The sequence below is a fragment of the Astyanax mexicanus genome, chromosome 15, assembly GCF_023375975.1.
Source record: "Astyanax mexicanus isolate ESR-SI-001 chromosome 15, AstMex3_surface, whole genome shotgun sequence".
Classification (NCBI taxonomy): domain Eukaryota; kingdom Metazoa; phylum Chordata; class Actinopteri; order Characiformes; family Acestrorhamphidae; genus Astyanax; species Astyanax mexicanus.
Genome location: NC_064422.1, coordinates 19,114,417 through 19,175,364, shown reverse-complemented (window position 1 = coordinate 19,175,364; position 60,948 = coordinate 19,114,417). Strand labels below are relative to the sequence as shown.

Here is a 60,948-nt window from a genome sequence, read left to right as displayed (position 1 = left end):
GACACCAAGATATAATGAGAAGATATTATGTCTGTTTTTAATCATGAAGAATTTGTGTTGATTCCTGTTACTGATTTTAAATTATTAAGTAAAGTAGAGAGTGATCAGGCAGCTTCTTAAAGTGTCCTGTAGGAGTCTCCAAAGCCCTCAAAGTATTAAGAATGTAATTAACTAATTTTACTGCAGAGAAAAGGGGATTTGTATCGTCTACACTTGTGGCCAAGGATATTTCAGCTTACTCAACTTTCATCTATACAACTTTTATCTATACAACATACTACATACTCAAACACTAGACAGTAATTAGTACACAATTGGGATGCAAAATTAGTCTATGACTATGCCTCATCCCTGTCTGGGAAACCAACAAATCGAAGTGTGTGATACACAATTGGGACACAGCCACAGTCTGTTTAAGTCATTATTTTCCGTTGTTATTTTGAGATATTAAGTCATTATTTAAAAAGAATTATTCCATTATTTCAAAATACCAATTAATTATTTTGAGATACCTAGTCATTATTTTGAGATGTCATTATTTTGAGACGCGACCATGGTCTATGACTAGGCCTAATCCCTGTCTGGGAAACAAACCCATAATGTTGTGTGATACACAATTGGGACGCAGCTGCAGTGTTTAGGTTATTATTTTAAGATACTAAGTTGTTATTTTGAGCTATTAAGTCATTATTATGAGCTATTAATTTGTTATTTTGAAATACCAAGTCATGATTTTGAGACACCAAGTTATATTGGGATACTAAGTCATCATTTTTAAAATGTTATTTCATTATTTTAAGATTCTAAGTTACTTAGTTTAAGGAAAGTCATTATTTTAAAATGTTTTTTCATTATTTGTCATTATTTTGAGATACCAAGGCCCAGTCCATTTCACCCCTAGGCCCAACCACTTAGCCCTACCCTTGTTTTGCACTGCAAGCCAAGGGGTAAGCTGGCCCGATTCTTGTTAGGGGCACCTAAAGAACCCCACAATTTTAAGTCGATAATTTCCTTGTTAAAAATGACGATAACCATTATATTACCATAGTTTAACGTGTAGTTTCAACTTTTTATAGCCAGTTTGTTTGTCTTAGTAGTCAGCTAGTTAGCTAGCTTCATTTCACTTTTCAAATACCACTGTGTTCGTCTGCTATATGATATATTTAACTGAAATTGCTGATCCAAACAACCAGTGATTTATAAAGGAAAATCATGAAAATGATCAGAAGTGCCCAAACTTTTTCATACCACTGTAATACATAAATTCCGCATCTCCATAAAAAAAGTCCATAAAAACTTCACTGATTGTGGAAACTTCACACTAGACCTCAAGCAGCTTGTGCTGTGTACCTCTCCACTCTTCCTCCAGACACTGGTCTCTTGATTTCCAAATGAAATGTAAAGTTTACAGATGATCCATGAGTGATGGTTTGGAGAGTCATCTGCTGGTGTTGGTCCACTGTTATATCAAGTCCAAAGTCAGTGCACTGTTTTCCCGGAAATCTTACAGCAGTTCGTGCTGCCCTCTGCTGATAACTTTTTATGGAGGTGAGGATTTCATTTTCCAGCAGGACTTGGCACACTTCCCACACTGTCAAAAGTACCAATTGGTCTTATATAATATTCTAATTTTCTGAGACACTGATTTTTAGGTTTTCATTGGCTGACTCTGTGTGTAATACATCTATATAATATATGAGTTTTAAATTTTTAACTGAATTACCAAAAGTAACATTTCAATCATATATTTTTTTGAGAAGCACCTGCAAATCTGTATCAGGTGCTTGAAGGGTTGTTCCAATTCGTAGGGGACAGATTTAGACCCGTCCCCTTCTAACTCTGTTTCAAGGGGAAGGGAACAAAAAAGAAATGGGATTGGGCCCAAGCCGTTATTTTGTTTCCTGTCTGTGTTAATTATAAGCAGATAGACAATATTACTGTATAATTTAGTAATATATATATAGTATATAAAATTCAGTCAGGATGTTTGAGAGCCCCCTGTCGGTCCGCTGCAGTGTCGCCGCGCCGGGTCCTCCCCCTGTCCGGTTGTTATGGAGAAGCTTTTCCCCCGCGGCGCGCAGACACCCCGCAGCCGACCGGGACTCAGCCAGGGCCGGGGAAGAGCTCCCGAATTCACCGCACCGCCAGCTTCCCACAGGTCTGTCACCTATCTAACTTCCTCCTGCTGTTTGTGGTGACCCGCGGCTGGGTGCGAGGTGTGTTCGCGCAGGTGGGCTGGTTCAGGTCGGTTCTGTAACAGGTTGCTGTGTCGAGCTAACAGCTTTAGCCACTTCCGACTCTCCATACCGCCGTCTGACTACTACTACTATTCCCACTGCCGACTGGACAACCAGAATTACCCACTACTGCAAAACAACGGCTTTAACAGCTGTTTTTACCGTCCTGTAGGGACTTTTTGACGGGTTTCATTCAGTCAGGCTGCGGGTGGAGGACCCGGCGGCTGTACGGGGGCTAAAGTTGATTAGCAGGCTAAGCTCGGTAACGGTAGACGGAGGTGAGCGGCGGTACTCCGGTATAAACGGAGCCGGAGGAAAATACCTGGATACACTGTCAGCAGCGAGCGGGTAAAAATATGTTTATATAGCAAAACTAAGTTTTCTTTTCTTAAAACGTGTTTTTTTAACTAGTTACCTAATTCTGTAGTGAGTAAGTCGTGTACAGTGGCTGTTAAAAGTTTGTGAAAAAAACATTTTCTATATTTCTGGCTAAATTTGGGTAAAGCATTACAATACGGGCCATAAATAACCGTTAAAACATTTGTTAAATGGTTTAATAATGCCTCAGATAATTGTTAAATTAAATTAGTTAAGACATTATTAAACATTACTAAACCAAGAACGCTGTAATCGATGAATTGAGACATTTTACTTAATAATAAAAAAGTGCTTTTCTATTTTAGGTGGTTGGAATGGGCTTCCACAGAAAACTGTTTTTTTTTTGTTTTGAATAAACATTTAACCATTTTTAAAGTACAGTTAAATACATGTGTTAAATGAAAGGTTAATTAAACAAACATTTAGACTTTTAAAATGTTTGATGTACTCTTATTGTTAAACGTTAGTTACCTAAATGTATTCCAAAACCTCATCAAATTATCACACTAGTCCTAAAAGTAGGAGGAGAATTAATTCAAACAAATAAGACTTGCTCAAAAATGTATTGAAGAAAAGATCCATTATTACAGATCTGTCAGTGGCAATTAATACTACTCCTAAATCATAATGCTAACATTAACCTCAGTAATCAAAAGTAAAAATTGTAATTACAGTAATTTTGAATGTTTTTGTGGTTCGCAAATATCAAATGTTCTTATGTCCTTCCACAGTCCTACCAAAAATTTTAAAGGAAAAAGGATGTCTTTCCTAGTGTTAATAAATAATCAGTCAAGACATTCTGTCATAAGTACTATTAATTTATGAAACCTTATTGTAAAATGTTACCTAAATTTGTCCCAAAACTTATCACGATAATCCTTAAAGTAGACAAAAAAATATTTATCAATAAAATAAGACAAAAAATAGACTTGCTCAATTATTTATTAACGAAAGGAACCAATATTACAGATCTGTCAGTGGCAAAAGTGTAATGAGTAAATATAATGTAATATAATAATAATTTCTCAGGGACACGCCTGTAAAAACAAAAAAAAAAAAACAAAAAAAAAACACAATTCTCCTGAGTGATAAAACTTGGGTTGGGATGGTAATAAATTTAACGTATTGATCACATTCTTGACAGCTGCGATTAAGTGGTCGGAGATGTACTGGTTAAACAGCATTTTGAGTTAAAAGGTTATTGTTTAGCAATTCGGAAAGTGTTCACTGGTAGAATCCAATACTAAAGAATCCAATATTACAGATCTGTGACCGGCAAAAGTGGCATATAACGTATGTGAAGTTGATCATCGGTAATCAAACATAAATCATTTCACTCTTTAAGATATTTGTAAGTAGAGTTTTTTTTCTACTCCAAAAGTGTTTTTGTGTGATTGGCAAACATCAAATGTCCTCACAAACTGGTCAGTTTTGATCTACCACAATCCTACCACACGTGGTTCCCACAAATATAGAAAAACTCATCCTTCTGCACACACACTGTCTCACACACGGGCATATAAACACTCATTATCTCAGATTCAGCAGATTATGGCCATTGCACCACAGCACAGATTTTCACCAGCAACTGCTAAACCCCTCTCAGTGCTTTTTATAGGACAGAGGTGTACAGAGCGAGTGTTTTGTCACGTGTTAATATATAATAATATACGTGTGTGTATATATAAGACTGCTGTTCGAATCCTCAGACTGCATGCAGCGGAGGAAGCTGTCTTTACACCCTAAAAGACAGGAAAAGTTTATGTTTGACTGGGATAAGGACCTGAAAGCACAGTAAATCCATCACGGCACTGTCAAAAAGCATGATTTGTCACTGTTTTTGATGATCTACATGTTTAGGTTTAAGTCGCCAGCCTGCGGGCTGTTCAGCTTTTTCACTTTAATGTTCTGGTTCACTTTTCTCCTCCCTCAGGACTGTTGATCCTCCGTCCTTTTTCCTTGCCCTGCTGACTCACTTCCTCCCTAGCTTCTTTCCTCTTCCTCTCAGGCCTCCTTTTCCTTCATTGTGGAGTTGTATGCCACTGGCTGCAGTGTGTAGGTTGACAGGCCTCCAGTACAGTATAAACAATGTTTTCAATCATTGGGTTGAAATGTAGCAATTTATTCCAGCGACAGGGAGATCATTATGGAGTGCCGTCTCGTTTCAGCTTGAATCGACTCTACTCTTTTGGGAAGGCTTTCCAGAAGGCGTTGGAGTTTGTCTGTGGAAATTGTGTGTGAGGTCAGGCACTGGTGTTGAATTAGAAGGCCTGGCTTGCGGTGGGCATTCCAGTTCATCCCTAAAGGTGTTCAGTGAGGCTGAGGTCAAGGCTCTGTTTAGAGTTCCTCCACAGTTTTTCAGTTATTCTCACACCATGTGGAGTGCAGGCATGCTGGATCAGAAAAGGTCTTCCCTTAAATGTTTCTGTGACATCAGAAGTGTATAATTGTGTAAAATGTCTTTCTGATTGGTAAACACTGCAGCACTCTGACACTGCTCTATGTTTATGGTGTGCTGCTTTGTGGCTGGGTTGTTGCTTCAGATCTAGCAGGGCAGAAGTTTCACAAACTGACCTTTTTGTCTTGGTCTGTTTAAAGACCGCACATGCTATGGTTCTAGATTGCTTTGCTTCTATTGCTTTGCAATAGAACATAATAGGCAAGCATGTTGATAGTCATATCTTTGAAACCAGAGCTAATGATACCGGCTAAATTGATGTATGAAGTAAAGAAATAAAAGTGTTGCATGTGTCTTCAAAAGAAAATGACGCATTATAGGGTTTCCTTTATATTTCTATGTATATTTGTTGAATGAAACACAAAATACATGCAGTGGGGTAACAAGTTAAGTCCGTGTTAAGCCTTATCTGGATGGGATTAGTTAGACCAGTGAGGTTTTTTTTTTGGGGGGGGGCTTTCTCGGTCACATGACATAAAGCGTTCAGTAGCTCCTCCATTTCCACTCACTGTTGTGTTTACGTGGATCTCCGTGGAAACGCGTGCCCAAAGTGTAATTATGGTGCCTGGCAGTGGACAAATGGCTGTTTTATTAAACGTAAGGTGACTAATCTCAGAGATGTGCGTCTAGGCTGGACTTAAAATACTGTAGGGAATTCAACCTGTCATTTTCTCAGAGGTCAATCCGGATAGGAATAAAATCACAGAGGAACCCCCATAAAAGAGAAAATTACCCAAGGACCCTCTGAAAAACTAATTCTGTCCGGATAGGGCTTTAGAAGTTTTCTGGTCATAAATAGGGAACAGTCTAATCATGGTTTGTAATGGGATGCAATTACTATTTACATAAATAAATAAAACATCCCCTTATTGTGTTGTACGTGCACAGAAAACAGTGGGTAATCAACGGTTGTGAATACATTAGTCGTGTCCTCGAAATCACTCTGAATGTCGGCTGCATATCTCAGCTGTAGATGAAAGGTCCTTCACTTTGAAACAGCCTTCTCTGGCATAGCCGCTGAGAAATGCGGGCTTTCGGATGCAGCCAAAGAGGAGAGGACCCTTCGTGTGATACCAATTTGTGGCTGTTGCTGCTCATTTATCGCTCAGTCTTTATTATGGCTGCGTTTTTGGCCGAACCACTTCTCAATTATTATTATTATTTTTTTTATCAGACGCTCAGTGATGACAGGAAATTTTTCAACCTGAACCAGCCTCATAATGACAACCCCAAGCAACAACTCTGGCCTAATCACAGAGAACAGAGCGAGAGAGAACGTTGCTCAACCCTCATTCCTCCGGCCCTTGAACCCCTGCCCAGTAGTTTAATCTCCAGCTGAATATCTGCGGAGGCTCTCTGCACCTCCCTCGGCTTTGGAATGGTTTAGCGAGCAATTAAAACACAAAGGCCGGCGCAGCGAGGCTGTATACAGATAAGCCTGGTCATGTGTGCGGTGGGATTTCTCTAGAACTGCCCTGCAATCACTGCAACAAAAAAAACACAGCCAAGCACTGGAGCAAGAGAAAGGGGTGTTTTTATTGGCGATCAGAGGTGTGTGTATATAGAGTTGCCTAAATGCACAATACATTAATAGTACAGATACTTACAAAAAAAAGTATACAGTATTGATACAGTATATCGAAATATTTAACAAAGTTTAAGAATAAAATATCAGTATTTATTTTAAAACACCAAAATACAACATACTTTACAATCTGTTGAATTATAATATGGACTAATGAACTAATGAACTAATTTTTGAGATGGTCAAATAAATTTGTTATACTGCTCCTTTAATTATGATATTTCTACATGCATGGACAATACTTTGATATTATATATATATATATATATATATAGATAGATAGATAGATAGATATAGAATGGGACTTGATGGAGCAGATAAACATGAACTCCTCCATTGTGAACAGTCTGAATCTGTAGCTTCTCTAGAATGGCTCATTTCACAACTAACCACTTCACTTCTAAACCATTTAGTTATGCAAAAATGGTTGAATTGCGCTTCAGTTGCAGTGGTATGTCTTAGTCCATCTTGCGTCTTTAACTCTTCTTTTGTGTCTAAAATTAAAATGCTAAATCTATACAGTAATAGATGTTGGCAGCAGAGAAGTGCAAGTGCTTGGCCAACACAACGGAATCAAATTAAACTGTAAAAACCTTTTTCAGTGATAATGACAAGGATGACTAAAAGGCAAAAGTCTATTATTTTTCCCACAAACATGCTTAAAAATATCTCACTATACTTGATGTTGATTTGGGTTTTTACCATATTTTTCGCTCTGTAAGGTGCACCGGATTACAAGGTGTGCTTTGTGACACTAGTAAGGAACAGGGTTGTCTCCATGTTTTCCTTCTAATTCAGAAGGTCTCGTTGTTGAGTGGTTGTGGGGTGTAGGTTAACTAAGTTAGGTAAAGCTAAGCTTAGTAAACCAAAAAAAAAATTGACTTTTATTTTGAAGTCCAACAATTGCTAGATGTTAATGTACACAGATTTCTCTCCTGTTTTTTAGGATGAGTAAAGTGCTACCATTTATTTACAGTAAGCTTAGATTCCCAATTTTTCACTACACTAAAGAACCCTGAGTATTCGTCCCTCATAGCTTGTTTTAACACGGTAGCTGGGGGTTAGCAGCAGGTTACAGTCTAATAATACTCGCATCTGAATGCCAAAAGAGCTAGCGCTTAGCGCGGTTAGCAGCTAATGCTAATACTGCTTCAGCCTCGGTGCCTTGGGCTAAACTGAAACTATTGTATAACGCTTTTAATTCAGTGGAGTGGCTTTACTGATCCTTACAACCTGACTGGGAAAATTTATACAAAGGCGCACCGGATTATAAAGCACACTGACAATTTTTGGGGAAATTTAAGGATATTAAGTGCACCTTATTGTGCAAAAAATACAGCAGTTAGTTTGTTGCCTTTCCAGGTGTCATGCCAAATTCTGCCTCCTTAGACTCGATGCAGATTAGATGCAGATTCCTTTTATTTCTGTTTATAAAGGAGGGTTAATCTGCAGTTACAGTAGATACACACAGGTAATCACCAGCGTAATCTGTTTTACCCATACTGCTGCATGACATACCTGCATACCAACAAAACACGACAAAACACAGGTTTTATTTGTTTTTATATTGATTAATTTTTGATGATGGCCTTGATTAATTTTTGATGATCAGCTTCAGAAAAGTGGTCAGAAAATCTGAGCTTCAAAAGAAGTGTTCTCTCTCAGTGTTTCAGTTGATTCAGACCAGGACCTCCTCTATTCATCAGACCAAATGATGATCTCTTGGTCTGGATGCGTTTCACAGCAGAAACTTTCACACATACTTTTTGTGAAAGGTCAGGACTAAATAAGGTTTGTGTGAAAGCAATTTTATAGATGCTGTGGCAACAAAAAAAGGGGAAAAAACATCAACTATCTCTAAATACGTGTAACTGAGTGAATGTAACTGGAGACTACCCGCTGTGTTAATCTGATTTTGCAAATATCTGATTTGCTGAGGGCTTCTTTGAGATCTAAGCACCAGCTGTAACATAAAACAGCTCTGTATTGAGATTTGGAATGCGTTTGTAAATCCCGTGCCAAAAGCATATCTAAACACACACAAATCCGATAAAGAAGAAAAGCCCTGATTGAGCATTACAGCCTGCTGAACCCAACACAGTGCTGAACCTCAGTGAAAAGCCTGGCTGAAAGAATGCAGAGGAGGAGGAGAATATCAGGACCACAGACTGTATTGAGGCGGTGAAAGAGAATACAGTGCAGCACATGGGAACAGAGATGGAGAAAGAATGTCTAGCAGGGACGCAAATCTGTGGAAAGCATGGAAATGTCTATGGCAGACGTTTATGTTCAGTTTTGTTTTTTTTTCTGACAAAAAGTAGAAAACCCTGAAACCGTAGAAAACCTAGTGCATCTCAAATTTATAATATCATTAAAATGACTATTTCAGTAATTCAGTTCAAAATGTGAAACTCATATAATATATAGATGTATTACACACAGAGTGATCTATTTTAAGTGTTTATTTCTGTTATTGTTAATTATTATTATGGTTTACAGCCAATGAAACCCAAAAATCAGTATTTCAAAAAAATGTATAATATATAAGATATTTTATTTATATATATATAGTACTTTTGGTAGTGTAGGCAGTGCGCCAAGCCCTGCTGGAAAATGAAATCTGCATCTCCATAAAAGTTATCAGCACAGTGAAGCATGAAGTGCTGTACGATTTTTCGGGAAAACACTGCACTGATTTTGGGCTTGATAAAACACAGTGGATCAACACCAGCAGATGACATGTCTCTCCAAACCATCACTAATTCTGAAAATTTCAAGACCTCAACTTTAATGAAGATGCGGATTTCATTTTCCATTGCCAAAAGTACCAATTGGTCTTTTTCTGAGACACAGATTTTTGTGTTTTTATTGAATGTAAGCCATAATCATCAACAATAAAATAAATAAACACTTAAAAGATCACTCTGTCTGTAATCTATATAATGTATGAGTTGCACATTTTGAACCGAATTACTGAATATAAAGTAACTTTTCAATGATATTAAAATTTAATCTACAATCTATACAATCTATCGTCCTTATCTTATATATACATAAAGCTATACACTGATCATCTGTAACATTATGACTATTATAGCTTATATTGTGTAGGGTTCTGTTGTGCAGCTCAACTCAACAGTACTGCTGTTTATGATTTCTACATGATTGTCTAGATTATACTATTATACTAAAAGCAGCGCTACTACTTTTGCTATACATAATAAAATAGCCCTGTGCCCTTTTACTGAGCTTCTTTATTCTTTATTTGTGTTATAGTCTTGCAGTATATCTACTGTAATGTGTAACTGTCTAATATTTCATGAAGTGCTGGCTCTAAATGCTGTGTATAACGATACTTGAATAAGGAATTTCCTGTTACAGGTGGTGTGGCCTGATCTGATGCTGGACTGATGCCACTCCTGTAATAAACTTGTAAACTGTACTGTGATAATCTTTAGAACTATGTGTTAATTATAGAGAATAGACAAACCGGTGTGACTGATAAGTATTTACCTGTTCAAAGGTGTTTGAACGTTGTTTCTAATTAGTGGGTGTGGCTGTTTCTATTGTCATCTATTACTAACAGGTGCCTGAAATCAAGCACACAGCCATTAATTCTTCAGAACTCGTTTTGTACTAACAAGAACACAGGAACCTTTTTGCATTGCGTTGTGGGGTAATAATGTCTATTGTAACCACACTCAAAAATCAACCAGGTATGACTGTGTATTATGGATACTTTGGTATACTTAAATAAAAAAAAGAAATGCATGCGTACTAGATGCTTCAAATTTAAAAACTATTCTATAGTCTGGGGCCCTGCACAATATATCATGTTTTCATTTGCAATACATTATCAATATGCTGCATCAAATATCAATATTGTTGTTAAAACATAGGGCTCCAGACAAACTTTTTTCCCCTAACCATCCCAGAACCATCCCAAAGTTGACTGACATGGCGATCTGCCAATCACACTAATTCTTATCAGGGGCTTTCACACGAGTGCCATGTTAACCCTTTTCCTCTTGCAGTATTACAAGCAACCTTATTGGCTCTATGTTAGAAGGCAGAATTAAACAGGTGTAAACAGGCTATATGCTAAGCATTAGGAAAACTCCCAGTCATATTTCATATTTTAACCAGCAGGTGGTCTCGTCAAAAACTGCCCTGCGACCAAAGTTGCCCGGTTCGCGTTTTCCCTCAAATTGGGCTTGTTTGGAAATCCAGTTGTGGGTGAAAATTCAGGGGTGGCGGGGTGTGTTTTTTCGGGCTACTTTTTTTAAAAATTACAAAAAAAAGTCACCAAAACCAAATAAAAAATCACAATAGAACCAGAAATCACCATGCAATTAAAAAAATGTTAAAGAGGAGAGAAGAGAGTTCATAAGGGGCAAGAACAGAAATTAGTAAAAGTCATTTTTGTGCTAATTGTGTTATTATTAAATGTTCTTGACTGGAATATAAAACTTTAAAATAATTAATAAAACACTAATGTTACAATATTGTTAATGACTTAGATAGCAATATTGATGATACATCCCCTATGAACAAAATACAAAGTTGTAAGGTGAGACAGACATATATGTTGGGCTAGTTTAAGCTTCTGAAGGGCGGGTTTTAGACTGACTTTGGGCTGGATATTTTTGTTGGACCTGGCAAGCCTGCCTGGGACAGTGGGACGTGTTACCCTGAAGCTCTGCACAATATATCATGATGTTTTCATTTGCAACACATTATCAATATGTGGCATCAAATATCAATATTGTGTTGAACCTCCCCAAACTTGCCTCTCAATTTGACTTACTAAAGGTACTGCTTCATTACTCTACATAGTGGTGCTAATTAAATGAATAGGGTAAATCTGCAGTGTAGAATATTGGTTTTCCAATTGACACCAGTAAATACTTATTTCCTGGTATTTAGGTATTTAGGAGTATTTTATTGTTTTTAATAACAAAGATGCTGTGAAATATTTCAATCAGACTGTAAAAACGTTTGTCCTTTATCATGTTGATTATTACAGTAATTGTTACAGTGACTTTTGGTGAGCTCTGAATGTAAGTGAATTATTGCTGTGCTGCTGACAGTAACAATTGTTAGGGTTAGATTTTTTATTTTTTTGCAGACACACCTGATGAAACCAGTTGACTGAAGAACAGTGTGTTTACTGAGGTGAACTGGGTGTGTTGGAGCACAGAAAACACTACATGCTGGGGAGTGGTACTGCTGGACTGGGACTGGGAGAACCACCTCTATAGAAGATTTAGGCTTACAATTTGTTAGTGGGAGGGACAGGGAGGCCGAGGTCTGTGGTTGGGGTTGTGTGTGGAGAGGGAGGTGAATGAAACCTTTTAAACCACTGTCTGCGCCTCTGAATTGCAAAACCACAGTAAACGTTGCAGGTAATTACTGGTATTTAGTGGCCTGGTGTTTCATTCTAGCTAATTTGTGCATGACTCAACATTGTATATGAAGAAGAGAGTGTAGAAAATTTAGCATAAGTTGCAATTTAGTTTAGAGACAATTAGAAACCGGTTCAGTTAGGGGTGGGAATCTTTTACTATCTCACGATTCGATTCGATTCCGATTTTGGGGGCCACGATTCGATTCAAAATCGATTTTTGATTCAAAACGATTTGATTTATAAAAATTTATTGAAAACTTATTGAAAAAAAAGCCTCCAAAATATACACTGGTCCTGGAGAAGGTAATGTGTTACAAAAACAATAAAATGTGCAGGAATGTGGGTCTTCAGTGACAGAGGAATCACTGGGATATCACAATGACGTTAATGAACAATAAATAAATAATAAATAACACTGCTTTATTACCAGGCTACTAGCGGTGGTGTGTAGGTGACGCTGCTGGGCTGATGTGATGATAGCAGTGGAGCGCTAAAGTTCAGGAGCAGCTGCTGATTAACTAGTTAATTTTAGGCCGTTGTATTTCTTCAGAAAGGGGGCAGGAGGTGGAGAAATTAATTCATATTGTCCATTCCTTAATTCCTCTGTGATGGGGAGCTGAAATTAGCTCTGATTAGCTTATTGTTATTTTTCCGTTCCGCCTTAAATGCTGCAGCCCGCTGCCACCTGTAGCGTTATTTAAGGTGGAACTGGAAAGTTAGCTAGTTAGCTAGCTAACAGAAACTGAAACTAACTACTAGCGATCTTTTTTATGCTTGTTATGAAGCATTCTGCCATAAAACATTAAAACTACACGTTAATCTAATGTAATATAGTGCTTGTTCTGCCATCTTACCGGTGATTCTCATACACCTACGCTCTGTGTGGGTCTGACGGTAAGTTCAAACTGCAGCGGCCACGGTCGCTTTGGGCAGTGGGAGGCGGAGCGAAAAACGCTTCGTGCCGCTGCAGTGTGAACTTACCGTGAGGGGTAGGGCCAAGGGAAGAAATGGGATTGGACCTTAGAATCGATTTTGGGACATTTTAAATCGATTCTGAATCGTAGTAAATGAGAATCAAGATTCTTATGTGAATCGATTTTTTGGCACACCTCTAGGTTCAGTACAGTTCAGTAAAATATAGATGTTTGTGTGGAAAGCAGAGGGAAGCTTATATCATGTAGAAATCTGGTAAAACCAGGATGTAACTTTGTGCCTGAATGCAAAGTAGGTAAACAAATCCTGAACATGAGCCACGGGAGCTGTGCTGCTGTTTTGAATCTAGAATTTAAATTTCTCCTCAGTCAGATCAGAGGCAGAGCCACAGATGATGATAACTGTGCAGAGTAAGTGTTAGCTGCATCGTGAACACAACTACATTTCAGTTACTGCAGAAACTGAGAGTGTGATTGCAGTGCTGATTCGTGGATGGTTGCTATGGTATAATTTGTGATTGCTATGGTGTTGCTAGGTGGTTGCTACGGTTTTGCTCTGGTATCCATGGTGGTCGCTATGGTGTTGATTAGTGATTGCTAAGGTCTTGCTAGGTGTTTGTTATGGTGCCCGTAGTGGTTGCTATGCTGTTGATAGGATGTTACCATGTGTACATACTTTTCACCAATAGCTGGTTGATCCAGCAGCTTCTCCATACACAGAAAGTACTGAGGAACAAAGCAGAGAAGGGGTTCAACTGGTGGGTAGGGCTGCCACGATTAGTCGACTAGTCACGATTATGTCGACTATTAAAATAGTCGACGACTAATTTAATAGTCGATTAGTCGTTGTTGTTTTTTTTCTTTGTTTTTCTCTCCAAACTGCTGCGACTGCCTTTCTGTCCTGGACGCACATGCGCAGTAGTGGAAACCGGGGTAGGTAGTGGACGACATCTCAGGACATTATACAGACAGGCTCTGGTTTCATGGCTACCCCGCTACAGAACTCAAAAGTGTGGGATCACCAAGAAAATAAAAGTGAAACGCGTGCAATGCAATATCTGCAATGAAGAACTTGCCTTCCTCGGCAGCACAACCGCGATGCACGAGCACCTGAAAAGGAGGCATGTTGTGGCTGATTAAATGACGAAGAAGCTAAATTGCTATTTAGCTGCTAAAATTAGCGTAAACAGAGCGTTAACTTAGTACTTAACTTACTCATCTTGATAGCTTTAAAACAGAGGTCACTAATAGGCGGACCGCGATCCGGATCCGGACCCAGACGTTGTCACAAATGCCGTCCCAAACCAATAAACTACAGAGAAGGATTTCATTCTGACAGTGGCTTCTGTTTTCAGTGCTTTTCGGTGCAGTAAACTCACAGATCAGTCATGTGTGGTGTAAAATCACCAAACGCTCTCCTCTGCCAATCAGATCTGTGCAGACCGCTGCCCTGTGTACGGTAATGTACACAATATCTGGACAGAGAGGCATTTTTTATTAATATACTTTTTTTTCATAATAGTTCAAACAACCTCACGGTTGAGATGTTTCATAAATGCCAGTGCCTTATCCTTATTTTACACAGTTGTTTACACTTTATGCTAAACAGTAAAATAATTGTTACAACAAGCTGCATATTTCATTAAAGGTTTAATGAACTATGATTTTAATTGTTTTTATTTTTAGTTAGCATATAGCTGAAATCTAATGTTGGTTGTATAATAGCAGCTGCATTCTATTGTGATAAACTGTGTTTTATATTCAATTAACGTATGATCCGATTAGTCGACTAATCATAAAAAATAATCGGTGATTAGTCGACTATAAAAATAATCGTTTGTGGCAGCCCTACTGGTGGGTGGGACTGAATTTTGGGTCCCCCATTTATTTCTTCGTATGATGATTTTACGAAATTCATACATTTGTTGGCAATGATTCAATAATGCCGAATTTGGTCTTTGTAGCTCAAAAATCATGACATACATGGATGTGCACTGTTGCTCCCTATTCATTCCTAATGGGCAAACAAATCTGACAACTCTCAAATCTCAAAACGTTTTGAAAAAATTGTTCAGTGTTCAAGAGAACATGCAAAGATTGACTGAAAACTGTGATTAAAAAACAGGGTTATTCCACCACATTTTGATTTCTGAATTCTTAAAACTTAATGAATATGAACTTGTTTTCTTTGCATTATTTGAGATCTGAACCCTTTCTGTACCCTTTTTTCGTCATTTCAGCCATTTCTCATTTTCTGCAAATAAATGCTCTAAATAACAATATTTTTATTTTTAATTTGGGAGAAATGTTGTCTGTAGTTTATAGAATAAAACAACAATGTCCATTATACTCAAACATCTACCTATAAATAGCAAAATCAGAGAAACTGATTCAAAAACTGAAGTGGTCTCTTAATTTTATCAGAGCTGTAAATATTTAAATAAACAGTCAGTACTGAGTGGGAAAGAGAGTTGTCTGCCCCATCCTTCCCTCCTCAGATGCAAAACTGTAAGTAGAAGATTAAATGTAAAATGCAATTAAATTTAAATTGGTGTTGTTAATTAAAATACTAGTATATACTTGCTTTATTCCAGCATGGGGTGCTGGAATAAAAAATGCATTACAAGTTGGGGTCAAACCTGGTGGTGTAATTAATTTGCAAAAAAAAAATTAAAAAAAATAATGCGTTACTGATGTCAAATTTATCGCATTAGTTAATGCTTAAAAGTTGACAACCCAAGTCTGATGTAAAGTGCCTGTCTCTACTGTGCTAATGGTGGTGATAAATTACCAAGCTATTATAAGTGAACCTTACAGAAGCTTGTTGATTTTACCTGTTCAGGAGAAAATAGCCAGTTTGTCCATGGCTGCAGCACACTGATTGTGTGCTGTTGTGTTCTATACCTGCCAACCTGGGGTGTGGAAATGGGACTGTGGGCTGCCAGTGCTCAGCCTGTACTCAGTGTGTTTTCTTAATATCTGATGATATATATTCATCATGTTATGAGTTACTGTGGTGTCCTGTTTTTTTTGTTATGTAAACCAGTTGATTACTGGAAAAAAAATTAAAGCATTAAAAATATAAATTATTTGGTTAAAATATAATTGGTGTTACTCTAAGCTAAGCTGGTCAATGATGTCAGTGTTGTGTGTAGGGAAGGTGGAGGCTGGGTTTTATTGCTCTTGGCTGTGTGGAGGTGGTGATGTGGGTTATGGGTGGAGTTCAGGACTCGAGGCACTGAGCTGATCAGTGTGTATGAGTTGTATTTTGCGTTGGAGCGATGTTGTTGTTGCTGGTGTGTCTTTTCCTTCTTGTGTTTAGTCTGTTACTCTAGTGTGTGTGTGTGTGTGTGTTGTGCGTGTGTGAGAATTGGTTCTTTGAGTATAAAAATGCCTCTTTCACATTTAGGTGTTTTCGCCCACCCTCCATATTTAATTTTTCCTGTGTTGCGTGAGCCGAACCCTTTGCTGTGTAAACACTGACCCACAAAGGCTGTACTGTTCTGTCCCGGTTAGTGCTGGACAACTTCACCCAGTGCTTCAGGACAGAACAGGACAGAAACACTGGGCTGTATTTATTCTGTCCTCATGTTTTATAGGATAGGTTGCTTTTTTGGATCATTGTGCCTTTCTGAAAATGTAAAAATAAATTCTTGCGCTCCGTTAGTGCTGGGTGGTATGACCAAAAATGTATATATTACTGTATTATTTGCAAACTCTGACAGTGTATATATATATATATATATATATATATATATATATATATATATATATATATATATATATATATATATATATGTATTTATTTATTTATTTTTACTATAACTGAGCTTTTATATAGATTGTGACTTACTGTACTGTTAGGAGTACATTTAATATAAAACACTGTGATTGGGTTAGTGAGTCTACCCATCATCAGGTCTGTATAAGGACACTGGGACTAAAGCATTGTAAAAAGCCTAGGTAACAGAAATGTATTGGTAATTAGTGCACATGTGTTACTTGCCTGTGGGTCTGATTTTTGTGCTGATCCTTAGGATAGTGAAAGCGCCTTCCAGGGCTTTCTCTTATACTGGTCAGTAGAGCCGACGGCTTTGTGTAAAAAGGAGGGGAGGTAAAGTCCATGAAACTTGTAGAGAAACATAGGTGGAAAAACAAATTGTATACTTAACGGTAAATGAAATAGTATAGATACAGAAGATACAGGGGTTGGACAATGAAACTGAAACACCTGTCATTTTAATGTTGGTGCTTTAATGGCTAAATTGGAGCAGCCTAGTGGCCAATCTTCATTTAATTGCACATTGCACCAGTAAGAACAGAGTGTGAAGGTTCAATTAGCAGGGTAAGAGCACAGTTTTGCTCAAAATATTGCAATGCACACAACATTATGGATGACATACCAGAGTTCAAAAGAGGACAAATTATTGGTGCACGTTTTGCTGGCGCATCTGTGACCAAGACAGCCAGTCTTTGTGATGTATCAAGAGCCACGGTATCCAGGATAATGTCAGCATACCATCAAGAAGGGCCAACCACATCCAACAGGATTAACTGTGGACGCAAGAGGAAGAGGAAACTGTCTGAAAGGGATGTTCGGGTGCTTACCCGGATTGTATCCAAAAAACATAAAACCATGGTTGCCCAAATCACTCTCCACTCTCAACTCTCCTGTTTTCACCAGAACTGTCCATCGGGACAATAAATTATTGTGGTCTAAAACCAGGTGTTTCAGTTTCATTGTCCAACCCCTGTATGTCTAGGCTGACTGGTTAGGGCGGGACTTGGTGTTTAAATAGATTCATTTTGGGGAGTTATTTTTTTTTTTTTTTGAATGTGGGCTGTGTCTATGTGGCCTTGCGGCCTTGCTGGATGCTGTTCCAGAATAAGCTAACTGGGACTGAGTGATCTTGGCAAAGAATGCATGTTAATTCCAGATCAATGATAATGTCATTGCATTTATTTCCCTTTTTTCAGTTTTTCTTTTCTTTTTTTCCATTTGCTGGTGTAACCCAACAATAAACGTCACTTAATGTGTACAATTTTATAATATATAAAATAATCAGACTTCTCTTTAGGTAGGGCAGAGTGGGACGAGCGTTTGCTCCACAGAGCTGAGCTACCATTACTCCAGTGTGTTAGCTTGTTATGCTAACTGGCTAGCATTAGTTAGCGAGCTGTTTCTGCTACTTTGGTGGTGCTATTCTATGAATTCATGGATCAACACTAGACACTGATCTCATTTTGAGAAATATGTTCTCTAAATCTTCTCTCAAAAAAAGAATTTAACAACAGATATATATGTATTTTTAAATTTTTGCGATAAACTGTCTCTATTTAGCTCTGAGTATTTTTTTTTTTTTTACTTCAGTAAGTCACACCATGTTCTACAGCACACTGATTTATCTGCACAAAACTAATGAAGATCTGGATGTTTGGGATTTTTGTGGGTAGGTTTTACAGATATTGGACTGGTGACAGTCTAAGGCCAGGGTATGTTATCTCCTGTTCCCGTGGGATAAGCAGTCGCATACACTTATATTCACTCGTCTGCCTTTGCACGCATGAACTTGAGTAACATCCAATTCTTAATCCATAGGGTTTAATATGAAGTCAGACCACCCTTACACTCCTGCAGACACAGAACAGCTTCAACTCTTTTGGGAAGGCTTTTCACAAGGTTTGGGAGCATGTTTATGAGAATTCTTGACCATTCTATTTGTGACTTTTTTTTTTCTTCTTTTTTTTTGGTAATTTTTCAAAATGTTCCTGTGTTGGACCTAAGCCTACTCTTGGTTGTCCTCATTCCTGACACAGTGTCAAGTGCAGCAGAAATGTGGCAAAGTTCAAAGTTCTGTCTCAAGGGTGTGTGTGTGTATCTTATCTGTGTAGTTGTAATGGTGGTAAAGTCACCTTTACTGTAGTTGTGTAAAGTACTGAATGTGCAGATCAGAAATCATGACCCTGAGCTGTTGGAGATATAGACTATGTACGGAACATGCACTGTACTAATGAATGCACTGCTGAAATGTTGTATCATGGACAATAATACAAGGTTTTGGTTGTGTTTGTAGTTTAAAAGATCCTTTTTTGATGTTAAAGCAAAGTTGTGAATGTTTGTGTAGATATTGGGTTTGCTGAATCAGAGAGAGAAATAAACATTGTTGTATTATTCTATAAACTACAGACAACATTTCTTCATTTAGAGCATTTATTTGCAGAAAAAGAGAAATGGCTGAAATAATAGAAAAGATGCAGAGCTTTCAGACCTCAAATAATGCAAAGAAAACAAGTTTATATTCATAAAGTTTTAAGAGTTCATAAATTAATATTTGGTGGAATAACCCTGGTTTTTAATCACAGTTTTCATGCATCTTGGCATGTTCTCCTCCACCAGTCTTGCACACTGCTTTTGGATAACTTTATGCTGCTCCTGGTGCACAAATTCAAGCAGGTCAGTTTGGTTTGTTGGCTTGGGATCCATCTATCTTCCTCTTGATTATATTCCAAAGGTTTTCAATTAGGTAAATCAAAGAAACTCATCATTTGTGTGGCATCTTTTTTCCAGAACTGTATACTTTTTATTTATTACTTTTATTTTTATCTTTACAATAAAATAACACAGAAAATGTCATAGTAATTACACAATTTACTGTGATTTAACACAATTACTTGCATTTTTCCTTATTAACAATACAACTTTTAACTGTGAATATTTTAAAGTAAAATTAAACAATTTGTGAAATCAGCATAATGTTTTTTTTATATTCAAGTATGTTTGTATAATTGTATATTTGTTTTATACATGGAATGTAGCCACTCCCATAGCAGTCTTTTATTTCTTGTCCAGTGAGATTTTGTTAAAAATGTACAGATGTGCTGTAGTAAAATATACATTAATACATTACCCCACCTCCCCACAAAATGACCTGTGGTGAATCTTGAAAGGTTTTTTGTTATAATTTGGCACATTCTGTAAAGAGCTTATTCAGTAAAAGATGACTCCTCTCTTGTCTTTTTCTACATTGTAATGTTTGCTTTCAGAATCGCTGGTATTTAGTCCATTCTTCCCTGTAAATATGGACAGAGGTGTTCAGGGGTCAATATCATGATATTTTAAATGATTCTGACAATTTCACAGTATATCACGATATTAAATTACGGCTTTAAACACTACAGCTTTAAATTATGGCTTTGATTACTATTGGGTTTACTTTGTCCTGAGAAATTAGACTTCATAAGCAGAAAAGCAGCTGAAAAATGTAAACAATAGACCTTAAAAAGAGATATGCCAGTAACTTTAGGGAGTCAATGTACCTAAGACTTATTCTGAGCTCATGTGGGGGACAAGAAGAATTTTCTCTGAGCTGTGGATTGACTTTGCAGTTCCATTTTTCTCTTTTCTGAGTGAATAATTGCTGTTTGCTGTTGTTTTTCTATTTTACTCACATAAAAACACTCAGTGGATACAGTAGCAGGAGCTCCTCAGATAAAGTGCTGTTCTCATTTTTCTTCAGGCAGGACAAGGCAAGAGCTTAGCTACAGTCACTCCAGTATATTAGCTTGTTATGCTAACTGGTTAGTGTTAGTTAGCAAGCTGTATCTGCTTCTTTGGTGGTGCTATTCTACACTGCGCTCTTCCTCGCCTCTAGCAGTATGGTGGCATGTATTTATTTTTATTTTTTTTACACCCCGGTATACCACCTAGCACTAACCTGAACTATCAAAACATAAAATTGTCCTTCACAGTTTCTGTGAACTGTCATTTTTAATTCCATTATAAAGTGAGTAAATATCTACCTCGTACAATGGTACAAAACATTTAATAATACACTAAACCTGCTTGATAATAATGCCTTGTCTTTAACTTCATTCCTTTTGGGAATCGGTTCATCTTTTACCAAACCAGCGGTAGTGCCAAACATTGTATAACATTTGTGTAGAAAAAGACACCATACACGGACAAGATTCACAGCCTCTAGAAGTGTAGGGCATTGTAAGAAGCTAATAAAGCATAATGTGACTATTTTCACTCTTAGTTTGCCATATTTTGCCATGTTTCTCTTGTGAAATAGGAGCTTGTAAACTGGTTTGTAATGTTTTTTTTCTACTCACAGTAGTATATGGTATAATTTCCGCGAAGTGTTTTTAATAAAGCAGGAGTCTAATATAAGGAATCTCAGACTCTGTTAGTGTGTTTGCAGTCATTGTTTGGGTGGCCTGCATGGAAGAATATTGGTTACAGTAAACAGGCCTTATTTAACTATCTCTACTGATGCTGATTGTTTAAACACATGTGAGATGACTTACTGATTGCTTTACAATCATCTTTACAGAAATTCCACTTCCAGCTCAGGCTTCAACTAATTACTATTTCTATAATCTGGGGCTTATCTAGTGGCTATAAATACAGAATATTACAGTTGTCACAATGACTGTCAGGGTTGAGGTAGATTTTCCACTCCATCGCCTGCTATATCACAAAGGATTTATGTCCATACCACTCAGCCATAGGCGAGGGGTTTAAGTTTATGGTTAATACGCTGGACCCAAGGTACGTTTTACTTTCACATAGCTTTTCCAGCAATAAAGCCCTGCCACAACTCTACAATGAAACAAAAAATAAAGTGGGAGAAGCTCTGATTAATGCTGATAGACTGGCACTTACATGTGACACCTGGACCCAGTTGTATGTTTAATATTTAAGGATCTGTATGTTTAATATTTATTGTTAAGTTTTGAAAATGTAGCCACAAAATGGTGCAAAAAAATTTGGTACAGTAAGGAACCTAAAATTATTATTTTAAATAAATGTTTTATTTGTTTAAATTGGCATTTCATCTTCTTAACCACATAATTTAAACTAAATTTTATAGACCATTTGAATCGAATTTTTTTTCCAGAATCGGAAATCGTTTCTGAGTCAATCAAAATCAAATCGAATCACCAGACACTGAGAGATTTGCACCCCTAGTGACTGTGTGCATCATTTAAAGATTTCGAAAAGGTTTTACCTCCGTTCTCGTCATTATTGAAGCAGTGTTTATTTTGAGACGTCTGTGTGCATAGCACAAATTTACAGAGTGGTTTTATTAGGGTGCTTTCACACCTACTAGAGCTGGGTGATATGACCCCCAAAAAAATCTGATTTTCGATTTAAAACGATTTTTTTTCCCTACTAAAAATGTTAAAGAAGATAAAGAAATGGTTAAAAACTAGTTTTTGTTTATTTAGTTTTCACATAAATGTCCTCTTTGTTGTTAAAGTGCAACCAGAAACAAGCAAAGTTAAGGTACTGACACAATGCACCCCCCAAACTTAAAAATAAATGGTACCACTTTAAATTAAGACTACCTTTTATAAAGGGGTTATAAATGGTTTACAATTAGTTTATTAAGGGTTACTAATTAGGTTGTAAATGGCTTAAAAATCAGTTTTAACACATACGTAGAAAAGGCTGAAGTACAGGAGCCCACAAGGAAGTGTCGGTGGTAAAAAAAAATTAAAACTCTGAGAAAATCGATTTTTATAAAAACACAGAGTCCTTAACTGTAAATTCGAACGAATCGATTAATCACCCAGCTCTAACACCTACATTGTTTGGTCCAGACTTTTAGACTTTTCAGTTTGGCTGTGAACCAAAGCACCAGAGTTTAGTCAGACTAGAAGAAATGGTCTCGTTTTGGATGTACTGAACCATGGTCCAGACACGAACGCTTAGATTTGGAATTCATTTATTTACCCTAAAAAAAAAAAAAAATGCAGTTCCACACTCTCTGCTGCTCTCAAGCCAGTTAGCCAGTGCTAATGATGTTCTGTGCTGATGGTAATGATGTCCATATATTGTTTTTACTAGAGATGTTTGCCATAATTTTACAGGCTTACAGTACACGGTGTACTAAAATCACACAGTACTTGTGCAGCACTCACACAGGCACAGTTAGCTAGATTTTACAGATAGTGTTTTTTTGGGAAGTGTGGAAATGCAGAAACATTATTGTAAAGGCACTCAGTGGGTGACTGTAATTCAGCTACGAGTGCAACAGTAATCAAACGTGCAGCGGTAGGTAGATGAGAGGTTAATGAGAGTGCAGGTAATTCAGTCAGCCCTGTTAGCATCCAGCCAGCTCATGATTTCAGCTCAATAACATAGCCTGCTGTATATAAAGCAGCACATAAATGCTCGTTGTCTGTGTAATCCATGCTTTCCATTCGCTAATGACTTTGCTGGGAAAGATACGATACAGTACGATAGGAAATAATGGGATGTTCTGCGTCCCGGCAGGAACAAAACCTGTAATTATGTGAGGTACTCCTTACACAGTAGTAGCATTGACTCTTGTGTAAATGCTAAACTCTGTTTACCTATAGACTGCTCATACTCTTCTGTATGGACTGAAAAGAGCGATGGTTAAAAAGCTTATTTAGCTAGAACTTTACTTACCTGAATAAGTCTGTCTTCTGTAGAAGAGGAGGGGAAATAGAACCTGTAACAGTACCAGTGTGCCTGCAATGATTAGTCAATATACAGCTCTAAAATATAATCAAGAGGAAGATAGACGATCACAAGCCATTAAACCAAGCTGAACTGTTTGAATTTTTGCACCAGGAGTGGCATAAAGTTATCCAAAAGCAGTGTGTAAGACTGGTGGAGGAGAACATGCCAAGATGCATGAAAACTGTGATTAAAAACCAAGTTTATTCCACCAAATATTGATTTCTGAACTCTTAAAACTTTATGAATATGAACTTGTTTTCTCTCCATTATTTGAGGTCTGAAAGCTCTTTGTTTTTTTTGTTATTTCAGCCATTTTTCATTTTCTGCAAATAAATGCTCTAAATGACAATTTTATTTGGAATTTGGGAGAAATGTGGTCCGTAGTTTATTGAATAAAACAACAATGTTCATTTTACTCAAACATAAACCTATACATATCAAAATCAGAGAAACTGATTAAGGGCTCACTCACTCACTCATTTTACACTCTGCTTGGCCACCAATATTGTTTTAAATTAACTTTTAAATTAGATGACCACCTAAATTATCATTAGTTGCAGGTCAAACAGCATGTCTCAGGAGTGTTCACCTCAGAGCACTAACAGTGTTGGAAAAGTAATTTGCACCTTTGAGATGCATCAGTTAAAGGAAATCCATCTCTGGCAGCCCTTTAGGACGTGAGCAGCTGAGACTAAATATTTCGGTTTAGTTTGAGTCCTGCTGGAATGCAGTTAAACCTATCCAAAGCTTGTGTTCATGAACCTTTTTAAAGCACGAGTGCTGGTCTGACATCTGTTCCTGTCAGTAAGTCATGGAGAACACAAGAGGTGCCTCACTCCAGATCTGCCCTCTTTAGACCAGGGATGTCAACTCTGGTATGGCAAAAATCTATATCACGATATACAGGTGCTGGTCAACGAATTAGAATAATTTGAAATAGTGCAATCATGAAATTCTTTGAATGCATTTTTTGTGCAGAAAGCAAATCAGGTGTTCACCGCACCTGTCCTACTCGTTAGACTAATCACAGAACTCGTTACCTGGAAAAAAATTTGCTCAGCTGAGCTTTCCAAAAGGCCCATTTAGGCCATTTAACTGTGACACTGTTGTTTTATTGAATTGGAATAATGGAGAAACCGTTTCATTGAATTAGAATAAATGCTCGAATTTTTGTTTTCTGTGAAGAGTGTTCACTGTGCAGTATAAAGTCAGGGTTGAGTAGAATTTCTAAGTTGTAAAATCAATCATGGGTAAGCAGCGCGACCTCTCAACCGGAATAGTGGCTCAAATTCAAGCCCTTCGCCAACAAGGCTTGACCCAAACTAAAATTGCTGAGCAGCTCGGCATCAGCCAGTCTTCCGTCTGCAAAGCTCTCAAGAAAAACTGCAGCAAGCGCACCAACTGTTCCGGCGTCCGAAAAACTTCTGCTCGCGACAACAAGCAGCTGAGAAAGATCGCAGTCAGCAACCGGTTCAAGTCCACTTCCGAGCTCACCGACTTGTGGAACAAGCAGACCGGCGCTGACGTCTCCAGATCAACCACTTACCGTCGTCTGCGCGAACTCGGCTTCAAATCTCGCGTTCCAGCAGTAAAACCGATGCTGAACAAGAAACAAATGGAGAAACGGTTGAAGTGGGCCAAAGAACACGGCGAGTGGACTGCTGAAGACTGGCAGAAAGTGGTCTTCAGTGACGAATCACGCTTCTGCATCTCCTTCGGTGACCAAGGTCCTCGTGTCTGGCGTCGTGGTGGCGAAACCTACAACCACGAGTGCATGAAAAGATCCGTCAAGTTTCCCCAGAGCGTTATGGTCTGGGGATGCATGTCCGCTCGAGGTGTAGGGAAACTCTGCTTCCTCAAGAAGACTGTCAATGCTGCCGTATATCAAGATGTTCTGGAAACATTCCTGATTCCGACTGTTGAGGAACAGTTCGGCAAAGAAGACTTCATATTTCAACAGGATCTTGCACCGGCTCATGCGGCAAAGTCGACCAAAGATTGGTTCACTAAAAAACAGCTTGAAGTTTTGGCATGGCCGGCCAACTCGCCTGACCTCAATGTCATTGAAAACCTTTGGGCCATCGTCAAGCGGAAAATTCGCGACAGAAAGCCTACTACGCTGGACCAACTGAAGCAGAACATCGCCACTGCCTGGGAAGCTGTGAGTGCGGAAACTTGCGACAAGCTGGTCAAATCGATGCCGCGGAGACTTCAGGCAGTCATACAAGCCAAGGGGGCAGCCACAAAATACTGAGAAAGTGATGATTGTATTTATAATAAAAATTATTCTAATTCAATGAAACGGTTTCTCCATTATTCTAATTCAATAAAACAACAGTGTCACAGTTAAATGGCCTAAATGGGCCTTTTGGAAAGCTCAGCTGAGCAAATTTTTTTCCAGGTAACGAGTTCTGTGATTAGTCTAACGAGTAGGACAGGTGCGGTGAACACCTGATTTGCTTTCTGCACAAAAAATGCATTCAAAGAATTTCATGATTGCACTATTTCAAATTATTCTAATTCGTTGACCAGCACCTGTATATCTTAATTTAAGTCTTGCTGTACATATTTTGCGCATTGATAGAGCTGGGCAATTAATTTGGAGTCAGTAATGCATTGTTATATTTTGTAATGCAAATTAAGTACGCCACTAAGTTTGTGGCGAGAACGTGATTTGTTCTCGATCCGACCCAGCTATCAAATATACTTCTTGTTAATTAAGCTAAACTGCTGATAAGGCGCAGTTTAATCTGATATATTAGCCAGATAATATAGTGCTATGAACCAACTATATCTCTAATGATTCATGCTGTTTACACATGCAGTAATGTGCAGCATTCACTGCGACTCGGTTTAGTAGATTTGCGCTGCACGTCCCATTAAAAACACTGCGTTTGAAAGTAAGCAGAAAATTTCCAGCATTCGGTGTTAAAGCAGCTTCACACTGCACAGATATAGGCACAGAACCTTCTCACTATATGTATTTCTTGCTCCTGTGCCAGACAGCCAATCAGAGGAGACATCGTGCTTGTGTGGTTGAATTTTATATTTCTTACATTCAGTCTTTTATTATATATATTACATTTAAATATCCACCATAAAAACTTGCGCCTTAAGAAGAACAAGTCTGATTAATCGCAGTTAATCACAGAATATTGTTGTGATTTCAGATTCAAATCAACACTAGTAAAAATATTATATAACAATATTTAAACTCACAATATAATATTTATCATATTTTGAAATTCAGACAAAATGCATCAGCAGTGGAAGATCCTGCTATTCTACTAACAAAATTCCTTTCATGCATAGTAAATTGATTTCTTATTTATTTTTTGTTGCACATCACCCAATTAAACAGGATTTTTTTAATGTAATGTACAGTTGGGACTGTGTTCTTTAAGTTCTCATGGTATCTGCAATATATTTATTGTCAATTCGATGGAACATCTCTTTATATATATTGTCCTGGTTTAATTCCAGCCAAGCAGAAACTCAGCATCAGCTGTTTGAAGACTGACTAACTGATTAAACAAGTGAAATTAATTTTGCAACTGGTTGTATGGAAGAATAAAAACCTGCAGCCACACCTACCCAATGTGCACACCCCTTCTTTAGACCATCTTATTTTGAATTTTTTTCTACATAACTGTGAATCCTTAATTTGTATAATATATATTATACAAAATATATTGTGATGGCCGATAGAAGTGCTCCAAAATGACTTGGAATAAGATCTATTTACATTGACATTTGTTAAAAGATAAGGTTTATTTTTCTTCTCTTGTAAAGTTTCTGTTTGACAGCAACAGCCTGCTAGTTTGCATTGTGTATTTGCTACTTAACATACTGTGGTGTAAAACTCACAGGATATTGGAGTGTAATTTTTACATTTTACATTGCGGTTGCATTTATTTTATGACTGTACATGCGGCATATTGTGGGTCAGTGCTGCTTAGTGGTTAGAGCACCGGCCTATTGATGAAAGGGCTGTGGGTTCAATTCCTGGGTTTGGCAAGCTGCTACTATTGGGCCACTGAGCCCCCAAGGCCCCCAGCCATCACCACTCTCTGGGTACAGCAGCGATGGCTGTCCATTGCTGTGCTCCCTCTGTGTGTGTTTGTGTGTGTGTGGTCACTGCGTGGACGGGTTAAAGGTGGAGGCCACATTCCGTCTGTGTTTAACACAAGTTTAGTAAATATGGCTGTCTTTTCTTGTCCTGGCATTTAATTGTTGCAGAATGGGACAAGATTTTAGTCCAAAATACTTTTAACCAGAAGCCAGACTCTCATTGGAAGCTATAGGAAGTGTTTAGAAGCTGTTATGTCTGCAAATGGAGGATCTACTAAATGTTGATGTAATTTTTCTGTTGGCTAATTTAGTTTAAAGAATTATTACACACTTTCTGTAAATCCTATTAAGTTCATTTCACTTCTTAAATATTACTGCGTTTTTCTGCTATATAAGATATTTACCTGAAATTGCTGATGCGAACAACCAATGATTTATAAGGAAAATCATGAAAATGATCAGGGGTGCCCGAACTTTTTCATACCACGATAAATGGATTGGCATCTCTGTTTCAATACTTAAGGAGGGGACTGTATTTTCAATGCATTATGATCTGCATGCCATTTTAAAATGCCACTTGAGCAGGAAAATTTTACAAGACAGATTAAAGAGTGACATGGGGATCACACAAAGAGATTGAAGATCCGGGAGATACAGCGACTAGAGACTGGTGGAAAAGTCAGTGTTAAAGAAGTGGAGTATGAGTGTAAGGCAGGATTACAGCTGCGGGATATAGGTTAGTAGTTCATGCGGGGGATGGCCACCATTTAATCTCATTACGAATCGTGACCAGAGTTTTAGAGGAACGTGATGATGGGCTTGAAAACGATCTATTTGCTTATAATTATTAGAATGTGCTATGACGTCCTTTAGCTTATAATCCTAGTATAATTAGTCTATTTTTAATCATTTAATGCCAACGTGCTGACGTGGCTGCTAAACTCTGATTAGGACTTTGGAGAACAGGCTCAAAGTCTTTTTTTTTTTTTTTTTTTTTTTTTTACACATTTTTGTTAAACTCACTTCTCTTTTTTGCTCAGGAACCTGCTGGATGAATAATACTGCTGTTTGACCAGATTCTGTGTGGTGGAACTGCAGATATCTAAAACGCAGAAAAATAGAAAATATGTAAGGCTTTAAAAATGTACTATACAAGGCAAAGATATCTGTAAACGGAGTGCTAGTTAACATTAACTGTAAGCTAGCTAACATTACTGGGGAGAGAACTAAGGTAATGTACAGCTAGCTAACATTAGCGGAGAGCTAGCTAACATTAGTGGAGAGAACTATGGTTAATGTAGAGCTAGCTAACATTAGCGGAGAGCTGGCTAACATTAGTACAGAGAACTATGGTTAATATAGAGCTAGCTAACATTAGCTGTGAGCTAGCTAACATTACTGGGGAGAGAACTAAGGTAATGTAGAGCTAGCCAACATTAGCTGTGAGCTAGCTAACATTAGTGGAGAGCTAGCTAACATTAGTGGAGAGCTAGCTATAATTAGTGGAGAGCTAGCTAACATTAGTGCAGAGAACTATGGTTAATATAGAGCTATCTAATATTAGCTGTGAGCTAGGTAACATTAGTGCAGAGAACTAAGGTTAATGTAGAGCTAGCTAACATTAGCTGTTAGCTAGCTAACATTACTGGGGAGAGAACTAAGGTTAATGTAGAGCTAGCTAACATTAGCTGTGAGCTAGCTAACATTAGTAGAGAGAACTAAGGTTAATGTAGAGCTAGCTAACATTAGCTGTTGTGAGCTAGCTAACTTTAGTGGAGAGAACTAAGGTTAATGTAGAGCTAGCTAACATTAGCTGTTGTGAGCTAGCTAACTTTAGTGGAGAGAACTAAGGTTAATGTAGAGCTAGCTAACATTAGCTGTGAGCTAGCTAACATTAGTGCAGAGAACTAAGGTTAATGTAGACCTAGCTAACATTAGCTGTGAGCTAGGTAACATTAGTGCAGAGAACTAAGGTTAATGTAGAGCTAGCTAACATTACTGGTGAGAGAACTAAGGTTAATGTAGAGCTAGCTAACATTAGCTGTGAGCTAGCTAACATTAGTAGAGAGAACTAAGGTTAATGTAGAGCCAGCTAACATTAGCTGTTGTGAGCTAGCTAACTTTAGTGCAGAGAACTAAGGTTAATGTAGAGCTAGCTAACATTAGCTGTTGTGAGCTAGCTAACATTAGTGGAGAGAACTAAGGTTAATGTAGAGCTAGCTAACATTAGCTGTGAGGTAGCTAACATTAGTGGAGAGAACTAAGGTTAATGTAGAGCTAGCTAACATTACTGGGGAGAGAACTACAGTTAATGTAGAGCTAGCTGACATTAGCTGTGAGCTAGCTAACATTACGGGGAGAGATGTTAGCTTAAATTCAAGAGGTTTTTTAATTGCTGAAGCTTTCCCAGATCATCACCGATCCTCCACCAAATTTCACAGTGGGTGCAAGACACTTAGGCTTTTACACCTCTGCAGGTCTCCATGTAAACATTTGATGGCCAGGTGTTGAGCAAAGCTGAAAATTGAAATAATCAGAGAAGATGACCTTACTCTAGTCCTCTATGGTCCAATTCTCACAATATTTTGCAAATATTGATTTCCAAACTCTTAAAACATTAGCATTGTTGTTTCTAAATAAATATATTCTTTGCAATTATTTGCGGTCTAAAAGCACTTTACTTTTTCATTATTTTGACTATTTCTCATTTTCTGTAAATAAATGCTCTAAATGACAATATTCTTATTTGGAATTTGGGTAAAATGTTGTAGTTTATAAAATAAAATGTATACAATGTTTATTTTACTTGAATATATACCTGTAAATAGTAAAATCAGAGAAAATGATCAATTTGAATTGAGCTGTATGCGTTTAGAGGAAGGGCAGGAGGGAGTGCTGATTGGCCGAGCTGCAGCAGCAGGTTGGACATCAGCCGAGGGGGGGCGGGGGGGGGGGTTCTATTGTTGATTGACTGACCTCTATATTGTTATTGTTTTACAAAACAAAATAATATAATATACATATTGTGTCTGAAATACTAGAGAATTATGTTTTTTTTGTTTTTTTTATCTTTACACAGTAAAGTTACAGAAGAGTGAACCAGGCCTGGCTGTGCGGCTTTACTCCACAGCACTGCCATCTGCTGGGTATAGAGGGTATATATGGGTTTACACTTCCAGGCCTTAATCCAATGAAACTATTCTCTTCTTTATAATACTGTTTAATACTGTACTTTTACTTTAGTTTATTTTTGTGTTGATTTGTTTTTATTATAGTTACAGAGTAAACCTTTTTTTTCACTGCACACACACTCTTTACGCACTCTTACACATTTGCACACACTCACACAAGAAAGTGAAGTTCTTCCTCCCATCTGATCTGTGCTTGAATGAACGCTGGAGTGACACACATGCATTGTCATAGATATGGCAGAGCGGGTGCCTAGCTGACCTTCCCTCGGCTCTTGCTGCTGTTTAATAATGCATGCCGTGCCTGGAGAGAGCGCCGTCTAACGCGAGAGCCATCTTGATAGAGGTAGAGCCAAAGAGAGTGAGTAAAGGAGCAGAAGGAATAAGACAAGAGAGGCTGAACGTTAGGAAAAAGATAGGAAAAGGATTGTTTGTTTTAGGATAGGCCTGAGGTGAGCTGATCCACAAAGAGACCAAGCAAAGAATATTTGACCTTCTCACAAACCCGTTTACATGGAGAGAGAGAGCGCGATAGAGAGACAGATAGAAGGAGAGAGTGAGAGGGCTGGGACTAAGATATATAAGTCTTGGAAGAATACCACCCTCCTACCCCCCTGCCCCTTGCCTCATCAGCTGAGACACACTGTAGGTGCAGAGGTGCTACACGGAATGTCAATCATTAATGAAAGGCAGTTGGTTCTCGAGTTACTCTGCTCGTAGGAATGAGAAGTACTCCACTTTTCTGTTTTCAGATCATACCATTGTGTTCCTGCATCGTCCACATGCTCATTATTTTTTATTTCATTGACTGTCTTTCTCATATCTCAGTTTTCTCCTTCATGTGCTAATTTATAGCACTTAGTTTGGGTATGTGCTTTCTAACACTGTATAAGAAAAAACAATATATGAAAGGTATACAGTGCTTTTAAGTAGTGCTGGACTATGTAGTTTTTAGACTGCTGGACCACTCAGCGCATATAACGATGCATATTGATAAAAAACAATTGTCCAGCCCTGTACACCTGTAGTGGTCTGAATCAGTTGATAGTTTGATGGATAGTTTTTTCTCTCTTTTGGTGTTTGTTTCACACAGGCACAAACCTAAACGCACGAAAATATGCACCAATGAACCACGTGAGTCTCCTCTGATTAGTCAGAGCTGTCTGGCACGGTTACAAGAAATTAAATATAGTGAGAAGATTCTCTGTTCCAGCCCGTATATCTGTGCAGTGTGAAGCTGTTTTTACACTGAACGCTGAAAATTTGATCAGTATTTTCAATAGGACGTGCTGTGCAGATTTACACATGGTAAACGAAGTCGCGCAGCTGCGAGCAGTGAACACAGAACAGCGTGTGTAAACAGCAGGGAGCAGAGACTTTTTTTTGCTTATAGTTGTGGTAATTAGTTGAGTTATCTGGCTAATATATCAAATTAAACTGAGCCTTCTCAGCAGTTTAGCTCAAATAAAAGAAGTGTATTTGATAGCTAGGATAACCGGATTACATTCTCACCACAAGCAAACTTCTTCAGAGTTCATTTGGGTACAGCTAAATGAGGTGGTCTAGGTCCAGTTTTTTTTGTGTGCGATTACTGTAGTAAGAGAACAAACAAACTAGAGTCTGTTTTATCCAGACCAAATAGTGCTGATGTAAAAAAAAAAAAAAAAAAAAAATCCCTTAGATGTCTTAGTGATTCTAATTTCACAATTGTGAGACGCTCACATTCTTTTCTTTTTATCTTTTTAGGTTCCTGGCTTCAAATTAAAGGAGGATCTCACCAGCGATGGAATTCCCAACTTCAGCTGCTCAGCATTTCCTGAGCACAGCAGTTATAAGGCCAGAGTCACAGGATGAACATGCTGATCTTCAGTGTCTCTCTTTAGTGGGCTGATTTGATTAATTACCCTTCAAATATGATTTTCTCCTGCTGGGATCTTTTGGGAGGATATGTCTGAGAGACATTGAGAGTGCATCAATTTCACTGGAACAGAGTATTAGTCCATCACATGCAGTGGATGGATCCAGTATGGAATCAGTTGAATGAATGGATTCCGGGTTCTTTGGGATTGTTTTTCAACTGTGATTGAAGGATACTCGTTATTAAAAACTTTTCATTTTGAATAAAAGTGTGTGATCATGAAGATGAGAGAGAGAGACTTTCTCACAACCCTTCAAATCCTTCAGAGGTTCACTGAGACCTGGATATCAGTGAATGGTTTGTGAAACCCTTAATCCAGCTGGGCCTAATGCATAGGCAGGCTTTGTCCTCCGTGCACCTTCTTCCTCACTTCATAACCTTACCTAATTTACTGTGGGCTGTTTGGTGGATTTTAAGTAGTCAGGATGTCTTTTTGCTGAACCTCTGGACCTGGATCATCACTAGCTGCCTGAAATTGCCTCAATTCTAAACTGCCTACTGTGACAGACCAGTTCAACCAAGGAATGTCTTCCTTAACCTAAATAGACTCCTCAAAATAGAAGCTGTATAGGTGTGGGGAGCCAGCGTGGAGGTGGAGGAGTGGTGATTTTGGGAAATGGCGGAGCATGCAGAGCTGCTATCAGAAATGACAACTGTTGGGCGACTCTCTGCCACAGAGCGTCTGAAGCATGCTCAGAAGCGCCGGGCACAGCAGCTCAAAGGCTGGGCTCAGATGGAGAAGGAGAACGCTCGATCAGGAAAGGCTGTTCAGAAGACAGACAGGGAGAAAAAGAGCAAGAAGGAAGGTGCAAGGAAGGTGGCCTTTCCCAACAACATCACCCTGCTGGAGGCTGCAGCCAGGAATGACGTAGATGAAGGTAAGAGGGGGTGGCGGGGTGTAAAGGTTAGATAAAGTTTCTTAATAAGATGACTGGAATTTTCAAGAAAATTACTAAAAAGAACATATCTCTTATGGTTGTGGTTGTTGTGGCTGAAATACAGTGATATACAGTGGGGGAAAAAACATTTGAATCAGTCACCAATTGTGCAAGTTCATCCACTTAAAAAGATGAGAGAGGCCTGTAATTGACATTATTCAGAAATTCAGAAAATCAGACAAAAAATTGTCTGATTTGTAAAGAATTTATTTGCAAATAATGGTGGGAAAAAAAGTTACAGAATTACAGTTTTGTTTACTCTGTTTACCATTCACTTCCTGTTCCATTCAGTTCCAGTTCCATTCTTATTATGAATTTACTGCAGCAGTTCTATTATAATCAATATATTTACCACAACAATTTTATAATGATCATTCATATTTCTCAGCAGTGCTATTATAATCATAAATTTACTTCAGTAATTCCATTTTCATGATGAATTTACTGCAGCAATTAAATTATAATCAATTGTACTACAGCAGTACTACCCTAATCAAACATTGCTGGATCTCAGAAAGCTGCAGGAAAATCTTTATCATGTTTTACTACACCCAAAGTCAGTTTCACACTGGAGTTCTCCTTTAAATAAATCTACACTACTGCAAACATGTCAGAAAAGCTGAACACCTGTGTCCTGTATAAACCACCTTCCCACCTTCTGTGTGTCACAGTGAGGGAGCTGCTGAACAGCGGGGTCAGTCCGGATCTGTTTAACGAAGACGGGCTTACGGCGTTACACCAGGTACACACACACAAACACACAAACATTTCTTCTTTTACTGTGTTTCATTTACCTCAAATATCAGAAATGAAAATGACTCCAGTTACACATTCCAATAATTAAACACTATTTTAGAACCTTTTACAAAGCATGGATCTAAAGAGGCTGGTTTAACATTTTTGTTTACCAGTGTTTAATGGTGAATCCAACCAAAACCACTTTTTACGTCATTGGTTGTCATTTCAAGCATTTTCCTAGTTACAAGTTGGCAGTTTCAATTTATAATAATTCTTTATCCCAGACCTCAATCAAAGAAGAGAATTTGTGACGATGTGTGTTCACACCAGATCCCTGAGCAGTGCAGAGGAATTGAGTTAAGCCCAAAATCTTAAATGTACAAGCTTTTCTAAATCTAGTGAATTACCTGAAGGAGGTGAATATTTATACAGTCACTTATTTTTATATGAGCTGTTTGAAAACTGCAAGATATCAATAGCTGTCAGAAAGGAATGCGGTGTTGCCAACCTTGATCATATCCAGACTGAGCAGAACATCGTACTTCTGTTGTACTGAAAAAGGGAGGATGATGATTGTAGTGAAGAGAGACAGAGCAGCCTGGTACAGCCATCCTCAGTGAACAGTGAACACTGCCAGAGTTCACTGATACAGGATCACAGGCTGGCTGGTCTCAGTTGTGAATTTTTATTCATTTCTATTTTGTATGTAGTAGAGGTCTACTATATATTCAGTGGTGTGAAAAGGTATTTTTGTTTTTGCATTTTTGTCATACTTACATTTTTCAGATTATGGAACAAACTTTAATATCAGACAAATATAACCTGATTGAATATAAAAAGCTATTTTTTATGGTGATTTAATTTATTAAGGGGAAAAAACTATCCAAACCAATCTAGCCCTTTGTGAAAATAAATTTCATTTATTAACTGTAATTATTAACACAAATTAACTGTGATTAATCACACTTTTTGGAAGGTTGAGTTCAATTTCACTACTAAATACAACCAGGCCTGATTACTGCCAGACCTGTAGAATCAATAAATCACTTAAATAGAACCCGCCTGACAACATGAAGCAGGATAAACAACTCTCAAACAACACATTATGCTGTGCTCTGAAGAAATACTAAATTTAAAAACAGATGAGAAAACCAATGAGAAAGTCATTGGCATCTCTTCAGTCTGGAAGAGTTTTACATTAAGTAAATTCTAAGGCTTTTGGACTCCAGTGAACCACAGTAAGAGCTTTTATTGACTAATGTAGAAAACATGGGACACTGGTGAACCTTCCTAAGAGTGGCCAGCCAAACGAAATTATTCCAAAAGGGCATGGACAACTCAACCAGGAGGTCACAAAGGGACCCAGAACAACATTTAAAGATATGCAGGTCTCACTTGCCTCAGTTAGGGTCGGTGTTAGTAATTCAAAAATAAGAAAGAGACTGGTCGAAAATTGTATCATCAAGACTTTGGGTAAATTTTCTTTGGACTGACAAGAAGTGTAACTTTTTAGGTGTGTGTCTCGATAAATCTGCCGTAAAACTAACACATCATTTCAGAAAAACACATCATACTGAACCTAAAACATGGTGGTGGTAGTGTGATGGTCTGGGGCTGGATGGAACCAGGAATTTTGCTCATTACCAAACAATCCTGAAAGAGAATATTCTGTCATCTGTTTATGACCTCAAGCTCAGGCGTACTTGGGTTCTGCAGCAGGACAATGATCCAAATCACACAAACAAGTCCACCTCTGAATGGCTTAAAAAATAACAAAATTAATGTTTTGGAGTGGCTTAGTCCCAGTCTGATTGAGATGCTTCAATGTGGCTGAATTAAAACAGTTCTGTAAAGAAGAGTGGAGCCAAAATTCCTTCACAGAGATGTAAAAGACTCAGTTATCGATAAATGCTTGATTGCAGCATTTGTGTTGTTGTTTGATAATCTAGGTGAGAGAAACTTCTACCTCACTAAGTCTCTCACCTTTAAAACAGCTTTAGGAGGATTGATCAAAAACCCCATAAGAAATCCTTTTCTGTATCCATAATTGTACAATTGAGAGGAACGTACAAACATGTCTGGAGCTGTAAATAATGGCAGAATCAAGCAAGCTAGATGAATTAAGTAATTGATTAGTATGTGTGTGTGTGTTTTCTCCTGTATTACAGTGTTGTATAGATGACTTTGTGGACGTGGTGCGCTGTCTGCTGGATGCAGGGGCGAGTGTTAATGCGTGCGATAGTGAGCTCTGGACACCTTTACATGCAGCAGCTACCTGCGGACACACCGGCCTCGTCCAGCTGCTCGTACAGGCGTGAGTCTCTGTGATTGGATGAATATATTCTCATGTAGAACATGAAAACTTATCACACAATATGTTTGGTCCTAGAACTTTCTCTGGACTTTCACAAGCTACTCTTCCTTGTTGTAGAGTGCGAGTCAAAATTGTGGGACAACCTTTTATTTAAGAAACTAAATATAGCGGCTTTCAAGAGGGTGGCCATGTTTTCGAACACAGCTTAAAAGATAGGCCACCTCGCCTGTTACTTGCTATGGTATTCAGATTCATTTTCCTTTTTGTTTAGTTTTACTTTCATTTTTAAAATAAAAGAGTGTCCGACGATATTTTACCCTGTAATTTAGATATTTAATTCCATTATTATTCAATTGAATTGTGTGTGGTTATAAACTAAAATCAATCCGGTTAACTGGCAAAATTATGTGTGTTCTGAACTGATGTTCTTTGCTATCTTACGCCCCATTAGCAGTCTATTTTTATGCTTTGTGTTTGAATATACAGCACTGGAAAAAGTTTCTCTGATTTTGCTATTTATAGGTTTATATTTGAGTAAAATGAACATTGTTGTTTTATTCTATAAACTACAGACAACATTTCTGCCAAATTCCAAATAAAAATATTGTCATTTATTGTCAAATGGCATTTATTTGCAGAAAATTAGAAATGGCTGAACTAACAAAAAAAAGATGCAGAGCTTTCAGACCTCAAATAATGCAAAAAACAAGTTCATATTCATAAAGTTTTAAGAGTTCATAAATCAATATTTGGTGGAACAACCCTGGTTTTTAGTTACAGTTTTCATGCATCTTGGCATGTTTGAATTAAGTCATGTTACAGTAGTGTATGGTAAAAGTTTTTTGTGGTTAGCATATTTTGTGTGTGTTTGTTTGCAGCGGTGCAGACCTGTTAGCGGTAAACGCAGACGGAAACATGCCATATGATCTGTGTGAGGACGAGGCCACACTGGAGCTGATAGAGGTGGTGATGGCAGAGCAGGGTGAGTGGAGCCATGTCACTTTCCAAATCTTCATGCACTTCAATGCTTAACACTTAATGCTAAAAATTATTGTTTTTATGCTAGTAAGGGTCAAGGGTCAAACCATTCTGCGGAAATGCAAGTGATACCAATTATGGTATGTAAGCATGGATGCTTACAAGGTGACCAAAGGTGAAGCTAGACTTACATGCTCATTTCATTGATAGATCTGCCCCATCACATTGACCAGGGGTCTCAATTTTGAGGCCTGCAGAAAGATATTTTGTAGCCCGCTACTTGAAATCAAATTTTAGTGTTAGTGTGACTTGCACACCAGAAAGACACATCCTCTCCCCGTCCACTAGTACAACGCATCCTATTCATTCCAATGATGAGAGCCGCCGCATGCCACAGTGCGACTTCACAAGCATACGAGCCTTACACTCAGAGCAAACCGCCTTTTAACCACAGAAGAGAAGCTGAAAATGGCGGAATATATCACAGTAAGGTTGATTAAAAAATTACGCCTTCTGCTGATCGACATTGCCCTAGGAATAATGTGGGGAGAAAGCGCCATCTACCCACCCAGAGAGAGCAAGGCAAATTGTGCTCTCTCAGTGCTCTGGTAGCCAATGGCAAGCTACAAGAACAGGATTCGAACCGGGGACTGCTTTTCTCAATCTAATGATACACCCTCTCTCAGTCCTAGAGACCCTTTTTTGTTGAAAATAGTGTGGTGTTTAAATATAGCAGTGGGAAAAGCCCTTGTACTGCTTTTGTATTAAGACCCAATTATCGGAGAACACCTGTAATTATCTTTTTTTCTGTTTGTGAACACAGGCATCACTCAGGAACGCATTGATGAGTGTCGAGGAGTAAAGGAGAGAGCGATGCTGGCAGATATTCAGGGAATGATCGAGAACAGAGCTGACTTGAACGCAGCAGATGAACAAGGAGCTACTCTGGTGAGAGAGAGAGAACAAAAAGTAGATAAAACCACATTAAAATGTTGAAAGTAGAGGTCTGCACTCCTATCAGAATATGTTGCGGCGCGGTACAGAACTGAATTGTCATTGGCAGGAGAGGGAGTTAAATCAATGCAGGCGATGCGGGATCGGACCCACATTAACATGTAGTCCCGCTCCCGAAAATTAATAAATAGTTAAGAAAATTATAATATTCATGCTATGATTCCCATGCAAGCAACAAAAAACCCTCAAGAAAAATCTCTTGGAGGATGGACCGGCACAAACACACACACACACACACACACACACACAAACACACACAAACACACACACACACAAACACACACACACACACACACACACACAAACACACACACACACAAACACACACAAACACACACAAACACACACACACACACACACACACATACATACATACATGCACGCGATTTTTGGCGGGAGCGGGCGGTAACGGGCCAAAATCACACGCGCGGGCAGGAGCGGGTTTAAAAAGGCAGTCCCGAGCAGACCTTTGGTTGGAAGATTTGGGTTTCTGTCAGTGTTAGCAAAACAACAGCTCAGTTGAAAACAATTAAATAAATTGTGATGTTGGTTTCGATATAGGTTATTTTTCATTGAGAAAGACAGAAAGACAATGTTGCTAAATAGTTTTTTTTTTCATAATTAACAAGCAACAACAATTTCAGAAAACAAAAAACAGAAAACTATTTTTTTTTTTTTAGTATTTTCTTTAGTATAGCTTTTATGTGACCACCTCACATGACTTTGTCATTTTTGCAGAACATGTTGTAAACTTGGTCCAAGGCTGTGTTCACACAGTTACCAAATCCAATTTCTCACCAAATCTGATGCTTATTTTGGTCAGGTCACACTGTCTTCTTAATGTAAGCTGTATTCAACATTTGTTGGATACAGCTAAATGGTTAACTTTCCTAAACTGATATGTGTCCCTTAATTGTTTTGATATTTTTATTATATCTACAGTAGTACTACTATATTAATCTACAATGTAGGAAATACATTAAATAAACAAATAAATAAAAACAATGAATTAAAAGGTGTGTCCAAACTTTTTATATCTGGACTGTATTTATCCGCCAATGATATTCACATAATAACAGACAGACTAGACACACTGGTATAACTTTGCCTGACAGTTGTAGTAGCATGGCCAGCATTGCTTGGTCTTTTTTTAGCATAGAATAAAGACATCTACAGGTATAGGTTTGAAAATTTGGCCATATTGCCCAAAGCCGTTGACTGTAAAACGAAGCAATTGTCTGCCCATAACAATATAATTTCCTGTTTTAGCCTGTTTTTATTTTTCTTGGCATTACAGTAGCACCATCCTGTGGCCATTTTTTTTAAAACACAGAGCTGATGTGACGCAAGAGATATCAGTCCAAATATTTAAAATCTTATACCTTGCTGTGGCACTACTTAAAAAAAAAAAAACTGTCTCACTACTGTCCTCCATTTTTTTTCCTTCCTGTTATAAAAGGTGCATGAAAAAAATATGCTCTGGTTGTTTGTACACAGTTAAATCTGACATGTAGCAGATTTCACTAGCACAGGTGTGTCCAAACCTTTTTTGTTGGGGGCCAGAAGGAGAAATATATGTGCAGTCACGGGCCACACTCTGTAATAAAACAAATAATGAAACATACTACCTATAATAATACATGTTCTTGATTACTATCATTTACACACCATTTTACTTGAGTTACTATCTTTTTCTTGAGTTCTATCTTTGACAGTGTTGTTTAAACTAAGATTTTCTAATTGATGTTTCGTTTCATAATGTCTCTTAATATTATACTCTTATACTCCTAATTAGGCAACTGATTCCTGACTTATTAAACATACACACTTCCCTCTGAACTCAGTTAAAAAATAGTAATTTTCCCAACATGTCTAAAATTCTCTGCATTTGCTGTCCATTTTTTTCATTTCTTTGGAATTGTTAGTCTCTTTGGCCTGTTTTCTGCGCCACAACTGCGCATTCTCGCCGCATATAGACTCTTTTGATCTGTTTTCCCGTTACAACTGAGCATTCTCGCCACTTTTAGACTTTTTGGCCCGTTTTCTGCGCCAAAACTGCTCATTCTCGGCGCTTTTAGGCTCTTTGGTCTGTTTTTCGCGCTACAACTGCGCGTTCTCGCCGCATATAGACTCTTCGGCCCTTTTTCTGACACCTAGCTTTTAAACTTTGAGTCTCACATTATGAAAACCTGCGGGCCAACTTACATTTTATTTCTAAAATATCTCGCGGGCCACTTCAAAAAAAGGAAACGGTCCGCAAATGGCCCGCGGGCCGTAGTTAGGACACCCCTGCACTAGCGCATTATGAAAGTGGCCAAAACTGAAAATGATGGTGGTTAAATTATTCCTCCAACCCTTCACTCAGTCACTTGCAGAGTGCTGTTGGATATTGAAGGCATTCATGTGTTCAAAAACAGATCCAGAACACTTAATAAAATTACAAAAATAAATTTTTTATGGCTAAGAATGGCCAGAGATTCTTACTGTAGCCACAATTTAATAGTATTTTTATAGTAGATTGTAATTCTTTTTGAGATGCCAAAAAAAGATGCAGCTTCCGACCAAAATACAGAGCACTGTGTTTTATTTATTCATCTTCTGTCCTCTGTTTCCTCCCTCTAGCTGCACGTTGCGGCTGCTAACGGTTATCTGTCAGTGGGGGAGCTGCTGCTGGAGCAGAGGGTGCGTGTGGAGGAGAAGGACAGCGATGGCTGGACTCCACTTCATGCTGCTGCCTGCTGGGGACAGGTCAGAACTGCACACTTCTGCAGTCTTCTCACTGATTGTGATAACTGTCATAGGCCCCTGTAATTTCCACCATGCTGAACATTTATTACAGAAAGCTTTAAAGTCTGTGCCAGTTATCCATTCATTCATTTGCTCCTCATTCAAAATGTGCTAGAACTGTGCAGTTTAAAAATGTTTACAGAATGATTTTAGATTAATTAATCACAGAGCATTTAAATAATTTTATTAATCTAATAAAATTAATAATTTTAATCTCCTGACAGCACTATTTCAATACAAAAAAATGTCATTAAAAAGGATTAAAAAAACTGAAAACAAAGTAAAATCAGACTGAAGTGCAACATGTTGCATATACAGGATAAGATAACTTTTTTAATAATAAAAAAAAAATGAAATTATAAAACAAAATTAACGTGTGTATAATTATTTTTTTATTTACACAGGTTATCTTTGTCTGATGTTACAGTTTGTTTGATAATCAAAAAAAAAACAGAAGAAATTTGTTAATAATAATTCATAATAATAATAATAATAGTAGTAGTAGTTGTTGAGTCAATTAAAGTTTTTAGCGTCCGAAAAAGTAAATTTCCTAAAACAATAATTAAATTAAGGAAATTATGACACACCCACTTTATATTAATATACAGTAATAAAAAAAAAATACTTATTTAAAGCCCTTTATGCCTCCTAAAACCTATGAATCCAAAAACAGGCAGATTAAGTAATCTATTAAAAAGGTAATTTAGCTGCGTTCGATTCTAAATACTAATAGTTTGATATGTTTGAAACCGGGTGTTCATAATGAATAAAAGTGGTCCCAGGGTCAGGTGAGGATAAGCCTTTAAAGGCAATGAAATAATATGTATTATCTATTTGATTATCTATTTGATAAAGAAAATGTATGGTCTTTAGTTTCAGGAAAAAAAGCTAAATAGTTTAATAAAAGTGTACATGTAAATTTACACTCATGTAAGAAGCTGTAAATAATATTAAAAAATAAAGCTGCTGTTTAAAAATTAATTATTTAATATAATTATTACAGCTATAAAAACAATTCGATTTGCTGGATTCTCGCAGATGTAAAATTTCACAACATAACATTAAAAATAAAGTTTTTAATTTAGAATTTGTAAAATTGCTATTTAAAATCTCATAAATATCTTACATTTTGTCGATAATCCTGTTATTTTTGTATGTAATTGTACCATTTCCTAACCATAAGCTGCTGTATTTTTCTTCATTAGCTGCACATGGTAGAGCTGCTCGTGGCTCATGGGGCTAATCTTAATGCCAAATCTGCCCTAGAAGAAACTCCTCTGGGTAAGCCACTCTGTGTTCACCAGTCCTTACAATTAAAACAATGAACAGATCTGTAATTTCCTGATAAAGTTAGCTAGAGTTAGAGTGAGCTTCTTATGTGCTGGTATGTTGTAGATGTGTGTGCGGACGAGGAGGTGAGGGCCAAGATGTTGGAGCTGAAACACAAACACGACGCCATCATGAAGAGTCAGGATAGACATAAAGGCACACTGCAGAGACGAGCGTCCAGCGCCAGCAGCAGAGGGTGAGTGGGGGCGTATCTGTACGAACACGGGTACTGAACAGTGTGGGAGGTGCTTGTTTTGTAGCGATATGATCAGAAATATGATTATAGGGGCGCCGAGTGGTCCAGCGGTCTAAAGCGCTGCCACTATGAGCAGGAGGTCGCAGGTTTGAATCCCCGCTTGTGCAGCTTTGCCATCAAGCTGCCGGCGCTCAGAGGGAGCACAATTGGCCCTGCTCCCTCCGGGTGGGTAGATGGCGCTCTCTCCCCACATCACTCTTAGGGTGATGTCCACAGCACAGGGCGTCTGTGAGCTGATGTATCAGAACTGAGTCACTGTGCTTTACTCCAAACGCGCTGTGATGCTGCTCGGCAATACTGCATCAACAGCAGCTCAAAAAGAAGTGGTGGCTGACTTCACATGTATCACAGGAAGCATGTGTTAGCCTTCACCTTCCTGGTGTGTTGGGGCCAGAGGGGAAAAAAGTACTGAAAATTTGTAATTAAGTAAAAGTACCTTTACTTTGCTAAAATTCTACTCAAGTAAAAGTAAAAGTACCCATCTAAAATTCTACTCAAGTAAAAGTAAAAGTACCCGTCTAAAATCTACTCAAGTAAAAGTTAAAAAAGTACTCCATTTAAAATTTACTTTGAGTAAAAGTTATAGTTACTTTTATTTATTTAATGTAAAAAAGTACAACAAATCATAAATTAAATAAATATAAAATTAAATAATTTGGACCTTTCAGGCAGTATTTGTTCAGACCACTGCATAAAACATTTTCAAGAACAAGCGGTTTCTAGTAGGTTTCTGTGATCCTTTTTTTTCTTTACTCTTAAAAAGGTAAAAAGTTAAGGTGCTATAGGTGATTATATAAAGCGTATTTTTATAGTTTTACAGTTCATTATTATTTTTTAATTTGCCATTGCTATGCTTTAACTGCCATTTACATGTTTTTTTTTTAACATTCAAGCAGATGTAATATAATAGATAGTAAAAACTTAAGGAATTATTATGAAAAACATGAAAACATACAAAACTACATACAAACTGTTGGTCGGTGCATTCGCAGTGCCGTGCCTGGTGTAGAGAAGTTTGAAATTGTTTCGAGACCTTTCTGCTAACACTGGACTGAAGAACAGAATGGAGGATTTTTAACTTAACCAAAAGTGCCTAAAATGTTGGATTCATCACATTGCCCAGGTCTTGAAAAACTGCAGCTTCTCTTGACTCTTTTGTTTGTTGTTGTCTCTCTCTGTGAGCAGTAAGGTGGTGAGGCGAACGAGTGTGAATGAGCGGAGTAATATGTACAGAAGGGAGCACCATAAGGAAGCGATGGTGTGGCAGGAGAGAGGAGGCCAGCCTGAACCAGCAGACGATGATGAGGACAGACAGACGGATGCTGAACTGAAACAGCACGCTGCCATGGTGAGAATACATCCACTCAAAAATAGCTGGAGGTGTTCACTGTGAAAGTTGATGCAATGTGAAAGACACCTGTAAAAAATGTTATGATGCCATAATTAAAAAAAAACAAGCTTCCTTTTACAGTGTGTAATCAATTGTGCACACATTTTATAAAGATTCATATGATTACCTTCTGGGAATCTGTAGTCCATCTGTTTCTCTTTATACACCTTTCGTTTGCATGTTTGCACCCTAATGTAGTGGTGGTGTGTTGGGCCAGTGTAAGTGGAACAGACACAGCAGTGCTGCTGGAGTTTTTAAACCCTGTGTCCAATCACTGTCCACTCTATTAGCCTGCGTGTACACAGGAAGTGATATAATTACTCTAAAATAAAAATGTTTGGAGTCTTTTCTTTTCTTTTTTTAGCCTCATAGCTCCATTTTAAAACTAAACTGCAGAATATTGTCTTAATTTAGACTGAACAGATACAAGCTTTACAGATCCAGATCTCTTGGTTGGACAATAAAACTGAAAAACCTGTCATTTTAGTGTGGGAGGTTTCATGGCTAAATTGGAGCAGCCTGGTGGCCAATCTTCATTAATGGCACATTGCACCAGTAAGAACAGAGTGTGAAGGTTCAATTAGCAGGGTAAGAGCACAGTTTTGCTCAAAATATTTCAATGCACACAACATTATGGGTGATATACCAGAGTTCAAAAGAGGACAAATTGTTGGTGCATGTCTTGCTGGAGCATCTGTGACCAAGACAGCAAGTCTTTGTGATGTATCAAGAGCCACGGTATCTAGGGTAATGTCAGCATACCACCAAAAAGGATGAACCACATCCAACAGGATTAACTGTGGATGCAGGAGGAAGCTGTCTGAATCCAAAAACACTTGGTATTGCGTGCTATATTGCTATGTATGTAACTATGACTGAGATGACCATGATTTTGGCACGTATTTCTAAGTAAGTTAAAGTGGAGTATCTGCGCTTTTTTTTTTTTTTAAGAAGACTGTCTGTACTTTCAGGTGGCAGGCTCCAGCGCTGGCTCCAGTGCTGTTCCGCAGCCAATCGATGGTGGAGAATCCAGCAATGCGGTCCCCACTCTGGGCAACGGCAGCACCAGCTCTTTCTCCACATCCGTTGTGCCGGGGGAACTACGGAGCGGGGGCAGAATGGACCGCAGTGCATCCTACCAGCTGACCCCCAGTGCGGTGGAAGGGGGTGACTGTGCAGACAGCATGACCCGAGAGAAATCCCACCACACACTGGCCGAACTGAAGCGGCAGAGAGCTGCTGCAAAGCTCCAGAAACGGCCGGCCCCCGCACCTCCACTGTCTGTCCAAGAGGAACCCGCACTGCCTCAGTCTGGCTACCAGGGGGAGCCCTCTGCATCTGAACAGGAGAACACACAGAACGCTGTATATTACACTCCAGCCAGCGGAGACCCACCACTGTTAAAGCTCATAGCACCTGAAGAGGAGACACCCACCACCAAGGAGCCCTGCTGTGGACTAATGTAGTGCACACACACACACACACATACATAAACATTATTGTTATTCCTGTCCTGCACATTTTAGTATTTTCCCTGCTCTAACACACATGGATGCTATTTCCCCAAAGAGACTACTACTATTAATTTATTATTATAAAAATAGTGATCATTATTTATAATTATATGAAATATATAAATTATATATGTATATTTTTTTAAATACCATCCTCCCAGTCATTTTTACACTATTGTGGTGTGATAATTACTTTTTGGGCTAAAAACAAAAAAGAAATCCTTTTTTTGGCAACAAGTATGTTAACAATCAAGCGAAATAAGCAATCAAGTATGGAACTAAACAGAGTAAACCAAAGTGATATGTGTATATGTGTGTAGATACAGTATATAGTATACACAGCTCTGGAAAAATTAAGAGACCACCTAAGTTTCTAGATCAGTTTCTCTGATTTTGCTTTTTTTAGGTATATGTTTGATTAAAATGAACATTTATTCTATAAACTTTGGACAACATTTCTCCCAAATTCCAAATAAAAATATTCATTTATCTGCATAAAATTAGAAATGGCTGAAATAACAAAAAAATGCCGAGCTTTCAGACCTCAAATAATGCAAAGAAAACAAGTTCACATTCATAAAGTTTTAAGAAATTCAAAAATCAATATTTGGTGGAACCCTGTTTTTTAATCACAGTCTCCTCCACCAGTCTTACACACTGCTTTTGGATAATTTTATGCCTCTCCTGGTGCAAATGTTCAAGCAGTTCAGCTTGGTTTGATGGCTTGTGATCATCCATCTTCCTCTTGATTATATACCAGAGGTTTTCAATTTGGTAAAATTATTATTTCTCCAGAGCTGTCTGTGTGTAGACACAGTGTATAGAAGAAAAACTTGCATTAATAAAAAAAATCCTTAAATGATCTATTTGATCAAAAAAAGCGTTACTCAAATCATTATTTTCCAAATTGCTCCAGCTCTGAAATACACTCCGTATGCTATAGCAGGGAAATACACTATATGAGCCACTGTCACAGCTGCAGATACAGCACAACCAGCAGCACTCCATTTGTGCGCACACATAAAAACACACACACACACATATAAAAAACACACATGAAGACCTTCTAATAGACCTTCTCAGTTTCAGTGGCTTCATTTAAAAAAGCTCAAAGAGCAGACTTAATTAAAGACGACATTTCAGCAAAAAACAAAAAAACTAGCAAACAAGCATTTCTGTTTTATTTCTATCTGGTGTTTTTTTTTATCCCCAATCTTCCTTTTGAGTTCCTGAGTTTTGTCTGTTGCTGTAATGAAACATTTTGTTTAGTTTTCTTTCTGCTGACTTAAGATAACTTGTGTTTGTTTGTAATTATTCATTTCTGATTTATGTGTAATTATTGATAATCATGACACAAAAACATTTCTGGCAGATAAGAGGGAGAAGACTGGACTTGCACTTTAACAGATTTCAGTCATTTTATTCTTTTGAGCTACAGTAGTGGTCACAGGCATTTGCATCCTGACATAAAGTCTGACTAAATTATTGTTATAATTATTATTACTATTTTTATTCACCTGGCTGTGAGGACTAATTACATCTTGAGCCAAAAGATTAAGTGCTGGTTTCCTGTGATTTAGAAGGAAATAATAGAACTGTATGCTTGTCAGATTTGAAAACTGTCCACATTCCTCAGCCATTTAATTTCAGGTTTAATTTAATAGGTTAACTAAATTAAGTAAAGCTTATTTACAGTAAGTGTATTAACTGCTGCTGCTCCAGCAGTGCTAGCCGGGGTTAGCAGCAGGCTACAGGTTGATAATACTCACCTCTGAATGGCCAAAGAGCTAGCGCTTAACGTGGTTAGTGGGTACTGCTAATGCTGCTCCAACAGTGCTAGCCAGGGTTAGCAGAAGGCTACAGGCCGATAATACTTACATCTGAACGTCGAAAGAGCTAGCGGTAAGCACGTTTGCAGATAATGCTAATGCTGCTCCATTAGTGATAGCCGGGTTTAGCAGCAGGCTACAGACTGATAATACTAAAGAGCTAGTGCTCAGAACACATTGCTAATTTCGCTCCAGTCTTGCAGCTGGAGAACTAAAGTGAAACTCCTAATAATAAATTCCAAATAACTCTGTACTTCAGTGGAGTGGTTTTACTGCTCCTTACAACCTGACTGGTAGAATTTATACATAAGCTGCACTGGATTAAAAGGCTTACTTTAATTTTTGGGTAAATTAACCCTCCTGTCGTGTTCACCTCCTAACCCTTACTTTAGTGTTCCCGGTCAAATTTGACCAGTCAGTTTTAACTGCTCTTAAATTAACACAGAAACAATTTTTTTTACCACCAAATTTTTATACAACATTTTTTTAGCTGTGAACAATGTCTCAAAGCAGTGTTTAACCTGAATTTATAGAATTACACATGATAACTGCAGTGAAAGTACCCAAACACACGCTTCCCCTCCAGGTTTGTCATCTCCTGTATAATTCCCTCAATGAACTCTGGTGAAAAGGGTTGGAAGCTGAACTTGATGTCATCCACATGAGATGAGTGTGAGTGTGTGAGTGTGTGAGTGTGTGAGTGTGTGAGTGTGTGAGTGTGTGAGTGTGTGAGTGAGTTGGGGTGGTGTGTACAGGGATGTTTTCTGTCTGATGAATGAATATATTCTGGATACCCATTCATTTCCTATGCCGGTAATTTTTGACCGGGAACACCACAGGTGTAACAAGGTTGAATAAAACCCTCAAAATTCAATGAAAGAGGTGATCATCACTTTTATGTGTTCAAATGCATGGCGTGGAGGATATCATAAGGCCTTGAGGCAATCCGATGTAAAACACATTATTTATGAGTGTTTTAAGTTGTAAATCGGTCAGATTTGACCCGAACACGACAGGAGGGTTAAAGGGTTTTATGTGCTCATTATAGTACGAAAAATACGATGATGGACCTGAGTGTATATAGTAAAAAGTACAAAATACCCAGTGAAAGAGTTCTAAGAGTTCTAATGATTGTTAAATAATCACTTTTTGTGTCCTTTATACCTGAATGCTGTACTAGTTTACAGTGGTATTGGTGAGGCCTGTTTAGTGAGGTGAGGCTACTGTACTGTCTCTTGGATTTGGAGGATTATTTATGTTTATCTTATTTATTTCTGTCACTGAAAGCACTGGATCTACACCCGCATAATCTGCTTTGGTTTGATAAGTAAGAAATCGCATCCCATTCAATGCTTTCTATTCTAAATCAACCTTTCACTTCCAATTTTGTGTCATATTTGTGACCGTGAACAGTGAATGATCGTTTGCGTAAGCATACCATGAAATGCCTATATTTTGATAGGGTTTCTCATTTCTAGACTGTTCAATTTCTTCCTGATTATTAAGATTTATATGGAAAGCTGTTTTGGATGACCGATAAATGTGCTCGTTTATTTAGTTTTACATTTCAGTTTGGAGATACTGTAATTTAAGCAGAATTTATTGTCTTAATTATTGATAAAAGTGTCTTTCATCTATTTATGTTGTGGGATTTCAATCAAAGAGATGAATATATGAATAGTAAGTATTTATAAATTGAGATTTTATGTACAACACACTGTCATGAACGTTTAAAAAAAAATTCTGAATGAAGAACATGTTTTCCTTTATTATTTTCATATTATTGCATTTTATTCATTTCTCTTTGTCAGTTATTTTGCCCTTTTGTTTTGACCTGGTTCTCTTGTGTTGCTGTCTGTAGAAATAGATTGAATGTTTTGATTTTTGTACTGCAACTGAATTTTCTTTTTTTAAAGACTTAAAAAAAGACTTTGAGGAGAGCTTGTGTTCACATTCAAGATTTTCCATCCAGTTTTAGATGTAAAGATGTAAATTTTTTCCCTGCTTTCCCTTCTTACTTATTGCTCAGCTGGGCTCCACCCACTGACAAATAAATGGGACCCAGCAGCTGATTTTGGTTCTTGAAATCTAAAAAAAAAAAAGAAAAAGAAAAAATGGCATCAGATTTCTCAGAATCGGTTTGTGGCTTTAGTCTTATTTTTAAAATATTTTTTAATCAGACCATTTTCTTAAAATATCATTTTTCTCCTGGTGTAATAAACTCACATGTAGGCAGATGAAAAGATCAAATACGAGTTGTGGTGCTCTGGTTTTGCTAAGATTGGGAGGTTTGTGAAAATGAAGTTAAAATGAGTGTGTGATTTCCAGTGTTGAGTAGTCAATACATTACAGTACATTACATAACCATGTGTATATTATTCCACTGGGAGCCTCATGGTGTATTTTTCTATTCACCACCCTGACTGTCTGGATCATGAAGTTAGAGCTTATTTAAATATTTTGAAATAAATATTATATATGATGAGCCTTGTTTCTTACTTATTCAGTGTGTTCAGGGAAAGTTTAAACTTGTACGTACATATCGTTTTTATTTTTTAAGTATTTAATAAAAGAAGTTGGGAGTCTCCAAGGCCCAATCCTATTTCACTCCTTGGCCTTAATGCTTAGTCCTACCCCTCTGTTTTGCTTGGTCACGTCTCGAGGGGTAAGAAGTCCCAATTCTTGTCACTTAAAACAGAGAGCTATGAGACTCGCTGTCAACATGAGCAACCAAAGAAAGCCACAAATATGAATATTTTCCTTATTAAAAATTACGGCGCAGATGGGGTCATTGGCCTTTCAAATAGGGGAGAAAAAAGTTAAAAATTAAAGAAAATAAATTATATAAAATCAAAAAGCATGGAGGTGGTAGCATCATGTTGTCTGAATGTTTTTGCACAGCATGGACTGGGCATCTTTGTTGATGGTGCAGACTACAACTTTCAGCAGGACAATGCTCTCAAACTAACCAATTAAACACCCAAAAAGTCAATGTTGTAAATTGGCCAAGCCAAAGTTTATAAGATTTAGATCTCAGTACAATCATAAGAGTGCAAATATGACTCCAGCAGACATTTTTTTTGAAAGATCTGCAGACTGTTTTACTTTAAAAGCACATTATATTGTATTATACCACAGTAAGTTCCAACCCTGCAATGTGATTGGCTGAGAGGCGTTCTGTGAGTGCCGTTATCAGCCGGTTATGCACTGTAACCAAAGCTGAGGCTCTCCATGTATTACTTCACCACATACAGGTAAGCTAGCAATGATGTAGCGCTTACAAGCCAAACAGCGCAGCTACAAACAGTGCAGCAATGGAACTATTTTAGCTTGTGGAGTTTTTATAACCAAAGAGATTGTATTGTTTTTCGTTCTCTTTAACGCAAAATCTTTCAATAAACTAAAGCTGTTATTTATAATCCTGCCATGTCTACATTAAATGAAGTGTAATTTTGACACAGTCCCCACACTGTCACTTAAACAGAAACCGTCTCACTCTCCGTTTAGATCCCTGTGCACACACTATTTCACCATTCCTATAAAATATCAAGACTGCCCAGGTCATGCGGTTACTGTAGTACAGGACGTTTTGCTGCTTTACCCTTTAGAGGGCACTGATATTAGACAGCAGGTGATCCCCAGCCCGAGCCTAGAGGGTAAAGTATGATGGTAGAACATCACTTGGAGCGACATCACATGCTCCCAGGCCCACATGGGTGCGGATCGGGTGTCATTGTCACTTTCTCTCACTCCCTACCCGCTCAAATCTTCGTCCTCACTGTTCTACGATCAGACCAGTTTAGGATTGCATCCACTTTTGGCCCAAAGCTCTGAGGGACGAGCCAAAGTCTGTTCTAAGCGCGTCCTGTACAACTTCCAGATGAAGATGTCGTCCATTCCAAAGAGCAGAAAGCAGGGTCACATGAAAGCCTGACGTTAAGAGGACTGTGGCCTCAAAAGACTCTCAGTAATGGAAGTATACAGACAGGGAATATTTGATGTATTTTTTTTATGGGAGAGAATAACACAAAACCTTGGCTTCGTTTTCTTCTATTCCACCTTAAGTGATGTTCTAGATATGCTCAATCCAGCCACATGCTCAACACTACCAATACAAACACGCTACAATCAAAATCACTGATATAGTGTTATTAGAATATTACTGAAGTTACTTTATTTCAGTAATTCAGTTACAAATTTGAAATTCATATATTATATAGATATATTACACACACAGAGTGATCTATTTTAAGTGTTTATTTCCTTTATTAATGATGATTATCTCTTACAGCCAATGAAACCCACAAATCAGTGTCTCAAAAAACTAGGCTATTAGGCTATATAAGACCAATTGGTACTTTTGGCAGTGTGGGTAGATTGCCAAATCCAGCTGGAAAATGAAATCTGCATCTTTAAAAAAAGGTGTCAGCAGAGGGAAGCATGAAGTGCTGTTAGATTTTAGAGAAAACACTGCACTGACTTTAGACTTGATAAAACACAGTGGATCAACACCAGCAGATGACATGTCTCTTTATCCATCCCATCACTGACTGTGAAAACTTCACACTAGACATCAAGCAGTTTGGACTGTGTGTCTCTCCACTCTTCCTCCAGACTCTAATTCTTGATTTCTGAATGAAATACAAAATTTACTGATGATCAGTGATGGTCCACTGTGTTTTATATCAAGTCTCAAGTCAGAGCAGTGTTTTCCTGTTCTGCTGACAACTTTTATGGAGGTGCGGATTTCATTTTCCAGCAGGACTTGGCAATCTGGCCACACTGCCAAAAGTACCAACTAGTCTTATATAATATACACATTTACTGAGTCACCGATTCAGAAATAAACTTAAAATATATCAATCTGTGTGTGTAATACATCTATATAATATATAAGTTTCACGATTTAAAATACTTTATGATAATATGTAACTCAAATGTTGAGTAGCTGTTTGTAATTGCTTGTTGACTGTAGATGTTCCTAGCTGTGTGTATTGTTATGTGGTTGTTGTTTTTTTCCATTCCATTCTGTACAATGTTTTTTTTCGTTTACACATTTTCTACATTTTGTATATATATTTAATAAAATATGAGCAGTCCCCACTATTATGAATAATTTTAACTAGCCACTTAATTTGAGCAACAGATGACTTTAGCGCTTAACCGTTAGATCCTGCGCTACATTAACAATATTAACTTGGAGGAAACTGAAGTGTGCTGGCTGTATCCCTGCTGTCAGAACTGAAGGAGCTGCTGCTGCTGGCATGGACTTGTTTTTGCAGGGCTGGTTGGACACCCAACACTCCTTTCGAGCAGAGGCACAGCATGTGCTGCCTGCTTGTACACAAGCCTGCTTTTCCACTGTTTAAAAATAGCAGGACCCGCATGCAAGACATTTCCTCTGTTTGATTACCGAAGTGATATTTGATGAAGACGGTGTTTCCAAACCATGTGGGTAACTTCCTCTGGCAGCTTTGATGTAGGAACTTTAGAAAAATGCATTTTTTTAATGTATGTTTTATTTATTTTTTTTGTTTGTTTTATTATTCTTAATAACATACTGGTGAATATAAAAAACTAGAATTTTATCCATTTTAATCATTTATTTCTTTATTGTTGTCGATTATGGCTTACAGCCAATGAAAACCCAAAAATCAGTACCTCAGAAAATTAGAATATTAAATAAATTAGATAAATTGGTACTTTTGGCAGTGTGGGCAGTGTTCCAAGTCCTGCTGGAAAATGAAATCTGCTTCTCCATTAAAGTTGTCAGCAGAGGGAAGCATGAAGTGCTGTAAGATTTTCTGGGAAAACGCTGCACTGATTTTGGACTTGATAAAACACAGTGGATCAACACCAGCAGATGACATGATTCTCCAAACCATCACTGATTGTAGAAACTTCACACTAGACCTCAAGCAGCTTGGACTGTGTGTCTCTCCACTCTTCCTCCAGACTCTGATCCCTTAATTTACAAATAAAATGCTAAATTTACTGATAATCAGTGATGGTTTGGTGATTTAAATTTGTTGAAATGCACCTGAAATTTTATTTTATTTATTTTATTTTTTTTTTTGTCAAAAAAAGAGTGTTACACAAACAAAATATGTTTTACATATAAGTTGGCTGGATTTTCTCAGTCACCTTTATGAGCAAGAATCACCTGGAATGATCAGCTTTCAGTTAACAGCTGTGCTGAGCTTTTTAAGAGTTAATGACTTGAATTTCTTGCCTCTTAATGTGTTTGAGAGCATCAGTTGTAAAGTTGTGAAGAGGTAGAGTTACAGGTATACAGCGAATAGCTCTATTTGAGTAATGTTCTAATCCATATTATAGTTAACACTACTCAATTAAGTAAAGAAGAAATACTTAAAAAAAAATGAAGGTTCGTCAGTTAAAAAAAGTCAAGAATTTTAAAGGCATCCCCAGATGCAGTCGCAAAGACCATCAAAATGTTAAGATGAAACTGGCACTCATCAGGACCGCCGCAGAAAAGGAAGAGAGAGAGTTACCCTTTGTTACACAAACAAATTGTGTTTTTTCATCAGAGAAACTACGAATTAACAGCAGCCCAGATAAGATCACCTAAATGCTTCTTCACAGAGTATTTTGGTTTGTTTAACACTTTTAAGTTACTATAAGTTTCTTTATGTGTTCCTTCATAGTGTGGATGACTTCAGTATTAAATTACAATGAAGGAAAGTAGAAAAATAAAAAAATACATAAAACACATTGAATCAGAAGAGTCCAACTTTTGACTGGTACTGTAAATATTGTTTTTAGACAGCTAAAAATGGCGTTAGATTTAATGTTAAAAAAAAGCACTTTAATGTTTGATATTTACTGTTGTTTACCTGCTCAGTGGAAATTTGCATGTGCCTGACTTGAGGATCCCACTTCAGAATGCCAGGGATTCTTGTGCATGCCGTAGCTTGTGTGCACAGGAATTATGACACTCACTTTTCACAAAAAGTGAAAAGCCTTATTATATCATTGATGGATAATATGGAGGAAAGGTTAACCCTCTGTGGCAGTGATTTTCAAACACAATAGTTAATGTACCTCCTAAAAGTCATCCACACACAGTAAACCTACAAATTGTCTGAAATCAAATAAATTAAGCCTGTTTCACGTAAAAATGTAAATGTAATATTTCCAAACATTACCCAACTATTTTGAGTTAAATGAACATTTGTGGCCCAATGTACATTCAAACAGAGATCTTTGAGTTGAATCAACTTAAAATAACTGAGTTTAGTCTGTTGCCATTGACAGCTTCTTTTCTATTGGCTTCTGCCACAATCTATTTGCATATACCGGGTGTGTCCCCCAGTTTCTGACACTCAATCGCCATCAGTGTGTAGTCATTCCCCCCAGGTTACCTTAGATAAATTTGTAGATCATATAGGCTATTATAATTAACTGCTTGGCCACTGTGTTGTAGGCTGTAAGAACAAGCATCATTTTCTGAGCTGCAATAGTAATTCTGTATTGGCTATTTTGTAAGAGTATTTAATAAAAAGATACTTAAACGAAAAAAAAAAGAGATTAAATATAAATCTACAAATTTTAATTCTGACCATCTTATGAAAAGTAAAATTACTATGAAAAGCAATTGATATAACAAAAAAATAATATACTCTAATGTATTTCTGGGTTTGGCAGAAATTATATTAATTATGTAATTCCTACTAAAACCAATGTATTATATAGTGCTGGAGAAAAATAGTTTTGTAAATAAAATATGTATGTGTAGTAAAATCGTAATTTAAATTATATATGTATATATTTGTTCATTTTGTTGTAAAAAAGCAGTTTTTAGTAATGATATTGGATTTCCTGATGTCACTGTTAAACACAAAAATGAATTCTAATAAAACATATACACCAAATTTTAATAGAAAATGCTGCTAAATTGTTTTTATTGTGAAGTTTATGACATTAATGTTTTTAGGAAATAACCCAGGAATTTGGACATTCCCCTGGTACACACATGAATTTGCTTGTATAATCTTTTGTTTTTGGTACTTGGGAAACATTTATTTGATGATGTAACACCTTGGTGTGCTTCATATACCAGCAGTGGTACACATACCATGGTTTGAGAACCACTGTTTTATGGCATAGTGTTGCCATATAGTATTATTTTTATTATTGTTCAAATCTGTGACTATTTCATATTAATTTACCTAATAAAACAGTGATTTTTACCTTTTTTTCCCTCAGAGCAACAATATGTAGTTTGACCACTAGGCAATCATGCTGAAGCAGAGGCTCTTAAACGCTTGATGATGAATGTATTAACAGAGTTCCTCAATCCCCCCAAAGGTAGGATGAAATAGCTTTTTGTTCTCACCACATGAACATGACATGCTATAGAGTTTTAAAAATACTTTTAGAAGGAGTCTAGAGGAAAACTGTTGAACCAATGTTTGTAATATTTTACTACACTGAGTACACAACTACTAAACAGACAAGCTTAACATAAATGTGCCACGATATTCAAATAAGCAACAGTTCTGCATTAAAATAGTCTTACTTGTGTGCTTATTTAAATTTTACATATTTGTGTTTGTTTTTAAGATTTTTCCTAATTTTCCTCCATTTTTTCTCGGAGGAAAGCACAGCGATTTGTTTCCAAAACATCAGTGATGAGAGGAAAAAAGTGCCATCTACCCACCTAGAGAGAGCAAGGGACAATTGTGCTCTCTCGGGGCTCTGGCAGCTGATGACAAGCTGCATGACATAATGGGATTCAAACCAGCAATCTCCTGATCACTTGGCACCCCACAATAAGCCCTTTTCTAACACACTACCATGTTTTGGGTCACTTTCAACAAGAAGTGAGGGCTAAGACATGCTACTTTTTTTTTTTCATCCCATTTTCTCCCCAATTTACACGGCCAATTACCCAACCCACTCATTAGGACTCCCCCTATCACTTTAGTCAGCCAATCACACCTGCGGATGTCCGTATCGCCTGATGCAGAGTTACATTTTGGACACTGTGTGCCTCTTATATGTCACCAGGCTCTGTAATATTTGTCTAATCTATTTATTTACTTACAGCTAAAGCATTAAACTAAATAGTTATATACGTAGAGCAATACAGTGTTTTTTTTTAATTACACGAGGTGGTGAGATGGTGACTCAGGAATGCTAAGTGCCACACCTACTGCGGTTTCGTTCCCACACACCCCAAACTCACAGAAAGTGAGTGGCCATGCTAAATTACACCCTAGGTGTGAGTATGAGGGTATGTGTAGTACTCTGTGATGTACTCCAGTTCAGAAATAAATAAGTAAACTTTTGATACTTTAAAAAGCATGTCTTGGTCACGTAAGTTTTGTAAGGGGGAAATTTGTGCCTTTTTATGTCTGACCAAAGTCAACTAGTTATACCAGACTGTGTGTAATGTTTTGTAATGTGTCCTTTGTCCGACAGGTTCAGAAGGATATATCTCTTGCGTTACACAGTAGCTCATTGTAATCTGTGTGGTAAGACTGTACATTGAACACTGATGGTTGATAGATTACTGTCATTTGTTTATATGTAATGGTAGATTCTAGCTGCGTTTCTGTTAGTAGGCTGACCTAGTCTACCTACACTGAGAAAAATCCATTGGCAAAAAATGGACGAAATATGTGTAAATTAAGACATACAGCTCTGGAAAAAATGAAGAGACCGTTTTAGTTTCTAAATCAGTTTCTCTGATTTTACTATTTATAGGTATATGTTTAAGTAAAATTAACATTGTTGTTAATTTCTTCCGAATTCCCAAAAAATATTGTCTTTTAGAGTGTTTATTTGCAGAAAATGAGAAATGGCTAAAATAACAAAAAATAATTAGAGCGTTCAGACCTCAAGTTCAAATTCATGAACTTTAAGAGTTCAGAAATGAATATTTGGTGTAATAACCCTGTTTTTTTATCACAGTTTTCATGCATCTTGGCATGTTCTCCTCCACCAGTCTTACACATTACTTTTGGATAAACAAATCAAGCAGTTCAGCTTGGTTTGATGGCTTGTGATCATCCATCTTCCTCTTGATTATATTCCAGAGTTTTTTTTATTTGGTAAAATTAAAGAAACTCTTAATTTTTCAGAGCTGTATATGCTTATATTAAACAAGCACATTTTTCTAGGTAAGATTTCTCAATAAGCCATTGCAAAGTGAAATTAGATAGTTTTACTTTCTAAGATTTGTTTTCTTTGCAGCGTAATTTCCTCTTTACTCCTTCTTACCTCCAGAGGTTGGTTGTTGCCTGACCAGGCAATCAAATAAAATTGATCTGTAATGAGACACTGTTAAAAATGTATCAGAAATGGACGTTTAGATTGATTGGGTGAGATTAGAGCTAATTGCCAAAGAGTTGGCAATCCTAATATAAACAAAAGAACTAAATGTGTATCCAACGAATAGTAGTAATCTTAAAGCCTTAGAGTGTGTTCTAATTGCGTACTACTTTTTGCATATGTACTATGTAGTATAAATAGAAGTATGAAAGTTCGGGAAATCGGGATCGGGAAATAGCTGGTTCAAATCCTGGTTATGTAGCTTGCCATCAACTGCAGGAACCCTGAGGAAGCACAATTGTCCTTGCTCTCCCTGGGTGATGTTACTCACTCCAAAGGGTGATGTTGATCAGCACAAGGCGTCTGTGAGCTGATGTATCACAACCAAGTTGCTGCGCTTTTCTCCAAGTGCACTGCGATGGCTAACATTACATGCATCAGAGGAGGCATGTGTTAGTCTTCACGTCCTGGTGTTGGGGCATTACTAGTGATAGGGGGAGTCCTAATGAATGGGTTGAGTGATTGACCTGGTAAATTGGGGAAAAAATTGGATAAAAAATTATATATAAAAAAGTATGAAAGATAATGGATACTAATGATGGATACTGTTATTTCACAATGCAAAACGAAATGAAAAAAGAGAGTAGCTACTCACAACAGGAAAACATAGCGGAAATGGTGGCAGGAGAACTTGTAGTTGTGGCACATGTGGGCATAGCAACACTTTACCACTTCCTCTTAAAAGAAAACTAGAGTGAGTTTCCCAAAAGCTTCTTAGCACACAGATGGTTTATAGATGGTCGAGCGAGCTTCACACTGAGTATTCTCTCCACGTTCTTAAATATGTTCTAAATGCTGGGAAACTGGGCCAAGGTTAGCTATAACCTGGTATTACTTTTACTTTTATCTTTTTTATAGTGTTCATTTTTACTCTGTTATTTTGATTTCATGTTTTATTGTTATGAGCACTTTGACCTACGTTTCATGTCTGTTTCATTGGCTTCGAGTTGGCTTGTAAAAGCATAAATCTCATCGCAAAGTTAGGTTGCTTGTGCTTTTTGGAGCAATGGGATGTATGTTTTCTTGCACAGCAGCAGTTTTTCAGTTCAGATTTTTCCCATAGGAGTGTTTGTAAAGTTTTGTATAAAATTTCAAACAGTTAATTTTTCATTTTTTTAGTTAGAACCACAAAATTGGCTATACATGTAGAACCATTAGCGGTTCATGCAATATGCTTCTCTAACCAAGACGATTTGTGTTTTTCATAAAAGCATTGCATTCTGCCATTTAGCCAAAAGTTTTAGGACACTGCTTTATAAGCCAAAAGTATTGCATTCTACTATTCAGCCAAAGGTTTTTAAACACCACTCAATTAGCCAGCAGTATTTGCATTCCACCATTTAACCAAAAGTTTTTGGCCACAGCTCTATCAGCCAAATGTGCTAGCATTCAAGTATTTTTTCATTTTTTTTTAGACTTCAGCACATAGCCAATTATCTTTGGGCACAGCTATTTTATCCAAAGTATTTGCATTCCACCATTTTGACAAAAAAAATTGACACAGTTCTGTCATATAAATGTATTTGGACTCCAACATCCGATTTTCAAATGATTTTACTGTTTCAGACAAATTTTCAGTTTCTGGATTAAATCATGAGAATCTTGCTTGAGTCGAGTTGCAGTTTTGTCATCTCGATCGTTCAGTGTAAAGGTGGTTAAAATTGAAGGTTTAAGTGAGTCTTCTCACAGCCATGAAAAAAATCTGTTCTGAGCCTCATTTCAGCAAAAATCTGATTTGAGTCACTTCAGCCTGGTAATGTGAATGTAGCCCATTTATATTAATAATAATAAAAAATAATACAATTTCAAAAAGAATCAAGTTGCAGTCTTGCAAATATTGAAACTGCAAGATCCCCAGTCTTTGCAAAATCTTAACTTGTTACTAGTCTATGACTAAAAAGTCTCGGGAGTGATATTTTATTTAGAGCGCAAAATTCCCTTTTTTTGTGCTTGCAAAAAATAAATTTACACACGCAAAATGATAAAACACACAGGTAAATTTCTTCACCTGGTATTTTTGCTCCCAGACTTTTGACTTGGATGTGACACCATACAACTCCACCATTTCCCAGCATTATGGGAAATGGTGATCCCCATAGTCTGTGAATAAAAAGTCTGTCACTAAAAAGTCTGTGACTTACCTTTTCACTCCGTTAACAAATGAAACGTTTTTCAGGACATGGTCAAAATGGGACCTAACATATGTAAAACCCTCACGACCACATTTCGAGGAAATACCCAGTGAATAAGCATGGTTGTTTATATATATGTTTATGTTTTCCCACGCTTGAGTGCTATTGCAAAATTCCTACCTGCCAGACATGTGACTGCTTTTTTTGTTTTGTTTTTTCTGTTATAATTGACTTTTATAAATATATATGAAAATGTTCTAAGAGACCAAATAAATTTGGATGATGTGTTTATGCTTGTGTATTGTCTCTCAAAATTATTCAGAACAAATAAATTAAAAAGTCTGTGACATTAGACTGTGACCCATTAGGGGGAGAGGGAAGGGAGGGTAGAGGATGGGGTTAATGTGGGAGGGGTGGGGAGAAGGTGGGGAATAGCAAAAGGGGGTTTAAAGGGGAAAAAAGAAGGGCAAGAAAAGAAGGAAGAATAAGGGAAGATGAAGTGGAGGAGCAGAAAGGACAGTAAGGAGAAGGAAAAATAGGGGAAGAGAACAAAAAGGAAAAAAGGAAAAATACCAAATTTTGTGTTGGATCCTTTTAATTCGTTTTCTACGTTTAGTTTTTTGTCAATTAATTCTGTGCATTTATACAGGATATTGTTGTTGTTTTTTTTACTCATTGGATTTGTCTTGTTTTTCTGCGTT

The 60,948-nt window shown here is 37.5% G+C and overlaps 1 protein-coding gene across 1 annotated transcript; it reads left to right on the top strand.

Moving 5' to 3' along the window:
- Positions 1 to 2,024: 2,024 nt before the first annotated feature.
- On the top strand, positions 2,025 to 50,244 carry ppp1r16a (protein phosphatase 1, regulatory subunit 16A). The gene is made up of 11 exons (XM_022685446.2): positions 2,025 to 2,158; positions 32,501 to 33,550; positions 34,282 to 34,352; positions 36,517 to 36,662; positions 37,541 to 37,644; positions 38,464 to 38,588; positions 41,277 to 41,402; positions 42,647 to 42,722; positions 42,837 to 42,966; positions 44,212 to 44,374; positions 45,388 to 50,244. Exons 2-11 carry the CDS (start codon positions 33,289 to 33,291, stop codon positions 45,880 to 45,882), a joined length of 1,698 nt encoding a protein of 565 aa, XP_022541167.2. The 5' UTR covers positions 2,025 to 2,158; positions 32,501 to 33,288; the 3' UTR covers positions 45,883 to 50,244.
- The last annotated feature ends 10,704 nt before the right edge of the window (positions 50,245 to 60,948 follow it).

Coding starts and splice junctions, on each gene's coding strand:
- ppp1r16a (XM_022685446.2), top strand. CDS start 33,289: ATGGCGGAGCATGCAGAGCTGCTATCAGAAATGACAACTGTTGGGCGA. Junction 37,645..38,463: donor GGTGGTGATGGCAGAGCAGG/GTGAGTGGAGCC, acceptor TTGTGAACACAG/GCATCACTCAGGAACGCATT. Junction 44,375..45,387: donor TGAAACAGCACGCTGCCATG/GTGAGAATACAT, acceptor CTGTACTTTCAG/GTGGCAGGCTCCAGCGCTGG.